General features: G+C 42.4%; 1 protein-coding gene across 1 annotated transcript; it reads left to right on the plus strand.

Annotated features, from left to right (window-relative positions):
- Positions 1 to 6,924: 6,924 nt before the first annotated feature.
- SLC16A1 (solute carrier family 16 member 1) lies at positions 6,925 to 42,826 on the plus strand. The gene is made up of 5 exons (XM_082833805.1): positions 6,925 to 7,069; positions 26,079 to 26,339; positions 30,873 to 31,016; positions 36,563 to 37,429; positions 39,707 to 42,826. Exons 2-5 carry the CDS (start codon positions 26,123 to 26,125, stop codon positions 39,982 to 39,984), a joined length of 1,506 nt encoding a protein of 501 aa, XP_082689931.1. The 5' UTR covers positions 6,925 to 7,069; positions 26,079 to 26,122; the 3' UTR covers positions 39,985 to 42,826.
- The last annotated feature ends 29,263 nt before the right edge of the window (positions 42,827 to 72,089 follow it).

The raw sequence follows: 72,089 nt of genomic DNA on the forward strand, positions 1-72,089 counted from the left end.
GAAAGGCATACCTAATCTTCTACGTGGATGGTTGCCCTGATGTTTGTTGCCTGTTTGCAGTTTATGGCTTTGTGCTTCCTGTTGTTGCCGGCATGTAACTTCTCCAGATTCTGGTTCCTGGTGATGTGGCTATGGCAAGCATACATGAGACAAATCAATGAGGGAGTGGTGAAAAATAAAAAAACCACAGCTGCAGTAGAACGGTATATTCTGAGCTTGGTAAGAGTTACTATGCTTCTGGTTTGGGGGCACTGAAGAGACCAGGTATCCTGGAGGTAGGTATCATAGAATAAAGGATATTCTGCTACAAGATATTTCAGTTTCTTTTTTGCTACTAGATTAGAAATGATAAACAGTAAGAGGCATTATGTAGATCTAGAAGACTTAAAGAGGGCTCTCCCAAAGCAGGGTAAAATTAAAGCCCTCAGTCTGAGACCATGAGTTTGAGACACTAGGGAGAAAATAACTTGTCTTTAGGCAGTCGGTTTGGAGTCTGGGGCTGGAGGCTGTCCATTGCAAATGATGAAGCAGGCCATTTCAGTTACTGTGGCCATGGTGACCAAAATGGAACCATGGGCCTGGAATGGGAGAAAACTGTGGGTGAAATTGTAAGACAATCCACAGGGTCTCAAACTTGAATCCTGATCTGCCAAAGGTCGTAATGGAAGGAGAATCTCCTCATAGGGAGGGGACTGCCAAATCTTGCAACTAAGACCTTTGTTTTGGGACTAAGCTTTTCCTTGAAGATCTTTCATAAATCACCACTGACACCATGGGGAGGACTTGGGGGCCAGGAAGGAGGATTCCCCTTTTTGCCTGCTTCTTAAATCCTCCAGCAGAGACCAATGTGGAACAGACTAGCCTGCTGCAATATTTGTTCGCCCTACTCCCCATCTGCCTACCCGTTCCTCACTTTCTAACCCCCACGCAATTTCCTGTCGTTGTTTTCCCCTTTATATTGATTAAATATAAAGTGTTAGTAATTTAAAGAATTCTATTTTCTTTTGAATTATCCAATAATGTATTATGCAGAAATGTCGAGCAAACTTGTACCGTTAGTGCTACACGGGAAAGTGCTTCATTTGAAACACGTGAACTTGGATGCCTAGATGGATAGATTAAACTTGACTGAAGTTCAAGGATAAGTAGAGTGATGCATCAATAAGCAGACTAACAAAACATGAATATTTACCTTCATTTTTGGGTCTCCAGGAAAACCTCTTTGCCTGGTTCCTACTAGGCAGCTCTGTGGCAGAGGCCATTTCCCCAGACTCAGTGAGGAGGGCCCTCAACATTTCTTACCTCCTCTAAGTCCAAACCCTAAGAAAGTAAATCCAGAAATGCCATCTTGCCTGTTCCATGCTGCAAGTATTCCTGTGTGAGAATTCTCTTCTTCTTTGAATGATCGATGATGAGAACATTTACCTTATTTAGGGAAATCTTTACACCCTCCCCAGAGGGGTATGGCCTTATTCTATGACCACAAAAAATAAGGCTGTCAGGGTAAAAAACAATAGGCATGACATCTGAACTCATGATTTGTGCAAAAGGAAAGCGGGTGGAGAGAGGCTTCACTCTATTAATACACAGCTCAGAAGTGAGGCTGACAGCCCTGGACCTCACCTGGGCACAGGTGTCACAGGTGCTGTATGGTGCAGGGCACTGTGGCAGATTCAGGGTTCTCAGAGGTCACCACAGATTGATTTCTGTGCTTTATCCAAGTCTCATCTTGTACACCAGTGCAGCAGTATCAAGGTCCAGTTAGAACACCCAGGCCTGACTCCCCAAGCAAGTGGATACATAAAGTTAGTCATTATGATCTAAGAGGCTTCCTTCGCTGCATGCACCCCTCTTCCGAGTCACACCAGGTTTGAGGTACAGCTGTTCAAGGAGTTCCACCTGCCTGCTGCTGCTGTTGGGTAAGGGCCATAAGGTCCAAGCTCTCACGCTGAAAGACCTCACAGCGTGCAATGTGGGAGCCAGGACACCCAGAACTTCCTGGAATATAGGTGATCTTAAAATTTAGCTGTTGAAAAAGATATCCCAACATCTCCACCCCAACTTACCTGCCCAGAGGTTCACAACTACCCTGATTCAGATAAGCAGGGGGTAGTTCCTTTTGAACTCTCTAGTTTCAAAGGCAGCTTCCATGGCCAACAGTTTTGTTTTATTTATTTATTTTTGGCTGCATTGGGTCTTCGTTGCCGCGCGTGGGCTTTCTCTAGCTGCGGCGAGCGGGGGCTACTCTTTGTTGTGATGCGTGGGCTTCTCATTGTGGTGGCTTCTCTTGTTGCGGAGCACGGGCTCTAGGCACGTGGGCTCAGTAGTTGTGGCTCGCGGGCTCTAGAGCACAGGCTCAGTAGTTGTGGCACATGGGCTTAGTTGCTCCGTGGCATGTGGGATCTTCCCGAACCAGGGCTCAAACCCGTGTCCCCTGCATTGGCAGGTGGATTCTTAACCACTGCATCACCGGGAAAGCCCTGGCCAACAGTTTTTGTAATGACTGTTTAGCTTTACCAGGGGTAGAAGCAACCTAGAACATGGTCTTCCTAAGATGGCCTTCAAAGTCTATTGATTAGTCTCCTATGGTATTATCAGTTACAAATGACAATTTCTACTCATATTTATACTGAAAACTAAATAATGACTACTTCCTGTTAATTCCAGACAATGCTGATTATGTGACTTTGGGGCAGTTACTTAACATCTCTGTGTGTTACCTCTGTAACTGTATCTGTCTGTAAAATAGGGATTATATTAGTACCTAGTCCAGAGACTTCCCTGGTGGTCCAGTGGCTAAGACTCTGCACTCCCAATGCAGGCGGCCTGGGTTTGATCCCTGGTCAGGGAACCAGATTCCCCATGCCGCAACTAAAGATCCCACATGCCGCAACTAAAATATCCCACGTGCCACAACTAAGACCTGGCACAGTCAAATAAATATTTTTTAAAATAATTTTAAAAAATAGCACCTAGTCCATAGCATTTTTATGAGGAGTCAATGAGTTAATATGTGTGAAAAGCTTAGATCGATGCCTGGCATATACTAAATATTCCCTAAATCTTAGCCATCATCAATTTATCGTTATTGTTATTCCCCCACCCTCAGCCCACCTGCCTAGAATACTAAAGACAGCAAGGGAGGGAGGGAGGGACGGAAGAAGGAAGGAAGAAAGGAAGAGACAAGAGAGAGGAAAAAAAGAAGGAAGGGGCAAGCTCAGGGTTAGCCGGGGTCAAGGAAGTAGACAGGCTGGCAAATATGTAGGACCATGCCTAAAAGGAATGCTTGCTAGCAAAGGTCCTAAACAGTGATGTAGGTTACAAACAGCATAGGCCAAAACTAGCCTGTGCTGGCAGAGACAAGAAGCAGGAGACAAAAGCCATATCAGACCACTGAACGGAATAAGGGTATGGGAACTGGACTGCCATAAGGAGAGCCTTATGCAGTTTCGCTGAAAACAAACTGAATTAGAGGATAAATAGGTCAAAAAGGAATATTCTTGTTACCTGTTCCCCATATGGAGTGTTCTGAAATTTTCATTTTCCACATTCCCAATTAAATTGCTATAAATGTTAAATGGGGGGAATGTTCTTAATCTATTAAGTATTATTGTGTTTTAAAAGAATCCTTTCCAAAAAAAAAAAAAAAAAGAATCCTTTCCTGTTATTTCCTACGTCACAGAAATGATGGAGTAACTGGGGGAATGTAAATGAAGTACACAGTTGAATTCCAGAGAAAATACACGGTAATTTTATTATTCTCCTTTTCCAGATAAAGCAATTGAGTAACTTTCTCAACTTGAATAGTAACTAGTTGTTATGAACTTTCAAATTTTGCATTTGCATGTCTCATCTCATTACTAATTTCTGAAGTTATAACTCTTACCTTGAAATCTTCAGAAGTTTTGTTCACTTACTAACAAGCTTGCAAACAGCCTATCAACCTTTAAAATAGAAAAGTGTACCTAGAAAATGTTGTGATGAAGGCAAAAGCCACTAGAGAGCACCATACCTTCTCTGATTTTGAAACACCCCATGATGAAATGCTTTTATCTTAAAGACTGCTTGGAACTGTAAGAACCTGGAGCCTACAGATCTGGTTCTTCCGATCATGCCACTTATTAGATGGGTGGCCTTAGAAAAGCATTTTAGCTTCCCCAGACCTTAATTTCGCTTTCTGTAAAATGTAGGGGGTTATGCTAGATGATCTTCAACCTCCTCTCAGCTCTAAATTTCTGATCTTATGCTTACTAGTTTACCTCTTCAGTGTCTCATGGATTAATCAGGAAGAAAACCTGGCAGAAAAGCAAAAATTTTACCTGTGTCATTTCATTATTTTTGCCAGCTCACCCACGCCGTTTCTACTTTTTCAGCTAAGAACCCTGGAGTTGCTTTTTTTTAATCTTTTACTTTGTTTCCTTTATTTATTTTTTGGCTGCGCAGCATGTGGGACCTTCGCTCCCCAACCAGGGATCGAACCTGCGTCCCCTGCATTGGAAGTGCGGAGTCTTAACCACTGGACAGCCAGGGAAGTCCCACCTTGGGGATGTTTCTGATCTTTGCCTTATACACTTTATGGACAAATTATACCAATATTAATTCATAAACATTTGTAGAGCACTTTCCAAGTTTCACTGCTTTTGCGAATACTATCTTATTTGACTCACAACAGCTCAGGCTGGTAGATATTACCTTCAACTTATCTGGTAAGAAAACTGAGGCCAGAATAGGTCAGTGAATTAACTGCCTAAAGTAACAGGGATAATAAGTTATGGGAACAAGTCTGATTCCAAAGCCTGTGTTCTTTTCACAACACTACAGATCCTACTAGGAGCAGATCCAGATTTTATGGGGCTTGAGGTATATATAATTTTGGTGGATAGCTTCAAGAAAAGGAATACAAAACTACAATACAACACTAAGTATGATCCTGTGACTACACTGTTAGGACCAAGTGAGGGAACTTTAGAGTTAATCTTTAGGATTCAATTTCATGGTTTTCCATGGTTATACATTTATTTAGTGCTTACTATATGCCAGACACTAAAGTAAATACAGACTTTATTATCATAACAACTCTACGGGGAAGGTAGTGCTCTTGTTTTACAGAGCAGAGAATGAGGGAGGGTCAGAGAGGTAAAATGATTTGCCTAGGGACAAAGAGCTAGTTAAGTGCCAAGTATCAAAGTTGGAATTCAGATCTGATCCTGGGTCCATATCGTTAATCTACCACACTATGCTCCTCTATAAGCCTTCTTTTGAGGTTTCCTGGGAATCATCTTATTCTACTACTTACCACTACATTCCATTGTTCAGGTCCTGATAGTTCACCTCTGAACCAGTCCTAGTTTGTCTCCCTAATTCAACTCTCCTACCACCTACCCTGAATGCTGCTACTACCCTAACAGTCCTGAAGCACTGCCGTTCTAAATCCCGACCACCCGAAACACCTGAAGAGCCTTCCTTCTCTGCATTTATTATTTTCTCTGCATTTATCAAAGGTAAAAATCGATTACTGCTTATAAGCAGTACTTGGCTATAGATTCCATACTGTCTTCTAATGTGCTGAACTGTTACTGAAAGCTTTTTGTTGTGTGAAACAGAGTCAGAGTGGGAGAGAGGAAGAAAGCACACGGAAGCATTCAGAATTTTATCCTTCAATCCCCACTCCATCACAATCTAGGTTCCTCACTTGCAAAACAAAAAGCTGAAGGCCAACCTCACAGGGTTGTAGAGGGAATTAAGTAAGGAGAGGGGGAGGGGAGGAGAGGGGGGCAGGGTTAGGGCAGGCTCCAAGTACTTGTCAATGTTGGTGGATTTCTACCAGACTCACCCTCCCCCAAAATTTGTAAGGCAGGGGCCTTGATTCGTACATTCTTGGCATTTCTCAAAAGAAATTCCTCGGAGACATCAGAAGCACTCCAGGATTATTTAATTTGATCACTTCAACAACACCATAGGGTTGTGAGGATAGTTCAGGTGAACTGCTAAGAATACAATCGGCCCTTCAGAACTGTGAGCTATAATTATATTTTGTCCCAAATCCTCAGCGTCCATAAAAAGTTGGCCTCTCTGCAGTCTCATTTCTTCATATTTCCGATACACAGACCCTCCCTTGGGACCAGTGTCGCCACCGTCAGACGTGCTCTTCTCTCCCGACTTCTGCCTTTATACCCACCATTCACCAAATGCTACAGACCAGGCTCTGTAGGAAGAAGGTTCCATAAATTCTCTCAAAACCACCAAAAGCCCTTCTAAGGTCGCTTCTACTACTGTTGCCATTTTAGGGAGCAGGAAACAGGCCCTGAGGATTTGAGTGACTTCCCCGAGGTCACAGAACTCAAGCTGCGAGCCCACAGCCCACGCTCTTAACCTCTAGCCCTCGGCCTCTTCCCGGGTCGGAGGTGCACCCGCGTCCACTCAAACCCCGCCCAGTCCCCCACTTCCAGTCACTTCCCCGCTCTTCCGCGCGCCCATCTTCCCCCCACACCTGAGTCAGGAGCCGGGGGACACGCCCCATCCGTCCTTAGCGGTTTCCCCCTTTTCTCTGGCAGAGACTGAGGGCGAGATCGACGTTGGTGTCCCAGATGCGAGTAGGTCACCCCGAGGTCCTCCGACGGCTGGCCGAAAGGGCGAGTCCCCCACAGCAGTGCGGCAACGCGGGCGGCGTTGCATAGCGGGGCGCAGCTTTCGGGTCCTGTCGGGCCGCCGGTCACGTGGCGGGGAGGGGGCGCCAGCGCGCGCGAGAGAGTGAGCGGGCGCGCGCCTGAGAGCTGTGGAGGCGCGAGTTGCGGTTCGGGTGTGAGTGTAGGGGGGAGGGGGCGGTGGCCGGGAGGGCCGACTCCGCCCCCTGTGCGCATGCTCCGGCCCCGGCCAGTTATAAAGCAGCCTCGCTGGCCCGGCCCGACAAAGTGCTGGCGAGCTGCGACGTGACTACTCGGTCGCGTGGGTTCCCGGGCGAGCAGACGAGGCAGCCGGTGAAAGACACTACCTGGACCCTGGGCCCTGCGGGACTCCAGCCGCGCTGCGGCGTCACGTTCACGCTCGGCGCCGCGAGCCGCGCATAACGGTTAGTTGGTAACTGGCGGCCGCACGTTCGGCCGGGACCCAGCGGTGCCCTTGCTTCCTCGGCTGGGTCGGAGGGAGCCTCGGGGCAGTGGAGGGCTTGGTCTCCGGGGGAGGGGGGGCGGCCGGGCGGGGGCATCTTGGCCGCAGCAGCCACGTGGCCTCGGAGCGCAGCGTTGGTGAAGGAGACCCTGAGGCGCTGGGGACAGCGCTTTTCCCGGCAGAGCTGCAGCCCCGTTGTCAGGTGCGGGCCACCGGCCTGGTCGAGGAGTGGGGTCGAGCTGCCGGTGACCTTGGGGAAGTCGCTTCTCCTCTAGTGTTAAGTAGGCTGCTCCGGAGATGCTTTTGATCTGGGAAAGGATCGACGTGAGGCCGATTCACGTGGTGCCTCCAGACTGCTGGCGGCTTTCTCCCGGTACTCGGGGCGGGAGTTATTTTGGACTCGTGGCACGCCCGCCCCAACCTCCTCGGCCAGCCAATCCTTGTCCCACCTGGCGACTTGGCGGTAGTGGCCTGAGGGAACTGCAGTCCCCGCAGCCTAGGCGTGACTGCAGTGTCTGAGAGGACTTTGAGGAGGGGACGTTGCAACTGGCAGACGCCCGGAGTGGTGCTGACGGGAACTCTTTGTCATTCAACCTGTAGCTGCAGAACGTCCGCCGCAGCGCCCTCGCTCTGGGGCTTTAAGGCGGCCCTGTCGGGAGGAATCTGAAGCATAGCGTTACACTTGGTCTGATGCACGCTTTTTGTTCCAAATGCATCCTCTTTTTCCACGTGCATTTTAACATTTCATTTATTTGTCATGACTTATTTGGTGCGACAAGCAGTTAGTTGCCAAAACTAGTTTGTAATTAATCTTAATCAAAAAAACAAACATTACTCCCCCCAAAACAAACGTTACTACTTTAGTCGTGTTTCCAGTTTGCTTATAAACTAGGCATCTACTGATAAGAGTAAAATGTTGACAAGCTACTTTATTTGTCAGAACTAGTTTTGAAATTTGTTTTTCAAAAATTATTCTGGTTTCGAAATAAAATGTGTACACTTTAGTGCCTTGATAAAACAAATGTGGGTATAGTTACTAGAGGAATGTAGTGATAGGGTGAACTCTGAATTGTGTGAGAGTTTGAAAGAGTGTAAGTAGGAATTAGCCATTAATCAGTTTTGATGTCAGCTACCAGACCAGTGAGGTGATGCAGAGAGTATGTATTTTAGTGTAGTTTTTTTAGTTAGGCACTAAATATACCTATAAATCCGAGTTTTATACCATAGGGTATAATTTTGCCTTCAAATTGCCATAGATATAATAAAGAATTTAAGAAATCTAGCCCTTAAAACAAGTATTGGGTAAGTATTAAACAAAAGTTGCACTTCAGTAATTCAGGGATTAGATAGATGCTGTTCTTTCATTGGATTGCAGTGATCCTTGTTAAAAATGCAAGTTAATGGTCTGGGGAGCATTACCTGAGATCTTTATAGCTGAATAGGTTCAAAGGTTTAGTTGTAAGCTTAACATAATAGGCTATAGCATACCTAAAGAGATTAAAAAGGAAAGAGGATCATGCCACCATAGGATGAACCAACTGATCAGTGTTTCAATAGTTTACATATTTTTAGCCTTTTAAATACTAATGCATATAACTCTGGAAAAGATGTTAATGACCAGCTAGTCAGTTTCCCTTATTTTATAGATTAGGAAGCTAAGGTTGGAGAGGGTAAGTGACTTCTCATCTTAGTTCTGAAAACTTTTTAATGGTTGGGTGGAGATGATGTGTCTTTTGACTCCCATTTAGTGAGTTCGGCGCTCCTGTGCGTTCTCTAAAATTATAAATATAGATATAAATTATCTCATGCCAAAAAACAGTTATTTTGAATAATAACTTCCCAACTTCTTACGTCCTTCATTCCCACTATATTTTACATCCACTTCATAATATGCATGCCTATGCAGGATTTAGGTCCCTGTAAATGCCTACATGGCCAATCTCATTTTGTTAGAGGACAAGGGAGATGCGACTTGATTTATTATTGGCTGCCGGGCACTAGGATTCAGCCATGAACAAGTTCTAGCCCTGTCACTCCCAGAGTTTATGGTGTAACTGGAAAACAAATGTATAATTACCAGAACAAGTACTCTTTACAAACAAGTATTGAGTATATGATCGAGGAAGTACAGGTTCCTTTGGGAACAAATACTGTATTATGTAGGTGTGAGAAAACTCCCAATTTAGTATAGAAGCAAAGGTAGGCCTCTCCGAGGAAATGCTATTTAACCCGAGAATTGAAGGATGCATAGGAGCTAGCTAGGCCAGGGAGTGATAGTGGAAAGAGCATTACAGACATGAGTACTAAAGCTACAGTCAGTACAGGGTACATTAGAAAAACGTATAGAATTTCAGCAAAGCTAAAGCATGAAGAGGGAGCAGAGAGAATGGGGAAAGATGGAAGTAGACAATATCAGATAATGAAAGGCCTTATTAGTCATCTTAAGGAAATAGGGAAGGGACTAGGTAAAAAAAACTTAAGGAAGTGCTCCTGTCTTGAAGCTAAATTAAGCAGTTTAATGGTTTTAAATGGGGCTGGGAATAGCATGATCAGATTTTGAATTTTAGGAATATCACTCTGGATACAAAGTGGAGAACAGGTTGGAGGGAGGCTGTTGGAGTTTTGTGAGACCACAGTGATGGACAAGATGGACAGTAGTGGGAAGATGGAAGAGAGAGGGGAACAGACAGGATTCAGTGATAGACCAGATGTGGGAGACTGGGGAAGCCAGAGAAGTTAAAAATATCTCCCAGGTTTCTAGCTTGAGCAAATGAGTTTATTATTTTTCTCCATTTAACCAATGTGGACATTAAGAGGTTGTGTGACTAGCCCAGGGCTGTTCAACTTGTAAGGGTTGGAAACAAGACTCAAATCCATTTTTGTCCTTTCTGTGTTTTTGCTGTTATTGATAGTGATTTTTTTCCCTTCTAAATAATTTATTATGGAAAGTTTCAAACCCAATTGAAGTTTCAAACAGCCATTACCGTTTCATCTGTACTCCTACTTACTCCCTGCTGCCCCCTACTGGATTATTGTGAAGCAAAACATAGATATGCATTTCATCTGTAAATATTTCAGTATATCTCTAGAGGATATGACTCTTAAAAAACCATAACCACAATACCATTATCCCACCTTTAAGCGTTAACATCACCAAATAACCAGGCAGTATTCAGTTTTTCCTAAATTGTTTCAAAGTAAGTGGTCTGTTTGGGATCCAAATTACATTTGGTTGGTATGTCTTTTAAGCTACAGGTTACCCTTTTCTCTCTTATTTTCCTCGTAAGTTATTTGTTGATGGAACCGGGTTATTTTTTCTGCAGTTTGCCTCATTCTGGATTTTATTGAATGTCCCTCTGGTATAGGTTTAACATGTTCTCCTATCCCTCGTATTTTCTGTAAATTTGTAGATAGATTGCGGTTGGATTTCTGAGAGGAGGCATGGTGTGGTGGAGAGGGCAAATATAATTCATAGGTGGTGGTGTGTATTTTTCCATCAGGAGGCATATGATGTTTGGTTGTCCCTCATTCTGCTATATTGATGGCCTCGTTCCGTTATTTCATTAGTGGTTTGCAAATGGCAATAATTTAATTGTGCCTTTAATTCTAACATTCCTTCGTAATTGATTAGCTAGAATACCTCTATAAAAGAGAGGTAGTTGGAATAGGAAGGACAAGTTAAAAGTTTGTGTGCTTTAATACAATATCATATATGATCACAACACTTTCTTTGTGGAGAAATGTATTTCAATGTAACAAGGTACATCCTCTTTAAAAAGCCAGTACATATTTTGTTAGGTTGTTTTTTAGCACTTGATGTTAATGTTTCGAATAGCTTTTAGTATTTGGGATATTTAGAATTTCTGTTCTTAAATTGGTAGGGATTCTTTTGGTCTTTGTTCTTTCTTGAAGAGCTTATCTGTTCCCATAGCTTTGGGGGAATTTCTGGTAGAATCACTCCCTAACCAAATCTAAATCTCTAGCTGTAACCAGATTACAGATTTTAAATTCCTTGAGGACAGGGATTGACTACTCCAGGTAGCCAGACTTAAAATCTGAGTCATTTTAATAGTTCTCCAGTGGGCCCCCACTCTACCAAATGCAATTAAGTGCCAGCCCCTTCTCCCCTTTGTTGTCTCGTGTCCACTCCTTCCCACCCTATTCTACTCCCCTTTTTCATTCTTATTACTGCTCCCTAATTTAGGCTGCTGTCATTATTAGATTGGTGCAGTGGCCTTTTAAGTTGTATGTTACTCATCCTTTAATTTGCCCTGACAAATTTTTCTCCATGCTTTTTTCCTCTAATTTTTTTCTTTTACCTCTCCCTCTCTCTCCTCTCCCTCTTCTCCCTCCTCTTCCTCCTCTTCCCCTTTCCCTTCCCCTTCTCCTTCCCCCCACCTCTTTCTCCCTCTCTGTTTTTGGTTGTAGGATCCAGTTTATAATGGATTTATGGCAGGAAGACTAGTGTAGGTGACCTGTTTGAGCCATAGTGTCTTGCAGACAAGTGATTAAAAGAGCAATAATGATCTTATAGAAATGGTGATTTCTCTCCTGGGGCCACAGTATACACAATAGCTACATGAGTTCACATCCAGGACAGTGTGACTGGCTGCATGGGCTAAGCCTTGAAAGGTCTCTGACCTTTCATGCAGAAACAGTAGGATCCAGCTCCTTTGGTTGTCCACACTCCCCTATTGCTGATCACAACTACTCATAATGTTGAATCCGATTTGATTACAATGATTTAGCCTTCATATAAAGGAGAAATTCCTCAAAATATACAGGCATTGTAAGCTGCATATTTGATTATTTGTTGAAAAATATTTCTTCCCTGTGATTTTGCTCTTATATAAATCTCTGGAAGACTATTGAGTGAAGGCCTGATGGTACAGTTCTGGTGTGTTAAACTATCTTGGATAATAATAGAGCTTAACAGAGCTTTTGTAAATTGCCTTATTGAGCTTTTGAGAATGAAAGCTAAGTTTTTACTTTATTAAATTTCTCTTCTGTTCCCCAATCAGAGGTTTTAACCTGGGATCTGCAGATTGATACTCCATGTTGGATGGAATGTCTGTGAACTTGGTTGGGGAAAAAATTACATCTTTTCATTAACCTCTAAGTAAAATTTAGAATTTATTTCAACTATGAATGCAGGCAACAAACCATAGTAGTATTGGCAGTACCTGTGACTTTGTCACCAATGGAAATCACATATTTTCGTGTCATGATACAGCGGCTGCAGCTATCTTGAAATTGTTCAAATTCATCACTACTTGGAAATTACTGTGGTTATTAGACCCACTGCTAGATCTTATCTAATTTCGTACTTTAAAAATCACATTATTATATCCAATTTTAAATGTTTTGACAATAATACCTTTGTATACATTTAAAAACATTCTGATAAAGTCTTCATAGGTTTTATCACACTGCTAAAGGAATCTGTGGCACCAAAAAAGCTAAGAACTGCTGCTCCTAACTCCTGTACTTCTGTTCCTCTGTGAGAGTAAAGTTAGCTAGAACCTGTGATGCAACACAGCACACAACTCATGATGTCACAGTTATGTAAATTTTTTGGCCCTTGACTTTTATGTACTAAATCATAAATTCTGACCTCACAAATGAGAGGGAACAAAATGCTTGTGTATATGCTAAGGGAGAGTAAAATGATTTTCACAAATTAAGGCAGAATAATTTTCCCTTGTATTTAGGAAGTATATGTTTAAAATTACTGTTTCCAAAGGAGTTCTATTTTAAGGGCCATAACTTAAATAGGATAAAGCATGTCGTCAGTGACTTGGATTTTCTTGCCCTCTTTTGGGTGCTTCAGCAAATGTGCTTAAAATTGCTTCAAATCTTGTCTTCAGCAGCTCACTATATTAGATTCAGGCCTTTATTTTGCTCAACTGGAGGAACCCCTAAAGATGTTGATGAATCTCAGGTTTGAAATACCTACTCTGTAGGTTAGAAATACACTTACTATTATTACACTTTTTATCTATTGTGATTGTGTAATGATGTTATTTGTATTTACTGTATTACCTAGAGAACTACTTACTTGATGTAGTAGAGGGAAGAGGAGTGGTTTAACAAATTACCTGTTTCCAGGAAAGTAAAACATTCATTTGAAACTTACGTATTTTTTATATAGATATATAAATTTATTTGTTTATTTATTTATTTATTGGCTGCGTTGGGTCTTCATTGCTGCGCGTGGGCTTTTTCTCTAGTTGGGGCGAGCGGGGGCTACTCTTCCTTGCCGAGTGCGAGCTTCTCATTGCGGTGGCTTCTCTTGTTGCAGAGCAAGGGCTCTAGGAGTGTGAGCTTGGTAGTTGTGGCTTACAGGCTCTAGAGTGCACAGGCTCAGTAGTGGCGCAGGGGCTTATTTGCTCCACGGTATGTGGGATCTTCCCGGACCAGGGCTCGAACCCGTGTCCCCTGCATTAGCAGGCGGATTCTCAAGCACTGCGCCACCAGGGAAGCCCCTGAAACTTATGTATTTCTAATAAAGGAACTGATTATTATCTTAACGAGAACACAGATTTATATAGTCAGCAATTAAAAAGGCTATTTAAGTTTAATTACAGTATATTTTGAGGTAATAATGCTGACTTCTTTTTGATATATCTTTAGTCTCTATTCTTAAAAAGCTTTGCAAGTAAACATTTGAGAATGGTGGATAATGCTTTAATAATGCCAGACAAACAGTACTCAGTTTTAATACTTACTCTTTTGTGGTTTGTCTGTTACTAATAAAACAAACAAGAAAACAAAACAACTTAGTTCTTTGAGATAATGAGGGTCAAAGGTAGCATAATAATGAAGTTCAGGCTCATTCAAAGGATATTTATTAAACAATTATGTGTATAAGAAATTACTAGAAAGGGATAAAAAATATGTATTTAAAAATATGGTTTGAAACTTTTAGGAGGAGAATTAAGCTTTGAAATGAAATGTCAGCATATTACTGTGTTGCCTCTAGTCTTCAAAACTTAAAAGTTTTTCATGTGAAACTAAGTATAGTGTTAATTTTTTCTGAGTTCAACTTAGCCTTTTGCAAGAAAAGGAAAAGCTTTCTTTGTTGTTTGCCTTTTAATGAATTGTAAATCTCCACATTAAGCTTCAGAATAGGTAGTGAAGTAGATTCTAACTGAAATACCACCAATTATATTCAAGTATTGATTATATTCAAAGTAACATAAGTGACACAGTTTTGATATCACATCTATTTGTAATTTTAATTCAGCCTATTATATTTCTTCTTTAGATTTTGGAAGAGGATAGGTCATATATTAATGAATTGAAATGGTAGGTCATATATTAATAAATTGAAATGGCCCACTTAGCTCTTGATTTGTTGAATATATATTTGCACTGTTGTAGAAAACAACATATACAGGTATTCCAAAATATAGCCTGGAATTCTGCCAAGGAAAACCTGCTTTTGGAGGACACAGCCTCCAACTTCCCTTTCTTCATTCACTACTGCTCACATTCTTATGTTTTATATAAATTTGAAATGGTTTTATATTTGGAAACTCTTTCCCAAGCAAGAAATAAATTAACATGTGAAAGGGAACAGGACTTGGTCTCAACATGGACAATAGCTAGTTTTTTAATCTGCTAGAATCAGGCAAAAGTGAAGCATTAAAGAAGGCAAAATCTGCTGGTGTAGTAATAACTCAGAAAGTGATACTAATCAGATAAGTTCTGTGCCGAAAGTTGTATTCCATAATTTTTTTCTTTTATTTAAGCAAAACAAAACAAAATACCTTTCTGCCTGTGTTTCTTAGAGTTCCAGAAAGCTTAACATCACTGGAGGGTTTTTTCTGGTTTCATATTTTTCCACACTTCTCAAAAACTGGGAGAGTCAGATTCTTTGAATCCTAACATTTGGTCATGGGGGAGGGGTTAGTTGGTTGTTACTTTTTTTTGGCCTCCCCGCACAGCTTGTGGGATCATAGTTCCTGACCAGGGATCGAACCCCGGCCCACTGCAGTGAAAGCATGGGGTCCTAGCCAATGGACTGCCAGGGAATTCCCTAGCTTGTTGTTGTTGTTGTTGAAACAATAGCCTCTGTCCTTAATTCATGATCTAAAAGCACACACCTAAGCTAATTAGGGAAATAGTTACTTACAAAGGAAGAAACAAATATGCAACTTATTATCTTAGAGTTTTCAGAATCCTACCCAAGAAGCCTTGAGTTAAAATGTCATGGAGGGGATTAATTCCATGTGGCAAGGTATATTCAGAAAAAGAATAGTGATATTGGGGACTGGAACAGAATCTTAGCATTAGATAAATTTATAATTATGGTATTGTCAGTTAATGAAAAAATAATTTCATTTTTGCAAATTACTAAATGCTTGTGTCACATCAGTATGTGGATTTGGAAGAAAATTGTACTGTTTTTGCTTTTGTTAGTTTCTGAATTGATCTTTAACACTAAGGTATCCTAAAGCATTGGTGCCTCTTGTAAGTATACATTTTAGTTGTGTCTGATGTAATAAAGAATTGGTTCTACTAACTTCTCTTAAAGCTTTGATAAAGCAACTATACTCCAATTTTTAAAAAAAAGCTTTGAAATATCCATAGAAGTTACTTTTTTTAATGAGTAAACAACTTTGTTTGTTTGTTTGTTTGTCTGTTTAGGCCACACAGCACGGCTTGTGGGATCTTAGTTCCCCGACCAGGGATTGAACCCAGGCCACAACAGTGAAAGCACCTAGTCCTAACCACTGGACCACCAGGGAATTCCCCCATAGAAGTTATTTTCTAATCTTTGGATGATCCCCATATGTAAGCCCCAGTGTTAAAGAGCACTTAAACTAACTTGATCTCATGGTTTTTGTTTTAGTTAATTATGCTGCTATTTCCTAAAATCTATTACAGATGTACAGTACTTTAGCTTCTCTGTTGTGTGACTTTGAGGGTAGCCTAAGTGCCTAACCACGCATATTGAGGTGGGATAGTGCCCTGGAAGTTAGGGATTTGCAGTGAAAAGTAAAAATGAATTTACCACTTCTTTGACTAGGTGTCCACCTTTTACCCAAGGATTTTAATTAATGCTCAGCCCTAAATAATCCACAGACTAGTTATATTGGAGTATTAGCTGCTTTTTTTTTTTTTTTTGCGGTATGCTGGCCTCTCACTGTTGTGGCCTCTCCCATTACGGCTCCGGACGCGCAGGCCCAGCGGCCATGGCTGACGGGCCCAGCCGCTCTGCGGCATGTGGGATCTTCCCGGACTGGGGCACGAACCCGTGTCCCCTGCATCAGCAGGCGGACTCTCAACCACTGCGCCACCAGGGAAGCCCTATTAGTTGCTTTTTAATGTAGAAAAAAATGTAATGTTATTGTCTGTATTAAAATAAACCTTACCATTGTTGACATACACTGTTCTCAGAGTTCTGAATATTGGTATGATTCTTAGTTTAAAGTGTTTTTGCCACAAAATACAATGAAAGAGGAAAAATAGGCTCTTTTTATTTTTTACAATATGAATCAAAAGCCTTTGAATTTTGCAGAAATTCCATATCTAAAAATCTGTCCTAAATTTCTAGTTCACCGCAGTAGCTTTTTTTTTTTTTTTTTTTTTGATGTGGACCATTTTTAAAGTCTTTATTGAATTTGTTACAATATTGCTTCCGTTTTATGTTTTGTTTTCTGACCGTGAGGCATGTGGGATTTTAGCTCGCTGACCAGGGATTGAATCCACACACCCCCACATTGGAAGGCAAGATCTTAACCACTGGACTGCCCAGGAAGTCCCACCATGGTAGTTTTTATAGAAGAAAAAAAAGTAGGGCTTCCCTGGTGGCGCAGTGGTTGAGAGTCCGCCTGCCGATGCAGGGGACATGGGTTCCTGCGCCGGTCCGGGAAGGTCCCACATGCCGCGGAGCGGCTGGGCCCATGAGCCATGGCCGCTGAGCCTGAGCGTCCGGAGCCTGTGCTCTGCAACGGGAGAGGCCACAACAGTGAGAGGCCCGCGTACCGCAAAATAATAATAATAACCCATATGTGCAACAATAGGTGATATTTTTTCTTTTTGTTTCTTTTTTTTTTACTCCAAGTTTACATTTCTTTAAGTTCTTCGTATGCCATTTGATCAGAATCATGCATTTCAAAACTGCCGAGTGTTTGCCTAACCAGTTAGAGTAGATATATTTCTCCTTTGGAAACTGCACACCTCAGATTGGGACTCGAACCCGATCGTACCTCTCAGCTGGGACTTGAACCCACAAGCTCTGGCTCAGGAGGGTACTCAAATCCACAGTCTCTCAACTGAAACCACGCACCTGGTCCCAGGACTTGATGAAGCTGAGGATTTTTATGTTTCAGTGCAGAAGGAATTAAGCGAGAGGCAAAGCAATAGGCAAGAAGTAGATTTATTAAATATAAGCGAGAGGCAAAGCGATAGGCAAGAAGTAGATTTATTAAATATAGAATGCTTGGAAGGACACAAGCAGGCAGGCAAGAGGCTCTGCTCCAGAACTAAGTAGGAAAGCAGATTTATTTAAGGAGATACACACTCTGTAGACAGTGTGGGCCATCTCAGAAGGTGAGAAGCCCTGGGAGACACACATTCCATAGACAGAATGTGGTCCATCTCAAAAGGCAAGAGCAGCCCTGGGAGATACGCACTCTACAACACATTCCACAGAGCGTGGGCCATCTCAGAAGGTGAGAGCAGCCCTGGGTTATGGGGTTGTTAGTTTTTATGGACTGGGTAATGTCATAGGCTAACCAGTGGGAGGATTGATTATTCCAATTATTTGGGTGGGAAGGGGCAGGGATTTCCAGGAATTGGGCCACTGCCCATTTTTTAGCCTTTTATGGTCGGCCTTGGAACTGCCCTGGTGCCTGTGGGTGTGTCATGTAGCATGTGCTAATGTATTACAGTGAGCGTATAATGATGCTCCAGGCCCACTGGAAGTTGAATCTTCTGCCATCTTGGGCCGAATCAGTTTTTGTCCTGAATGGCTATGACATTCTTTTAAAAGTTGTGCCCTGGGAATTCCCTGGTGGTCCAGTGGTTAGGACTCGGGGCTTTCACTGCCAGTACCCAGGTTTGATCCTTGGTCAGGAAACTTAGATCTTACAGCAAAAAAAAAAGTTTGTGCCCTGCCACCTTCCCTCCTGTCTCATTTTCATTAGTACCTTCTGCTTGTTTGTGGGTTTTTTTTTTAATTTGTTTTCTTCATTTTATTCAATTTCAAAATGGAAAAGAAGGCAAAAGAAGGAATTTTCCTAGACCTTGAATCATGTGATTTACCTTGGGGCAAATGGTTCTGAAAGCCATGAAGCTGGACTAAGACCAGTTATAAAGAGCAGTAAATTAGCTACTTCAGCACCAATAGCTTCAGTAAATCAGCCTTTCTGGATTTGAATGTGTCCATGTGAGGTTTTTTTAAATTTATTTATTTTTGGCTGCATTGGGTCTTCATTGCTGTGCTCGGGCTTTCTCTAGTTGCAGCGACCGGGGACTACTCTTCGTTGTGGTGCGCAGGCTTCTCATTGCGGGTGGCTTCTCTGTTACAGAGCATGGGCTCTAGGTGCGCGGGCTTCAGTAATTTTGGCTCACGGGCTCAGTAGTTGTGGCACGTGAGCTCTAGAGCGCAGGCTCAGTAGTTGTGGCGCACGGGTTTAGTTGCTCCGGGGCATGTGGGATATTCCCGGAACAAGGCTTGAACCTGTGTCCCCTGCATTGGCAGGTGGATTCCTAACCACTGCGCCACCAGGGAATTTCCTCCATGTGAATTTGAAACCTAAAACTGGTCTACACTTAGTAACAACTTCTTTTCAGATAATTGATTTTAGATGCTTTCTGCTTCTTTTAAGTTCACATACTGGCCATTGTCATTTTAGGAAATGACAGTGGCTTTGTTTTAAATGTTGATGGAGAAAAGTATACAGAACATAATGAATACTATTTCCAACTATTTCTGGAGTAGGGGCAGAGCATGTGGGGTAGGGAGCTCAACTTTGGTTTTCCAGATGTTTACTTGCACAATTCCTGATACTTATGAGAAAAGGAGAGAAATCAGAAAATCTAGAAGGTGGTTCTTGTCACCACCATCATTGTTAAGAAAAGTTAGGGTTATTTATTGTTTCCCATTGTTCTTTATCACTTTCTTTTTTTGACAGGCACTGTACCTCCTTTAATTCTTTTTTTAAAAAATACCTTTATTGGAGTATAATTGCTTTACAGTGTTGTGTTAGTTTCTGCTGTACAACAAAGTGAATTAGCTATATGTATACAATATATCCCCATATCCCCTCCCTCTTGAGCCTCCCTCCCACCCTCCCTGTCCCAGCCCTCTAGGTCACAAAGCACCAAGCTGATCTCCCTGTGCTATGCAGCAGCTTCCCACTAGCTATCTATTTTACATTTGGTAGTGACAAAGGAGGCAAGAATATACAATGGAGAAAAGATAGCCTCTTCAACAAGTGGTGCTGGGAAAACTGGACAGCTACATGTAAAAGAATGAAATTAGAACACTCCCTAACACCATACACAGAAATAAACTCAAAATGGATTAAAGACATAAATGTAAGGCCAGACACTATAATACTCTTAGAGGAAAACATAGGCACAACACTATGACATAAATCACCACAAGATCCTTTTTGACCCACCTCCTAGAGTAATGGAAATAAAATAAACAAATGGGAACTAATGAAACTTAAAAGCTTTTGCACAGCAAAGGAAACCATAAACAAGACCAAAAGACAACCTCAGAATGTGAGAAAATATTTGCAAACAAAGCAACTGACAAAGGATTAATCTCCAAAATATACAAGCAGCTCATGCAGCCCAATATCAAAAAACCAGACAACCCAATCCAAAAATTGGCGGAAGACCTAAACAGACATTTCTCCAAAGTAGACATACAGATTGCCAACAAACACATGAAAAGATGCTCAACATCACTAATCATTAGAGAAATGCAAATCAAAACTACAATGAGGTATCATCTCACACTGGTCAGAATGGCCATCATCAAAAAATCTAGAAACAATAAATTCTGGAGAGGGTGTGGAGAAAAGGGAACCCTCCTGCACTGTTGGTGGGAATGCAAATTGATACAGCCACTATGGAGAACAGTATGGAGCTTCCTTAAAAAACTAGGGCTTCCCTGGTGGCGCAGTGGTTGGGAGTCCGCCTGCTGATGCAGGGAACGTGGGTTCATGCCCCGGCCCGGGAGGATCCCGTGTGCCGCGGAGCGGCTGGGCCCCGTGGGCAATGGCTGCTGGGCCTGCGCATCTGGAGCCTGTGCTCCACGGTGGGAGAGGCCACAACAGTGAGAGGCCCGCGTACCCCCAAAAATAAATAAACTAATTAAAAAAAAAACCTAAAAGTAGAATCACCATATGACCCAGCAACCCCACTGCTGGGCATATACCCTGAGAAAACCGTAATTCAAAAAGATACATGTACCACAATGTTCATTGCAGCACTATTTACAATAGACAGGACATGGAAGCAACCTAAGTGTCCATTGACAGATGAATGGATAAAGATGTGGCACATATATACAATGGAATATTACTCAACCATAAAAAGGAACGAAATTGACTTATTTGTAATGAGGTGGATGGACTTAGAGTCTGTTATACAGAGTGAAGTAAGTCAGAAAGAGAAAAAACCATATGCTAACGCACATATATGGAATCTAAAAAAACGGTACTGATGAACCTAGTGGCAGGACAGGAATAAAGATGCAGAGAGAAAACGGATTTGAGGACACAGGGTGGGAAGGGGAAGCTGGGACTAAGACAGTAGCGTTGACGTATATACCCTATCACTTTTCAAAAAAATCTTCCTGTCGCTTTCAGGCAAATACTAGAGAGTCATAAAATAATAGCTAAGCTAATAGGAAGGCTACTGTGCACATCGTAAGGTTTAAAATATTAAACTTTAATCTCTTTTAGCCTCTGGACTTGAGTATTCCTTCTTCTCAGTGGGGCTCTGAATACTGTGCCAGGGGGCCTGCTCACATAATTTACTTTCTGAATGAACCCTTTTGTTTATAGCTGAGATTTGGTCAGTTTAAAAGAAAATAGTGTGTTTAGATAATGACATTACACACTTTCTGTTAGGTACCATCAGAATTTTTAAGTTAGGAAGGACAGCCATTTGTTGGATGGTGGCAGAACTGTATTTGAATCCACGTCTGGTTTTTTGAAGTGTTCTTTTGAAATTTGGATAATCTTGTTTCTTATACTTTTTATTTCCTAATGAATCTTTTTAAAGCTTCTTCAAGTTTTAAATCTTAAGTTTTATACTATGGAATAAGGTATTATTAACTTGATGAGACAAGTCTTAGAGACTAAAAATTGTAACTGCTGTAACTAACTGGGACAAATCATAGCTGGCAGCGAAGCTCAAAGTTTAATCACGTCCAGCACGTATTAGCCGTTGGAGTCAGAGCTTGGTGTGTTAAGCAGCTCTACCGTCTGTGTGTGGGTGTCTCTCTCCGTGTGTGCAAACATTCTGAGGCAAAGTAATCTTTTTAGTGGTTCTTTGGTTGAAAAATTTCAAGTGCTTTTCTCTTTTTTCATAATTAGATGAAGGAAAAACTCAAAATTAATGCCCGGAGCCGTTCTGTTTAACATAATTTTAGCATCCAGACTGTTTCCTTCAGCAGAACTGAGCTGTTAAATAGCTTTTATTTATATTCATTCCAGTAGAAATTTAAGGAAGCTTCAACATGTAAATATTTTTGTCCCACCTGAATCATAGGTAAGTGAAATGCCCTAGGACGAGGTCTTTACTCTTTCAACTGGGTTATATTTTTAATGGAATTATTCTCCAGATTCTCAGATTCAGATACCCTTAACTAAACATCATCTCTCCTGAGAATAGAGGCCTGAGGTCTTCTGCTTCTCCTTTTCTAATTTGCTTTATCCAAAAGCCCTTAGATCCACTACACAAGGAAAGTATAGCTCTCATTTATCCCAGTTCTTAACTGTGGTTCACTGCCACAGGCTATAAAAATCTCTGGGGCCTCCAAAGGAGGGAACAGTCCAGAATACATAGTCCCAGAGAGAAAGAGTCTCGTGACAGGGGTTAAGCAGAAATATTGGAAAAGGCAGGACCTTATTCCATCTGGACAACCCACATTCAGTTGGAGTCTCAGAGGAGTGGAAAGAGGGAATGGTGAAGAATCAATATTTGAATATATGGTGGCAGAGAGTTTTTCAAAATTGATGGGAATTCTGTTTTGTCGGTGTGATTATCTGTTAGTTTTATAATCTGTGTTTTCTCAATAGTGTTTTTTTAAGATTTTTCTCTGGCTTGTTAGATTTCCTTAAACTGTAGTTCATATTATTCATCAAGTCTGAAATATGCTTAGCCATTAACTCTTGAAAATTGTCTCTTCCCTACTTTCTCCGTTCTCTTCTTCCAAAGTCCCATTAGATGTTTGCCAGATCCTCCCATTCTAAACTCCATGTCTCTAAACCTTTCTCCTAGCTTCAGAATAAAGGTCTCCCTGAATTTTATTTTCTTCAAACCCATCCTCCAGTTCATTGTGTTTCTTCCCAGCTATGTTCAGTCTGCTGGTTAACGTATTAATTTTGTTGAATATACTTTTCATTTTTAGAAGTTCTGTTTCAAATTAACTAGTCTTTTTATAGTATTTTGTGTGTGTGTGTTTTCATTTAATGCCTTGTTTCATGCTTTTAATCATTTTAAGTATCCATATCCAATGTCTATAGTTCTGGCTGCGTTGGATTGGTTTTACTTCACTCATGATTAATTGATTCTTGGTGTGTTTTGAAAATTTAGATTGTCAGCTTATACTTGGCAGAGCTTTGTCTGTGGGAAATCTTTGCTAGCAAAATCAAACATATATATCCCTGGAAGAACAATGGAGGTTTCCCACAGATGTTCCCGTGCCAAGCATAAGCTCACGCAGGCCTGTAGTTGTGAATTCTCAGAAGAGAGCCTTCTCTCCTCTTCTTTGTCCTCTTCCTTTTCCTATTCTTTCTTTTAACCATCCAGATAGGCAAGACAGAGGAATTTGCCTGCCATCTTCTTTTCCTTCTGTATTATCTCCCTGTGCCACCAGAGTTTATCTTCCTTGACACTGTCCTTGATTATATTTTTTGTTTTGATCAGCTGTATTGAGGTATGATTCACATACAATAAAATGTGCCAATTTAAGATATACAATTCGATGAATAATTACTGCCATAACCATAATAATAGAGCATTTCCATGACCAAAATCAAGTTCTCTTGAAACCCCTTTGCAGTCAGCCTCCTCTCCCCAACCTCCAATCTGTTTTCTAGTACTATAATTTTGCCTTTCCTAGAACTTAATGTAGGCTCATGTCTAGCTTTTTTTCACTTAACATAATGCATTTGTGATTTATCCATGTTCTTGCATGTGTTGGTAGTTGGTTCCTTTTTATTGCTGAGTAATGTTCCATTGTATGGCTATACCATGATTTGTTTATCCATTCATTTGTTTATGGACATTTGGGTTTTCAGTTTGGGCCATTATGAATAAACCTACTAGAGAATTCTTATATACGTCTTTGTGAAGATCTGTATTTTCATTTCTCTTGGATAATACCTAGAAATGACCGGGTCACATGTTAAATGTATATTTAACTTCATAAGGAGCTGCCAAAATGTTTTCCAACTTGACTGTATCATTTTGATTTACCACCACCAATACAGGAGTTCCCTTTGCTTCATGTCCTTACCAAGTGTTGGTATTATCAGTCTGAAATTTGATCATTCTAATAGAGATATATTAGTATCTCTATTAGGATTTTAATTTATATTTCACAAACGAATAACAATTTTTAGCATTTTTTCATGTACTTCTTAGGTAAAGTATCTTTTCAAATCTTTTGCACATTTTTTAATTGTGTTGTTTGTCTTTTTGCTATTAAGCCATAAAAGTTCTTTTCATATTCTGGACATGTCTTTTCTTGGATATATGATTTGTATATACTTTCTCCCAATCTGTAGCTTGTAATTCAATTTATAAACTTTTTGTGTGTGTGTGTGGCTGTGTTGGGTCTTTGTTGCTGCACGCAGGCTTTCTCTAGTTGCGGCTAGCGGGGGCTACTCTTCATTGCAGTGCATGGGCTTCTCATTGCGGGGGCTTTCTCTTGTTGCAGAGCACGGGCTCTAGGCACGTGGGCTTCAGTAGTTGTGGCGCACACGCTCTAGAGCACAGGCTCAGTAGTTGTGGCGCACGGGCTTAGTCGCTCTGCAGCATGCGGGATCTTCCAGGACCAGGGCTCGAGCCCGTGTTCCCTACATTGGCAGGTGGATTCTTAACCACTGCGCCACCAGGGAAACCCCAATTTAGAAACTTTTTAATTAACATGGTGCCATGTGCCTTCAGAAATCTTTGCCTAAATTTTGATTTTTTCAAATCATAGGGGTGGGTTATCTATTTAGTTGTTTAATTTCTCAGTAATATTTTGTAGTTTTCAGTGTACACATCTTACACATCAGATTTATCCCTGTTCAGTTTTTTGGTCCTGTTGTAAATGTTTTGTTCAGTGTTTTTTTTAATTTCAAATTCTGATTGTTCTTTGCTGGCTTATAGAGTTGATTTCTATTTATTGGTCTTGTGTCCTGATATCTAGTTCATTTTTAGTTCTAGTACCTTTTTTTGTATATTCTTTAGAATTACCTACATAGACAATTATGTCTTCTGTGAATGAAGACAGCTTTACTTCTTCCTTTCTAGTCTTTATGCCTTTTATTTCTTTTTCTTGCCTGCACAAACTGACTAGAAACTTTAGTACAATGTTGAGTAGAAGTGATGAAACCTATATCCTTGCCTTTAGGGAAACTTCCCTTTCGGACTGTCTTCTTCCCACCCCTACAATGTCCAGTGTCTTAAATCATATTTGAAGTGTTCAGATGGATTGGAAGGAACAGTATTTAGGAGATGACTCCTACACTATGAAATTAGGATTTGTGTTTTAGACTAAAGAATGCTGTAGCCAAGAGTGAGTTTGTCATCTGTGACCTGTATTTATTTATTGTATAATACAGTCTGAGTGGAGATAATTTGAAATGGACATGCTAACATACTGTTGTAGGATGAGTTATAGTATAGGGTGGAAGTTGGCTTTGAATAAATTAAAGGAGACCTTCATGAGAAAATAGGTAAGGCTACTATCAAACAAACATTCCCATCTTCTCCCTGTTCATAATCTAACAGGAAGTTTCATTTTCTAACCTTGCTATTCATTAGTACTAGGTGGCTTCAAGAAAACGGGATAATCTTTGATTTGAAACTACCATCTTTTGACATTATAGTTCAACTTGTGAGTTCAACTGTATTGATTAGTTGCGTTGTTTAGGAGTTTAACCAAGGAAGTTAGATAAAAGGAAACTTTTCTGAAATAATTTTCCAGGTCATTAAATGAAATTCTTATGTGTTCAGAATGATCTTTTATTTTGTAAATTGCTACATATCTAGTGAGTCAGGTACCTCCTTCCTATTACTTTTAAGTCAGCATATTAGTAAGAGAAAGTCAGTATTGTAGAATACATGGGAAAAGGGAAAAACTTATAGAGCCTGTATTAAAACCTGAAACTTTTGTAGGGTATGTGTTATGTGAATTTTGCAAGCAGATAGTCAAATAAGACATTTATTTACTTATTTAGTTATTAGTAATTTGAGGAATTATATTAACTGCTAAGACAAGAAGGCTTATTTGAAATACAAAGGCTACATTTATTGAAAAGGATTTGTTTCAGTTATGGTTTCTTAAATGGTGAGGAGCTGTTTTCCTTTAAGCTACTAAAAAATGTGGACAATATCATGTCTCTGAAGTCTCTTTTTCTGATAACGTCCTTAGAAGATAATGTATATTGGCCAAGTAACGTTGAAAAATAGTTCAGTTACTTGAGGGGTGCTTTGTTGTTGGGAAGGCTAGGTGGGAGTGTTTTATTGCTGACATTTTATTTAAATTTTGTATCGTTTAGATATTTGGATTTGAACTGCATTTTGGGATTTATCTACACTTAAAATGCCACCGGCAGTTGGAGGTCCAGTTGGATACACCCCTCCAGATGGAGGCTGGGGATGGGCAGTGGTAGTTGGAGCTTTCATTTCCATCGGCTTCTCCTATGCGTTTCCCAAATCTATTACTGTGTTCTTCAAAGAAATTGAAGGTATATTCAATGCCACCACCAGTGAAGTGTCATGGATATCTTCCATCATGTTGGCTGTCATGTATGGTGGAGGTAAGTACCCACTAAGGCCTGCTGTTTTAATTTTCATTAAGCAACCAGATGCTCTGTTTTAGGTAACTTAAAAAAAAATGTTTTATTCGGTGAGGTGTTTTGAAATGGTATTTCTCAGAGCTTTATGTTTAGAGTCACATTTTTTATTCTTGTTAACAATGACAACTCTTGCTTTGTTTGTTGCACTATAGTATTCCGAAACAGAAATAAGAAATTGTGAGGATTTGTTCCAATTCCGTATCATTGAACTTAAAAAAGCTCTCAGAGGGGAAAAAAAAAAATTTTTAAACTCAGAAAAATGACATGTGCACAACTTATTTTTCTTATTGCACTCTGCTAGACTCTTGAGGTATAAATGTAAATAAAGATTTTAAAAAATTGATGTTGGGAGAATTGAAGTAAATTGGGCTAACCTGAATAGCACAGTTCAAAGTCTCAGGTAAAATCTTTTCATAGTGTTAGAATTAAAGAACTGGATAAAATCCTCCTTGTTTTGTTCCTTGTGATGTAATTAGTCCTAAAGCATTTCAGCTTCATCTTAAACTTAAGTTTTATCATTTTTTTCCCTTTCTGTTTTCTTTGACATGTTGTGAAGGAAATGTGGAGAGTACGTTGCTTACCTTAATATCATTTAAAATACTGTGGGTTTGTTTGTTTGTTTGTTTGCCTTGGAACATCAAAACACAATTTAACATGTAAAAGTCAAAACCTCCTATAATAATAAAATATGTAGTTGCTTAGTTAGCACAGATTCGAAAGTTAAGTGTATTTATTGTTTGGGATTGACAGGGTTTCATGTTGCTTATTTAGCCAAGCTTTCACTTTTTTAATCATAATTTAGTGCCTCAGATTATTTTCACATGAGCTCTTTAAAAGCCCAGTATAAAGATTCTGCAATTCAACTGTAAAACCTTAGTTTAGGCTTCTAATCTGGTGGCAGATTCAACCAATATTTATTAAGCTGGATGCACAGAGTCCTCACTAGGCTAGGTGTGAGTGATAGAGAACACTGATCTTGATCCCTGCCCTTGGGAAGCTTGTAATCCTCTTGAGACAATAATGTAATCTCATGAAACAGGAATAAGTATTTGAAGTCTGTAAATTAGTTCAGTGCTTAATCTCATTGCACAGAAAAATGGGTAAGTTTTTTGTGCCTTTAAAATTTTGAACGTATGCCTGTTTTGTCTATTGTAAAATTAAGTGCTTTTTAAAAGAATGTAAGTGCTAAATTATAGTACTTACTTTTTTTTCCTGAGCCCAGAGGAATCAAAAGGGATTTTGGACATTTTCTAGCTTCTGAAAACCAATACTTTTGGAGGTTCTGAACTTGATCTGCCAGGATTTCTAATCAGGTTTTGACTGATGGCTTGAAGAAATTGGCGTAAATATTATCCAGAGGTACTCCAGGTGCTCAGTGTACCTTTAAGCTGATTACAAACAAGAGGTTCACATGCTGCAATTCTAAGAGCAAGAGCTTGAGAGCCGCTGGCATTTTGCATCAGAAGTAAGTGATGTCAGTTGTGCTAATTGCACATGACACTTTCTTTTGGGAAAACAGTTCCTTCTTTGTCCTCACCCAGAGATAACTAGCACATTTCTCTGAATTTGTGTTATAATAGGCCTACAAACTGTACCCCTCTCTATTTTTAATGATAGCTAATTGGGGCCATTCTTCCTGAAATAACTCTGAAAGATAAATTGCTATCGAGAGCCTTGTGGCATAATTTTTACTAAATGGGTTATTTTGTTTTGTTTGGCTCTTAGGTGGTATGACCCCATAAGAATTATATTTAAAACTGCCTTAATTCTTTAACTTGTACATTTCGGCCACACCCTCAACAATAATATGTTTTGAGTTGTGAGTGGTTTAGGGTTAAGTTTTCCTTCCTCCCTCCCTCCCTCCCTCCCTCCATGTGCTTTGGTTCACAGATACATACTGATACTTGTTAAAGTATATTTTTAAAGGAGAAGATCTTAGTTACTTACTCTTGGGTTTTGTTTGAGGTTTTCCTTTTTTTTTTTTTTTTTGCGGTACGCGGGCCTCTCACTGTTGTGGCCTCTCCCGTTGCGGAGCACAGGCTCCAGACGCGCAGGCTCGGCGGCCATGGCTCACAGACCTTAGCTGCTCCGTGGCATGTGGGATCTTCCCGGATTGAACCCTTGTCCCCTGCATCGGCAGGTGGACTCTCAACCAAAGAAAAGTAGGAGGGGGGCGGAGGAATTGGGAGATTGGGATTGACATATATACACTATTGAAACTATGTATAAAATAGATAACTAATGAGAACCTACTGTATGGCATAGGGAACTCACTCTACTCGGTGCTCTGTGATGACCTAAATGGGAAGGAAATCCAAAAAAGAGGGGATATATGTATACGTAGAGCTGATTCATTTTGCTGTACAGTACTGTAAAGCAACTATACTCCAATAAAAATTAATTTTAAAAAATGAAAGTATAAATTCACATATTTTCAGTTCCACAGTAATGTCATCGTAACATTCCTAGTTTAGAACTTAAAATACTGTAGACTTTACAGCATTAACTTCTACTTCACAGAGTCAACAGTGTGGCAGTATTTTTTTATCTTTGTAATTCTGACTATACAAAAATCTGTTAAATGCCTAATTTATATGGACATACTTCATGAATATTCTTTCAGTATTCGTTCATCATACACAAGCTGTAAATTCAAATTATTTCTAAAGCAGCTGTGGCCTAATATTTTCATGAAGTGACTTAGAAGTTCAATGAGAACTTGTTTATACACATCCTTGGTTGAGCCTGAAGTCTCTCCCGCAGTCATTTCTTGACCAGCCCCTTAGAGAGAATTGGTCCTCCAAAATACTAGGATATCAAAAGCTTTCATTCCTTCTTGCATGTTTATTAGATGTATGTATACATATATACATACCACAGTTTGAATATACATACCATAATTTGAAATTGGGTTCCTTGGGGCCAGAGCCTGTCCTTTTAATCATAGTGTACCATACTGCAACTCTGAATATAGTAGCACTAGAATATGAGTAATGCAGAATTTTTCATAGTGTTTATAGAAATAAAATATGTCAACATATGATCAGTAGTATATTCTGAATATGTGCATTCTGTGTCTGTTTTTAAAACTAGACTTACTATCTTCTAGGGAGCTAAGTATAGAACAAACAGAATAAAGTCAGAATTTACTGTGCTAATAGAAGAGAAACTTGATTTGTATGTCTTCTGCTTTATAACTTTGGAACTGTAGTTCCAAAAATACATATGTAATGGGGAGAAAATGGGCTGGATTCAAAACTTGGTTCTCACTAGCTGCAAGTTCAAATATTAGTTCTTCTTGTGTCCCCTTCCCTGCTGATGCATTGCAGTGACCCTTTCTTATTTGCAGTCATCTGCCTTAACAAGGCAGACATGTTATGGTGTCATGTAAACAAAGTTGTCATCTCCAAAGTCCAGAGCCATGAAGTAGGGACGTAAGTATTATAAATAAATGAAATTCAGAGAATGTCAAATGTCATTCGTTTGTAATCAGCAAATATTGTTAGTCTAAGAGTTGTGTTACAGCTCTTAAAACATTGTTTGCTTTAGATAAGACTCATAATTAAGACTTAAAATTTTGGAAAAGGGGAATTACAGTTTATACCTATTTGTAGCAACTAAGGAGAGGCCATTTGATTTTTTTGTATTTGAAAACTGATACATGAAACGCATAAAATCTTTTTATTTGTGATCCTTTTAACACTACACTTTTGTTTGGTTTCTTCTCTCATGTTAAAGAAAAACTGATTTTTTGGTATGCATCTCTTTAGCTGAGGAGATTTAATCTGGTTTATGTTGTTAAACCTGAGAATGTTTTGACCATTATCTGACAATCTTCTACAAACATTTTTTCATAGTTTTGCTGTCACAAAACAGCAGTATAGGCACAGAACCCGGTTAACCCTAGAAGACATTCCATTCAATTCAATACCTGAGATATCTAGGTGTAAATGGGAACAGTTTTGTTTTGTTTTAAATTTAGATGTCCTAATTGCAAAACTACTGAACTTGCAGAAAAAATTGTGTATTTTGCCTTTGTTTTTTCTTCTTTTTAAAAAATATGACACAAACTACACTTATGATGATGTGTAAAGAACACTGTTAAAATCTCTCATCAGTCTGCCTATCCCAAAAATTAACATAGAGCAAACTTACTAAATATGTGTTGATCATATCCTAGATAAATCAAGAAGCCGATGAACGTCTGTTACCAAGGCTTTCAGCCTATTATGCCTTATAAGAGAAAGATTAAGGAAAGACTAGAGTCTTTTATATTTTAGTAAAATTCCATCCAAGATTTCAAGATAGAGAAGATACACAATTAATGATTCTTCTAGCATCTTTATTTTCCAGCACACATACCTATGATTATGAAATAATTATAGATAACAATATTCTTACCATTGCCTTTTGTTGTATCTGCTTATTTGGAAGGACTTGTCGTTTAGTGCCATCAATGCCTTGTGTACCACTAAATTTTTGATTATCTCTTAGGTCCTATCAGCAGTATCCTGGTGAATAAATATGGCAGTCGTCCAATCATGATTGCTGGCGGCTGCTTGTCAGGCTGTGGCTTGATCGCAGCTTCCTTCTGTAACACTGTGCAGGAACTTTACTTGTGTGTCGGAGTCATTGGAGGTGAGTTGATTCATTTTCAAGCATTAATATATCGCTGGCTATTTGGTATTCACCTGCATTGGTCTTTCAGATCTTTTGAGTGAAAGTCCCTCCTTATAGAAATTATCATTTTGACAACCTGTTAATTTAAGAGCAATAGAAAATCAAGTTTTAAAAAGAAATTGCTGTCATACAGTAGGTGTACATTGTTGAATAAATGAATTGAAAGAAATGATTGTATCCCTTGTCCTAAGAATAGTCAGTGATTTGTAGATAAAATGTGTCCAGTCGTTGCAAGGGCGGTCATTGGTTACTATCTCTGTCTCGCTCTCTTTTTTTAAAAAAAAAATTATTTATTTATTTGTTTGTTTGTTTGTTTATGGCTGTGTTAGGTCTTTATTGCTGCCCGTAGCCTTTCTGTAGTTGTGGCGAGTGGCGGCTAGTCTTTGTTGCGGTGCGTGGGCTTCTCATTGTGGTGGCTTCTCTTGTTGCAGAGCGCGGGCTACTCTTCATTGCGGAGCGCGGGTTTCTCATTGCGGTAGCTTCTCTTGTTGCAGAGCACGGGCTCTAGGTGCACGGGCTTCAGTAGTTGTGGCTCGCGGGCTCTAGAGCACAGGCTCAGTAGTTGTGGCGCATGGGCTTAGTTGCTCCGTGGCATGTGGGATCTTCCCAGACAAGGAAGGGCTCGAACCCACGTTCCCTCTGTTGGCAGGTGGATTCTTAACCCCTGTGCCACCACGGAAGTCCTTTCCCCCTTATTTTAATAGCCAAATTAAGATAATGAACTGCTGATGAGTATGATAAAGATTATGTATAACTTCACAGTCCAGAGACTTTGACTACTAACATTTTTATGTATATATATCCTTCCCAACTTTTTTCTATACACAAACATAACTTTTTTCAGAACAAAAAGGGATACGGTTACATAAAGTATTTTGTAACCAGTTTTTGTCATTTAAGAGCATATCATGAACAACAACCATATGTATGTCGGGCACTGTCTACATGCTGTGGGCATAGGGCAACAAGTCCAGCAAAGTCATGCTGTTTCATGGGAAGAGGCAGACACTGCTACTCAGAAATAAATAAGAAAAATCAGGGAGTGATAAATTCTATACAAAGACCTTGCTGAAGAGATGACCTTAATAGAGTAACAGCAGGGAACTAGCCTTGTGAAAATCTAGGGGAACATAGACCCTAAATCAGCAGCATGCTTGTTAGCACAGGTGAGAATGGTCTGGTATGAGATCTGGGAGGTAAGGTCAGGGTAAAGGTTATGGACAGAAAGCCAATAGCAGGTTTGCAATAGGGGAGTGACCTAGTCTGGTTTACTGGTTTAAGTCTCTGAATAGCTTAGACATAAATGGTAAGTAGGGAGCAAGCAGGGGCCAGGGAAGAGCATCTCCAAGTTATTTGAATATTTACTTATACTAGCAACATTTATTGAGTAATTCTTGTTGCAGTAATTTAAAATATTACTTTTATCGTACATTAAATGTTTATATATATTTTAGGTATATTCCTGGACTTTCTGTCCACCTTCTTCAGTGTTTACCTATTCCTGAGTCAGAGTCACACTATTCTATTGATTGTAGCTTTTTTTTTTTTTTCCCCGGTACGCGGGCCTCTCATTGTTGTGGCCTCTCCCGTTGCGGAGCACAGGCTCCGGACGCGCAGGCTCAGTGGCCATGGCTCACGGGCCCAGACGCTCCGCGGCATGTGGGATCTTCCCGGACCGGGGCACGAACCCGTGTCCCCTGCATCGGCAGGCGGACTCGCAACCACTGCGCCACCAGGGAAGCCCGATAGTAGCTTTTTAAAGTCCATTTTAAATATCAGTTCTGTTTAGTCCCATCCTGCATCACCCAAAATTTTCTGGTTGACTCCCATGTGTTCTCTAGTATGTTTTAGAATCATTTAACCTCATCTCCAAAATGAAATGCACTGATATTGTCATTGGAATCACGTCAAGTTAGCACTTACATTTGGGGAGTATTGACATCTTGGCAATGTTGTGTTTAATTATACAAAAACTTTGTATGTTGGTTTTAATTCTCTGGCCCTTCAGGAAAGTTATACAATTTAGCCATTATAAATTGCACACTAAAGTTTTTGGTGCTGTTGTAAAAGGAATAATTTTGTATTGCATATTCTATTTTAAAAACTGTTTTTAAAACTCTATTTGATAACAGACTCCTTAATTACATTCTTTGCTTATAATGATCCTTCACGTGACTTGCCAGATTTGACAGTTAATCACCTTCAAATAATATAAATAACAATTATAAAAATTAACTACTAACATTTATTGAGTGCTTACTACATGCCAGGCAGTAAGTTCTTTAGTCACAGCAGTGCTGTGCGCCTGTTTTACATACCATGAAACAGTCACAGGAGGGCAACGTGTCTGACATTACACAGCCAATAAGTGATGATGATGAGATTTGAACCTACATAGTCTGGTTTTATTTATTTATTTATTTTTTCACCACACAGTTGATCCCCTTATTCATTTTGCCCTCTGCCCCTTTTCCTCTGGTGACCACTACTCTGTTCTCTATATCTACGTAATTGTTTGGTTTGGTTTGTTAATTTATTTTGTTTTTGTTTGTTGGTTTTGTATTCCACATATGAATGAAATCATTGTGGTATTTGTCTTTCTTCATCTGACTTATTTTACTTGGCATAATGCCCTCAAGTTCCATCCACGTTGTCAGAAATAGCAGCATTTCATCTTTTATGGCTGAGTAGTATTTCATTATGTGTGTGTGTGTGAGGGGGTTATGTGTGTGTGTGTGTATATATATATGTATATATATGTATATATATACGTATATATACACACATACATCAACGATCTTTATCCATTCGATCGTTGATGGGCACTTACGTTGTTTCCATATCTTGGCTATTGTAAATAATGCTGTGATGAACATGGGTGGGTGCCATTATCTTTTCAATTTAAGTGTTCTTTTGTATTCTTTGGGTAAATACACAGAAGCGGGATACCTGGATCATATGGTTGTTCAAGTCTTAATTTTTTTAGGAATCTCCATACTGTGTTCCACAGTGGCTGTACCAGTTTATTCCCACCAACAGTGTATGAGTGTTCCCTTTTCTCCACATCCTCGCCAACAGTTGTCATTTCTTCTTTTTGGTAATAGCCATTCTGACAGGTATGAGGTGATCTCATTGTGGTTTTGATTTGCATTTCCCTAATAATTAGTGATATTGAATATCTTTTCATGTGCCTGTTGGCCATCTGTGTGTCTTCTTTGGAAAAATGTCTGTTCAACTGCTCTGCCTTTTTTTTTTTGTTTTGGCTACTCCTCACAGCATGCGGCATCTTAGATCCCTAACCAGGGATCGAACCCATGCCTCCTGCAGTGGAAGCTTTGAGTCTTAACCACTGGACTGACAGGGAAGTCCCAACTCTGCCCATTTTATAATTGGGTTTTTTGTTGTTGTTGAATTGTATGAGTTCTTTATATATTTTGGACATTACCCCTTATCAGATACAGCATTTGCAAATGACTTCTCCCATTCAGTAGGTTCTCTTTTCATTTTATTGATCCACTTCCTTTGCTATGCAGAAGCAATTTGATGTAATCCCATTTGTTTATTTTTGCTTTGGTTTTCTTTGCCTGAGGAGGAGACATATCTAGAAATATATTGCTAAGACCATACTGCCTGCATTTTCTTCTAGGAATTTTATGGTTTCAGATCTTATATTCAAGTCTTTAATCCATTTTGAATAAATTTTTGTGTTTGGTGTGAGATAGTGGTCTAGGTTTTTTGGTTTTTGTTTTTTTTTTGGCATTGGCTGTCTGGTTTTCCCAACACCATTTACTGAGGAGACTATCCTTTCTTACTATATGTTCTTTGTTCCTCTGCTGTAAATTAATTGTGCATGTATGCATGGGTTTATTTCTGGGCTCTCAATTCTGTTCCATAGATCTATGTATCTATTTCTCTGCCATTACAATGCTGTTTTGATTATTATGGCTTTGTAGTATAGTTTGGAAGCAGGGTGTGTGCTACCTCCAGCTTTGTTCGTTTTTCTCCGGATTGCTTTGGCTATTCGGGGTCTTTTGTGGTTCCATATAAATTTTAGAAATTTTTGTTCTATTTCTGTGAATAATGTCCTTGGGATTTTGATAGGGATTACGTTGAATTTGTAGATTGCTTTAGGTAATAAGGACATTTTGACAATGTTGATCCTTCCAATCCATGAGCACGAGATATCTTTCCATTGATTTGTGTCTTCAATTTCTTTGAACAGTGTTTTATAGTTTTCAGGGTGCAAGTCTTTATAACCTCCTTGGTTAAATTTATTCCTAGATATTTTATTCTTTTTCTTAGGATTATAAATGGGGTTGTTAATTTCTGATAGCTCATTGTTAGCATATAGAAATGCAACAGATTTTGACTTATACTGCTTTTGTATGCTGCAATTTTATTGTATTTGTTTATTATTTCTAATAATTTCTTGGTGGAGTCTTCAGGGTTTTCTATACATAAAATCATGACAGTCTACAAACAGTGACAGTTTTACTTCCTTTCCAATTTGGATGCCTTTTCTTTCTTTTTCTTGCCGGATTACTCTGGCTAGTCCACATAGCCTGGCTTTAGAGCTCACACTTTAAACCGCTATACAATATTGTGTTGTACTTTCCATTACTTACATCTTTTTTTTTAAGTTTATTTTTCATTTTATTGTTTATTGAGGTATAGTTGGTTTACAGTATTAAGTTTCAGGTGTATAGCACAGTGATTCACAATTTTTAAAGGTTATATTCCATTTATAGTTATTATAAAATATTGGCTATATTCTCTGTGTGGTACAGTAGATCCTTGTAGCTTATTTTATATATAATACTTTGTACCTCCTAATTCCCTACCACAATCTTACCCCTCACCCCCTTCCCTCTCTCCACTGTTAACCACCAATTTGTTCTCTATGAGTCTGTTTCTTTTCTATTATATTTGCTAGTTTGTTTTATTTTTTAGATTCCACATATAATTGGTAACATACAGTATTTGCATTACTCTCTCTCTAACTTATCTTATTTCACTTAGCATAATACCCTCCAAGTCCATCCATGTTGTTCCAAATGGCAAATTTTTATTCCTTTTTTATGGCTGAGTAGTATTCCATTGGGGGGAATTTTATATATATATATAATCTCCCCACATCTTCTTTATTCATTCTTCTGTTGGTGGACACTTAGGTTGCTTCCATATCTTGGCAACTGTAAATAATGCTGTCATGAACATTGGGTCTTTTGTAGTTCCATGTAAATTTTAGAATTTTTTGTTCTATTTCTGTGAAAAATGTCCTTGGGATTTTGATAGGGATTGCACTGAACATGTAGGTTGCTTTAGGTAATAAGGACATTTTGACACTGTTAATTCTTCTAATCCATGAGCACAGAATATCTTTCCATTTATTTATATCTTTTTGAATTATATACCTCTTAATTTCTTTGTCTGGTTAAGTAATGCCAAATATGTTTCTGACATTTATTGGAGTATGTGATTCTTTTTTCACCCCCTCTCCCCAGGTCTTGGGCTTGCCTTCAACTTGAATCCAGCTTTAACCATGATTGGCAAGTATTTCTACAAGAGGCGACCGTTGGCAAATGGACTGGCCATGGCAGGCAGCCCTGTGTTCCTTTCTACCCTGGCCCCCCTTAATCAGGCTTTCTTTGGTATCTATGGCTGGAGAGGAAGCTTCCTAATTCTTGGGGGCTTATTATTAAACTGCTGTGTGGCTGGAGCTCTGATGAGACCAATAGGGCCCAAGCCAACCACTGTAGAGAGATATAAGTCTAAAGAATCTCTTCCGGAAGCTGGAAAATCTGACGCAAAAAAGGGGGCAAGTGATGCAAATACAGATCTCATTGGAGGAAATCCGAAAGAAGAGAAAAGATCAGTCTTCCAAACACTTAATAAATTCCTGGACTTATCCCTGTTCAAGCACAGAGGCTTTTTGCTCTACCTGTCTGGAAATGTGCTCATGTTTTTTGGACTGTTTACACCTTTGGTCTTTCTTAGTAATTATGGCAAGAGTCAGCATTACTCTAGTGAGAAGTCTGCCTTCCTTCTTTCCATTCTGGCTTTTGTTGACATGGTAGCCAGACCTTCTATGGGACTTGTAGCCAACACAAAGTGGATAAGACCTCGAGTTCAGTATTTTTTTGCTGCTTCTATTATTGCAAATGGAGTTTGTCATCTGGCAGCACCTTTGTCCTCTAGCTATATAGGATTCTGTGTCTATGCGGGATTCTTCGGATTCGCATTTGGGTGGCTCAGCTCAGTACTGTTTGAAACGCTGATGGACCTGGTTGGACCCCAGAGGTTCTCCAGTGCTGTGGGATTGGTGACCATTGTGGAATGCTGTCCTGTCCTGCTGGGGCCACCACTTTTAGGTATAGTATGTCTCCCTATTTGTATGGTTCTAATAACATAAAACAGAAGATTAGGAAGGTGATAGAAGGCAGAAATCAGTGAGCTGCTTGACAGTCTTTCTTCGCTTCTGTACCCTCAGTGCTGGCACAAGGCTTGGTACAGCGTAATTGCTCAAATAATAGAACTGAATTAAAGTGAATCATCAAGCTGAAAGAGGAATAAAAAACTATTACACACTTAAGTATGTATAATAATTTTTCCTGATAAAAAAACTAACCTGTTTATTGTAGAAAAATGTATGTATAACCACCTTTAAAATACTGTTGGTGATTTCTTTTTAATTGTGGAATTTATTCAGCAGTAATATTTAAAATAATAACAGTAGGTACCAGGTGAGGGCTCACAGTATACCAGGGACTGTCCTAATCTTTTTCTGTATTTTGTCATATATTACAAGTGTGTGGTGTCAGACTGTTATTGTTCCTGCTTTATAAATAAAGAAATAGAGGCTTCTAAAAGTGAAATAACTTGTCCAAGATCACACAGCTAGTAAGTGACAATAAAACCCGGTGTATTATTCTCTTAAGAATGCTAAATGGTTTACATTTTAAAATTATTATTGCTACAGAATGCAACTATAATTTGGACTTCTGGATGTGAGTCATGCTTTTGAGATTATGCACCATAAAGTAAGGAAGGATACATAACAGAAGATCCACTACTGACCTGTCCACCCTCTCTCCTCCCTGTATATACCCAAGGAGATTCCAAATCCTGTCTGTTTTTGCTGCCTAAATCTCTTTCTAATCTGCCCGTTTTCTCTCCATCACAACTACCACTCTTATCCAAATCTCCTATCTTCTGTCAGTAGGCTTCTAACTTTACCCATATCCAGTCTAGCTGTTCTTCGTCTCTTAGAACACTCCAGTTGCTTCCCACGTTCTCAGGGTGAAGATCAGATTCCCTGCTGTGGCCTACTAGGTCCTGCGTGGCCTGGCCCACCTGTGTCTCGAGCCTCATTTCCCACCACTCAGTTTGCTCTCTGCTTCTCCTCTCACACCCTGTGCTTCCTCCTATCACCTGCCTTTGCACTCGCTGTTCTCTGCCCTGAGCCTTTTCCCATCTCCCTTCTCCTTGATAACTCCTATCCTATAGGTCTTGGCTAAGGTTACACTTTAAGAAGAGGCTTCCTGACCCTAATTGCTGGTCTAAAACCCCTATTTTCTGCCTTCAGACGCTCCTTGTAGCACTTGTCACAGTCTGTGTAGTTATTGGATTAACACTTCTCTTCTCCACTGAGCTGTGGATGTTACCTCCTTTGCTCACCCTTAACTCAGGGCCTAGCAGACCCAGGGCCGTGTGTATATTTAGAGAATCAATAAGTATTGCTGAGTGCATGATGCCCTATGTTGGAAAACCGTATGGAATTATATTTGAATTGGTTATTATGTCCTTTATATGTGTAGGGTTTTCCATAGTTTAATAAATACTATTTTGAGATGCTAATAAATTTTACTGTAACAAGGAATTCATGGCCGAGAAAAGTTTGGAAACGCCAAAGTAAATAAGTTTCTTTACTATCAGGTCTAATAAAGCCTTTAATAGAAAAGACTATGTGTCATTTCCAAATTTACTTGACTTTGCAAACACTAGGGAGTACCCTGTAGCACAGAAGTTATGGTGCAGGCCTCAGAGTCAGACTTGCTGGGTTGAATCAGCCAACCTGTTTCATTTACAAGCTTTGTGACCTTGGACGAGTTACTTAAGTTTTCTGTACTTCAGTTTTTCTGTTATACAGTGGGGATGATGGTAGAACCTTCCTGTTGTGAGGATTAAGCACTTAGAATGGTGGAAAGGTGTTGCTGTTAGTTAATGTTTTAGCAGAGGATGAGTGTTCACAGGAACGCCCTTTGGGAAGTGCTGATGTCAGAGAAAGTGCATTGGCCTGGGAGACTGGAATTAGCTCTATGGCCTTGGGCAAGACTACTAAACCTCTTTTGAGCAACAAATTTTTCCATTGAATATTGAGAGGATTGACTCTAGGTGGTCTCTAGGATTTCCCCAATTCAAATTTGCCAAGATTTAATTATTTTCAAGTTCCTAAAGTTAACAGACTGCGCAGGGCCATCCAAAATCAGTGTGACATTATAAGTAAAAGATCAGATAATTATGAGCAGTTTCTTTTTAGATAATTAGTCATTTATGGGCTCTTTGAATGGATTCTTAAGCTTTATTTGGGAAAGGGCGTAACTGTCTACCCACATAATTTTTTTTTTTTTTCTTTTTGACATCTTTAGGTCGTCTCAATGACATATATGGAGACTACAAATACACATACTGGGCATGTGGTATAATCCTTATTGTCGCAGGCATCTATCTTTTCATCGGCATGGGCATCAATTACCGACTTCTTGCAAAAGAACAGAAAGCTGAGCAGCAGCAGAAAAAGGAAAGTAAAGAGGAGGAGACCAGTATAGATGTTGCTGAGAAGCCAAAAGAAGTTACCGATGCAGCAGAATCTCTGGATCCTAAAGGCATAGAAGGAGGCCCCAAGGAGGAGGAGAGCCCAGTTTGAACCTGTGGGGCTGGTGGGTAAATGGAGCAGCTCATGACCCCAAATGTTCTATTGGCCTGTGATCTACCAGTGGTGCTCAATGCAAATACTGGACATTTCTGTGGGAATCATACCAGGGGTTCGTTGATGGAATTTTTGTTTCACTCCTTACCAGTAGCCTGGGCTAAAAATGTCATAGCCTTTGGGAAGGAAGTGTTTGAAAAAGAATGAGAGAAGGAAGTTGGTTTGTGTTTTTGTTTGTTTAAATCTTTGCTTTTAACAGTGTCATGATAATGTGCTGTGATAGTGTGATAATAATATGTGCCTTAAGTTTTAGTCTTTAGGGAGCCTTAACTTTTAAAACCTTTCTGCTTAATTCATCCATTTTAAGTGTTCTGTTACAAGGAAAAATAACTAGTTTGAGGCAAATCTAAAATTTAATCTTGCTTCATTGTTATTTGTAATAATAGTGTCAGACATTGTCACTAGAAGATTTGAAAGTTGGGGTTTTTATAAAATCCTGACTAAAATATTTTCCTAGCATCAATAGTTGCTTGGCATATGTGCCTGCTAGATATATATTTAGGAAATTTAAGGCATAAAACTTTGCAAACATCTTGGCTGTTCTAGATGCACTGTACTCATCAGTACACCTCCTCCAGTTATCTTTTCTTGGTTTGCTTATTAGAAGCCAAGTGCTTGAGGGTTGACTTCATTAAATTACTATTTTTGCTCCCCTTTCCAAAGATAAATTTTGAGTGGTCATAGATCACCGCCCCTTTTGAGATCACATAGTATTTCCCCCCCACACACTGGAAAAATTAGTATTAAAATACACAAAACTGTGTATTTGTGCCTCCTCAGTAAATTAAACATAGACAGGCATTTCAAACAGCAGCTGAATTCAGCTTAGGTTTTTCCAAAACTTCAGTTAAACTGTGAGACTTGGAATCTTTTGTTGTTGTTTTTCCTGGAGTTTTCCCCCTTTGATTCATAGTGGTTCCATTTATAGCCACATCTAGCTTAGCACTGTGTGTGAGATAGTCTTTGTGTGTTCAGTTTTTTGGGTTTTTTAAAAAATATTTGCTAATTAAAGAGACCCATAGAGATTTGGCCCACACAAACCAATAAGGATAAGATTGGGAGAGAAGTTGCTATGTTTGCTTTAATAAGTAACTCCTTTTCTTTTTCTTATAAGGCCTTAAAGAAAATTAATGTTTTGCTTCGAATTATTAGACACATTCTTACTCTTTACATAAACCTAAAGATTTTGTGACCCTTTTCACTTATCTGAAAAGTAGAGAAATGGGTTTAGTATAAGGATAGGAAGGAGGATGGACCAGAATGAAAACTGTAAATATTTTTTCACCTAATATCTTTTAAATGGTGGCAGGAGGATAATGATAGACAGTCAATAAATTATATTCAATGCATTTTTAAATGTCATTGTAATTGACAGTGTGAAAGTATAGAGGCTTTTAAAAGCCTTAAGAGGCTGGCTTTTTAAAATAAACTTTTTTTTTTTTTTAAGAAATGTTTCTTCCATGTGCTTATTTTCTTGAGGAAAATATTTTGTGTCTTCACTTTTATTATCAAGATTCAATTTGGCCCTTCCTAATGTAAATTATTCAGCTTATGTGTGTTGGGATTTGTGTATATGGCTTATTTTGATTTTTCTCCTTACCTCTTCTTTAAGGCAACCAGGAGGGGAATTTTTTGAAACGACCTCTCTTAAAGCATTTTGAAACCAGAGCAGTTAATCTTAAGGATACAATGAAAGCTCCCCTTCTGTGCCCATGACAGATGGAGGAGGAATTTTAGTGGAGAAGCCTACTGTGATTGTTGGCAGGCTTGGCTCCAGTTTGGACTCTGCCATTTTGCATGGACTTAACCTCTGTGTACCTGTTTCCCCTTCTATAAAAATGAGGATCACCCTTGAGTAAAGTAATACAAGTAAAAAATGTGAGGTGGGGGGAGTAAACCTGGTATATGAGATGATTTTTCCCCATCCCAGTTGTTAAGCTACATCCACACATAAGACCCTACTTAGTCTTTTTCCGTTAGTTGAATCTTGTTAGTGAAGTGAGGGGGTTTTGGTGCAGACTGACCATTTATCAGAAGGAAGTGTTCTGAAGTTGCTGTATTCTGAAGCAAAGTTTAAAAACTGGCTCAAAGCTGGACTAAACAAACCTTTTATTACCCAGTCCAACTCTGACTTTTTCCCACTGAAGATACAAGCTTAAGGGATTTATTCAAGATCAAGTTTGGTAACAGAGCCAACACTAAAACCCGATATAGGCCTACTCTGCCATCTATTCCTTGTTAACAATCAACTAATCCTCTCTGTGTTGCAGTGTTGTGTTCAACACTGGATGCATCTGGGCTCTCTGACTGGGCAGTCTGTTGTCCCTTGCTCCATATGAGGATTGACTAGACTTTATTTCAGTTGACACAGCTTCAGTGGCTGCTTTGGGAGAATAGAGTCCCTGCCTATCTTTGCGTTGTTCCACACTCTGTAAGTCACAGAGAACATACAGCTCTCTAAGTAGTTGTGCCCAAAGAGGCTTGGGACTGTTCAAGAGTATACTCTGAAATAGCCTCCCAATTCAAATCTGGAAAATCATTTAAGAAACTGATAGGTTGGACAGTTGTAGATGATCATGATAACAAGACTATATTATCACATTATAGTCCTCTATTGAGAACTGAAATTATCTTAAACTATTCAAAATAATTTCTACAAAAAATATTCAGGAAAGGATGATGCTAAAACAAATTATGGAAAATTCAGGGAGGTATTTTTATCCCCGATTTAATCACACTGATGAATAATCCTCTTATTCTTGGGTTGTGTGAATTTAGTAGTTTGTGCCATAGATTATATATGTCAATATTAATCCTGTATTTTAAAAAGGAAAAAAATTGTTAAAAGCCATTTAATATATGAGCCAATGTTTTATTATATTGAATTTCAGATTGATAAATTGGGTATTGGTTTATATGAAAAACCTCAGTGTCTGGGTTTTACACCTTCCCTAGCAAATGGTAGTAAACTTAATTATCAGGCGTGTGCCCCCTGCCCCCTCCTTATGGTTGGAAAGATGAGGAAAGGTTAACAGTAAATTTCCACCTTCGCAACAACATGGCTTGTTTTAATCAGCTCAGGCACTTGAAGAAAGAGGTTAGTGATAGACTTCTGTCACTGTGAAAACTTGATAAGGAAGTGATGGCCTAAGCTTGCCTGGCTTGCCCAAATGTGAGAAATTAAGCCAAACCTCCTTAGATGCTTCTAATCTGAAGCATCTAAGGAGGTTTCAAGTACATCGTTCCTGAAACGTGTTCTAGCTTTGTATCCTTTCCCCCATTTAGTCGGGGCCATAGTGACAATCATTCAGTTGAGAGTGATTGGCAGAGTATCTTTCTCCTCAGCTGAACAGCACTGATTTACTTACTTTTTGCTGACTTTTACCTTGACTTGCTAGAGGAGACTGGAACAGCTAGCAAAGGAATTACAGCCTACCGGTTGCTTAACAATAAAGACTGCTAGGGTTAAGCATCAGCTGTTTTCTTTTGTAAGGTATTAATAATTAGTACCATCCCCCACTAGGGTTGTCATGAAGGTTAGTTGATAGGTGACAGCTTGTGTTAAGTAAGGGCTTAATAAGGGTAGGCACCTGACTATTAAAAAAAAAAATCAAAGAAAAGTGGTACCTGGGAAAAAATTGAGCTCTTCTAATTTCCAAGGTGGGTGGAGCCTTACATGCAGAGGATGGGTCTAAGGGAGTGACTCTTAAAGATAAGACTATTAGCTAAATGATCAAAAACTGTCCTGTTGGATCAGATCCTTCCTTTAGTCTTACAAATGTAATGGTCTTTGTTTGGAAATGAATGGAAACTAACACCTCATGAGGTTGTTGCATATATGTCCCGGCTCTTTAAGTAAGGTGGATTTGAATCCCAAAGCCCTTGCTCTTTGTACACTGCCTCCACAAGGAAGACACCTGATTAGTAACTGATAATCTTTTCCCCTCAATATTTGTGATGATTCTTAAAGAGCAGAAATGTAACTAGTAACCAATCATGATTAAAGTCCTTTGTCCCTAGCAATGTTCTTAAAGGTAAACTGAAAGATTGATGAGATTTTTATTTTTCTCTACTATATCAATAACATGACTTAAACTATAAATTATCATCAGTTGGTGGCTCAATAAATTGGTACAACAATATTGGCAAAGCAATTTCATAATATGTGTCAAATACCATGAGTTCACATCTTTTCCCTAAGAATTCCAGACTTGGAATTTATATAAGAAAATTGTTCCTTTGAAATTATCAATTTCTTGTATCAATAACTATTTAAACAGATGGTTATGAAGTCCTTATGATATATTCACAGCACAATGTTAAATGAAAAAAGCAGAACAAACTACCATGGTGTGTGTGTGTGTGTGCATAGTACATATATACGTGTGCACAGGGGATAAAGGACATAAACAAATATACTAATTTTGTGAGCCTGGTAAATTTAGAGGTAACTTTTTTCTATATTTTTTCCACATTCTAAAGTTTCTTGATGTCATGGTTACTTTTATACTAAAAGAAAATATTTAATGGAGCACATAATACTGGTTTACAGAGAGGAAAAAACAGTACCTTTGATCTAGAAGAGTTCTGGCAAGAGACACATGACTCCTAAGAAAATGAAGCTGATAATTATTACAAACAGGTTTTATTTTTCTGCTTCAAGAATCGCATCTGGGGCTTCCCTGGTGGCGCAGTGGTTGAGAGTCCGCCTGCCGATGCAGGGGACGCGGGTTCGTGCCCTGGTCTGGGAAGATCCCACATGCCGCGGAGCGGCTGGGCCCGTGAGCCATGGCCGCTGAGCCTGCGCGTCCGTAGCCTGTGCTCCGCAATGGGAGAGGCCACAACAGTGAGAGGCCCGCGTACCGCAAAAAAAAAAAAAAAAGAATTGCATCTGGTGAAAGGAAGGTGAATGAGATGGAAGTCAAGAGCACAGTGGTCTCTAGCCGTGAGTTTGCTGGTGCTGGACCAAAGCTGTAGAGTGTAGAGTCCACGGGCTGCCTGTGTCAACCACCAGTGTCTCCTTCCTGAGACGGTGCTCTTGGGGACAGCATTCCTGCGGTTCCCCTTGCAGTCATCATTCAGCTGCAAGTGAATGTTTAACTCAGGAAGCCAGAGCATTCCGCACTTACCCACGTTACAGTGTTAACGGTTGTCGAACATTATCTTGCTGAGATCAGCATCAGAAAACAATACGATGAGGTCACAAAAAGTAGAATTTGCTTGCCCGAGCAGCTATTTTAGTTTATTTACTAACAGGTATTTACTGGACCCTTACTAGTTCCCCAAGCATTGCTCTAGGCTTTGAGAATCCAGTCATGAACAAAATGTCTTTCTATGCATCTTACCTTCTAGTAGGGGAAAGCAGACAGTGAACAGTAAGTTATAAGGAAAACAGCAATATTCAGAAAAGAGCAGTGGACATAAGATCAGCCGTCATTAATTCACCTAAATAGTGTTTTTTGGAGCATCATCTATGTGCCTATTTCCTAGATAGAAGGGATAACAGTGATCAGAATGCAGTTCCTGGCACCCCCAGCTCCTAGTCTAGTGGGGGAGACTGCATAGTAAGGGCTGTGATGGGCCAGCACATGGAGAAGTCTCTAATCCAATCTCAGGAGGGCCTAAAAAGGACAAAAAGTAGATACTCTAGCAAGTTAATTTCTCTGAGCCTCTTTGGTAAGTTAAACATAATGAAATTATTGTGCGGATTGTGAATGTACACTGCATACAGTTGAGTGCATAGCAGTATTGAGCTCATAGTAGTTTTAAAAATTAAATAGTGTCAGTTGTCATCAACCAGAACAATAAAGAACATGCGGTAATATTTGTATAGCTCATCAGAGTGTACGAAGGCCTTTCAAGTACGTTCTCATTCACGCACAATCCTAGGGACGTGGGTATAAATGAAAAACACTGACCCTTTAGCTGGCACCACCCCTCCCCCACCCCTGCTGTCAGAAGGGTGCAAAGCAAGACTGCAGACAGCTCAGCTGCTAGAGCTAAATGTTGTACTGGGTGGAAGTTTGGAAACACGGAGAATGAAAGAGGTTGAATCCTGGATAACCTTGAAGGGTGAATAGAGACCAAACCAATCACTTGGATCCTGCACCAAAATAAGTAAAATGGTCCCGTCTCCAATGAATTCGCAATCTGATTTACAATCCTTTTCCTTGGCTTTGGAATTCATAATGTGATTTCTTCAGTTGTGGGATTTCCTTTCCTAATATGCTTTACTGATTCCAGAATTAAAAGTTTGCATTTCCTGAGCTTACTCTGGCCAGGTCCCAAGAGGAAGTGGCCAGCAGCCATTAAGAAGCCAGGAGGGGAACTGGGCTGGGATTAAAAATCACCTGGTGTGCTGACAATCTGTATGTCTGTAATTATTAAGAGAAGGTTTATAATAATTCTTGTCATTGTGTTTTATCTTTATTTTCCTAACTCATTTTTTTTCCCTTGTGTTTTATCTTTATTTTCCTAACTCATTTTTTTTCCCTTGAGGCTAAAAGAAAAGTGCCTGGGTACTTTTGTGTCAGGCCCTATTTACATATGCTTTTCAGAATGGGGAGAACCCTTTTCCTTTTAAATCTCAAGTACTATCTTGTTTCTCAAATGCTAAGAATGAGCATAAACAGGCCTGCAGTAGATGGAGTTCTGAGCTTTGGAGGGCTGTAAACTACCTGCGTCCCAGCCTCTCCCCATTCCCACCTCCACGTACCTCATCGGTTGCCCGAATGTATAGATTGAACTGCTGTACATACTGTTTCTCCTTGCAATGCTTTTTCTTTTTCCCTGCCATAGACTTGGTTTTTAACATCCTCCCTGTCTTTTCTCACCACCTCCAATGCAGCCTCAACACTGCTTCTAAAATGATTTTTCTAAAACGGCCAGATTTTCAGCTGCTTTTATAACTTCAAATAAAGGCAATAAAGATAAAAATAATAAAACTCATCTAATCACTCACTCTGCTTTAAATCCTGTAGTTTGAGGATAAAGTCCCATCTCCTTAGCCTGACCCATAGGGCCCTTCTTGATGAGCTCCCACATACCTCTGCAGTCTTCTTCTGCCAATACTCAGCCCACACCCCGCTCTCCAGCCCAGGTGAGTTTCTTTTTCTTCTTAATAAATTTATTTTATTTATTTATTTTTGGCTGTGTTCGGTCTTTGTTGCTGCGCGTGGGCTTTCTTTGGTTGCGGCAAGCAGGAGCTACTCTTTGTTGTGGTGCACGGGCTTCTCATTGCAGTGGCTTCTCGTTGCAGAGCACGGGCTCTAGGTATGCAGGCTTCAGTAGTTGTAGCATGCAGGCTCAGTAGTTGTGGCGCATGGGCTTAGTTGCTCCGCAGCACGTGGGATCCTCCCGGACCAGGGCTCGAACCCGTGCCCCCCAAATTGGCGGGTGGATTCTCAACCACTGCACCACCAGGGAAGCCCCAGGTGAATTTCTTAGTTCCTTAAGTGCAGGACCTTATTTCAGACTTCCCTGCCTTCCTACGTGCTGACTTCTGCCAGGAAACCCCTCCCTCCTTTCTCCTCTGCACCAACTCCTATCCACCGTTTGAAACTTGCTTCATGTCTCCTTTTACCAGGAGGACTTCTCTGATTCCCCAATTTGTTTTTTTTTCCACTGATCTGTTTTGTTCTTTTAATTGAATGAATGATTCTTTAAATTCTATAGTGCTTTACAATTTTCAAAAGTTTCACACACATGATCTCATATAATCCCATAGCAACCCTTTTTCTTCCTCCTACACCTATATTGCCCCTCTCCCCACTGGTAGCCACTAGGTTGTTCTCTATATCTCTGAGTCTACTTCTTTTTGTTTTATTCACCAGTTTGTTGTAATTTTTACATTCCACATACAAGTGATAACATATAGTATGTCTTTGTCTGACATTTCACTTAGTATAATGCCCTCCAATTCCATCCGTGTTGCTGCAAATAGCAAAATTTCATTCTTTTTAATGGCTGAGTAGTATTCCATTGCATATATATACACCCACTTCTTTACTCATTCATCTGTTGATGGACACTTTGGTTGCTTCCATATTTTATTTATTTATTGGCCACACCACACAGCATGGGGGATCTTAGTTCCCTGACCAGGGATCAAACCCGAGTCCCCTGCAGTGGAAGCACAGAGTCTCAACCACTGGACTGCCAGGGAAGTCCCCATATCTTGATAATTGTAAATAATGCTGCTATGAACATTGAGGTGCACGTATCTTTTCAAATTAGTGTTGTTTTTTGTTTTGTTTTTTGGATATTTACCTAGGAGTGGAATTGCTGGGTCATATGGTAGTTCTATTTTTAGTTTTTTGAGAAATCTCCATACTGTTTTCCACAGTGGCTGCCCCAATTTATTTCTGAGTGCCTTTATGGCGACAGTGCAGTTAGAATATGAATCTTAGTGTCAAATCCCAGGTCTCTGGGTACAAAGTCCAGATAGACCACTTATTAACTCTGGGTCCTTAAGCAAGTTACTTAACCTCTAGGCCTCAGTTCCTATATCTGTAAAATGGGACTAATAAATAGAACTTACCTTGTAGGGTTGCTGTGAGGATTAAATATGACAACTATAAAATCTTTAGCATACTTCCTGACACAGAATAAATGCTCAGTACATATTATCACTACCTCTGTCATAGTTTTTACCACTGAAACATAATTTGCAAAATGGTAAAATCATGACTCTCATACAGAAATTAACATGTTTATATAACTCATTAATTAAGGAAAGAACCAGTATAGACAACTAATGAGAACATACTGTATAGCACAGGGAACTCTACTTAATGCACTGTGGTGACTTAAATGGGAGGGAAATCCAAAAAGGAGGGGATGTATGTATGTGTGTGGCTGATTCATTTTGCTGTACAGTAGAAACTAAGACAACATTGGAAAGCAACTATACTCCAATAAAAGTTTAAATAAAATAAAATGTAAAAAGACACAAATATCTATATTTAAAATTTTCTATTTCTTACTCATTTACTAAAATAAGTAATTGAATTGGAAAAAAAAAAAAAAAGGAAAGAACCAGTAAGATTTTACAACTTTCAAATGAGAATTGGACTTATGGAGACTTACTCTCTACTGGACAAAACTCATTTGCATTGCCACGAACAGGAACAATTTGCATCACACATCAGGCAGGAAACATCTGCGCCATCATCAGCCCTGTACAAGTTAACTTCCATCACAGCAAAGTTATAAAACAGCCCAGCGAAAGATAATCAAATGTGCAGTTAGTTCCCTAGAGAATCAGACAGCTTGGAATCCTAGACAACTCAGAGCACTCCACTGAATGAACACGCAGTGATCCTTTGCCCATTTAAAGTCTGTCAAGCATCACAGTACACTGTACACATTAGCTTGCTTTTCTAAACCCCTACCAGACTGAGCTTCTTGAGAGGAGAGGGGACAACATGCAAAGCTGTTGAGCCCTTTTGATTTGAGAGACTTGGGGAAGCTTCTGCAGGAGGTGACATCTGAGCTGGGTAGAGAAAGGGAAGGCTACATTTCTCCCAGAGAAGAGCATCCAGAGAGAGCTGTGTGGAGGCATGGCAGAGGGGACCAGCAAGCATGTGTTAAACACAGACCATGTGCCAGGCCCTGGCTTAGGCTAGGAAGACAGCAAAGTGAATGAGGGCCAGTCTCTGTTTGCAAGAAGCTCTGTCCAGTGGGGGCAATAAAAGAAAATCAGTGCTTACAATACAGTGTGATGAGGACCCTAAAATCCAGAAGGTGAACTTCAGGAACTCGAGTGAATTAGCAGCAGTGTTTCCCAAGCCCAGGTCTGATAAAGGAACAAACACAGGAGATCCCTGTGAACCTATGGGCAGCCTCGGAGAAATGAATGAAAATGTGTCTGCGTTCTACACCCTTTGTCAGACTCCCTCCCCTCCCTTCCTACCTTTTGGCTGAACTTCTGCCGGCAGACCTGTGGTGGTGGAGAATTAATGTCCCAGGTACCTCAGATGTCTAGGAATGTTAAGTCCTCATTACAGGGCCGGGCAACCCTGCACGTCTCACAGGCAACTAGCGCAACTTAGAGTCATTGACAAGAAAATGGTTTGCACCTGTGCAAAGGCAGGATGTTGAAAGGCACTAATCAACAAGGAAACTCAGAAGACATGTTTTCCCTTGGAACGTCTCTGTGAGGCCAGGAGGATCTGTTGATGCTTGTTATGTGATAGCACTCACTTACTGAGTCTGTTTAAGAAAGAAAGAACGGATACATGAGTGAAGCCACCAGAGGAAGATCTGCCCAGGGAGAGGGGCCGGCCCACTGGCTGCCTTGCTCCCTGCCTTCAGATGTAGTCAGCCAAAGACTGGTGTCCTCTAAATACTTGAAGCATCAACCAACTCCTTTGATTTACTTTTCTCCTCACTGGACAACCTTTTGGCCTCCCCTATACTTTTAGCTGTCTAATAGGAGAGAGCATGCTGGCAGGAACATTCAGTCTGAGTGCCCACCATGTTCTCCCTCTGAATTCTGGTACATACATGAGCCTCAAATGTCTGTCAGACTCTCAGGCTCCATTCAACCCTGGGGGACTGACAAGATCAAACCACTACAAGTTCACCGAGGTGGTGCCGCCCAAGACGGCCTCCGGGCCCGGTGACGCCTCCACCTCACCATCTCCCTAATCTGATTTTGCACTGGTCACTTAAGTGTTTCTCCAGACACTGCTGATGGGCTCCAACCCTGGGAACTGACTGACGCGGTGCCCAGACGGCGTGGCTCTCAGCAGCCTCCCTGCCCCACACATCCCACAGCCCCAGCCTCGGGGTCAGTTCCCAGGAACCTGAGCCACTTGTGCTTCTCAGGAAGGAACAGACACCTTGGGGACCTGCTCAGGACCTGCCATGGGTGTCAGCCCAGCCCACCGCCTAAAAGCTCACCGGGCCTCCTCCCGCAGCCAGCAACACCAACACATATTCACCAGGCAAGATGGTGCAGTGGGCTCGGGGCTCAGAAAGACCTGGGTTTGGAGCCTGGCCCTACCACCCACTGGCTGTGTGGCTCTGGGAAGATCACTTTGCTTCTCTGTGCCTCGGTTTCCCCATCTGTAAAATAAGGATAACAACAGTCGTATCAGCCAGAGTTTAGCACAGGAAACAGGAAGCACTCAAGGTATTTTGAGCAGAGAGTGACTTGATATGGGGGGGTTAGGTGCTAATGGGATGGTTGGATGGCTGGACGGGGGAGGGGAGGAGGTAAGGCTGAGTCTCCAGAGGATCTGCTCCCTCGTCCTCGGCAGGAGAGGAAGGTGAGCATCTGGACGTTATCACTGGCAACCTGAGTTCAAGATACACTGTCGTGGCTGTGACCCAGGGAGCAGGCAGGGCCTCTACTGCTGCTGCCGGGGGTGGGGACCACACACTGGACACCGCTGCAGGAAAAGACGCACATCTGTATGACCCTGTTTGCCAGAAGGGAATAGCCAAAGCGGTAGGAAGGTGGCCTCTAGCTCCCTTCCACCTTCCAAATCCCACATGAGGGATCTCAGCGTTGGATCACAATGTGCGCCCACCACTCCCGAAGGAGTAGGTCTGCGAGATGATGAGGCTTTAGCTTTCCACCTCTAAAGGACAGGAAACAGGTGGGAATGGACCCTGTGTGCTATTCAGCCATGTGAGGATTAACCACATTTATGCCTGAAGGCACCCTCCCGGGGCCTGGCACGCAGCGTGTGCTGAATGAAGGTGGGCTCTGGCGAAGTTACAGTGGTCACAGCTACACGCCTGCCAAGTGTCAGCACTGGGCCAGGCCCTGGAGATAAAGCAGTGAACCAGGCAGGGCCACACCCTGAAGAAGGGAGGAGACTCACTCCTCCTCCGGGGGGAGCAAAAACTGGGATCACAAAGGTCAATGCAAAAGTAAAGGCCTGGGGGGCACCGGGAGCTGGGAGAGCAGAGAGGGGCACCCAGGCCAGCACTGACAGGGTGCAGAGGGAAGGGGGTAAGTGACAGCTTCCCAGTCATAGCAGAGTCTAATATGGGGCTTGAAGGAGAACTAGAAATTAATCAGACTAAGCAGGAGGAAACAAGGGGTGTGTGTGTGTGTGTGTGTGTGTGTGTGTGTGCGTGCGTGAGACAATGCTAATCTCCACCTTGAGGAAGCATATATATACACAGAACCCTGGAAGATAAAGGGTGCTTGGCATTCTCCACGAGTGGACAGTTCAGTCTGACCCGTGCCCAGCGTGGCAGTGGGGGTAGTGGGTAAGAAGGGACACTGGAGAGGAGAGCAGGCGCATGGGGCTTTACATGTCATTTTTTGAAGAATTTGAGCTTTATCCTGTAGGCAATGGGGACTCATAGCAGTGTTTAAGCAGGGAGAGGGATCACCATTCTGGTCTCAGTGATATCACTTGGATGCGGTTTGTGCCATAGGTTGGAAGCGAGGATTCCAGGCAGTGGTCTGGGCTGGAAATATGGTTGCTGAGAGGAGGGCAAGGGAAACAGCAGAGCAGATTCAAGCGAGTTTAGGAAGAGGCAGAGTGAACTGAGCAGGGTGGGAGTGGGAGCAGGAAGAAACCTAGGGTGGCTGCCAGGTTTCAACATCAGGCACACCCAGAAGGGTGCGGCCCCTATCAACTCCTGGCACTTGATCCTGGGTGGTGCCCACCTACAGGCTCCTGCCTCTGGACTGAATTCACATAAAGTCCCTTCGCTCCCAAAAACCTTCTTGTCTGCATGTAATTCAATTCCAGCAACATTTATTAAGCAGCTATTACGTGCCATGAACCAGGGAGGCTTCTCCCTGCCTCACCTAAGGGAGTTTTAACTGGTTGCCTGAGAGGCTCCAGAGCAAGGAGAAGGGAAAAGCTGTACACACATAGTTTAAGTTCAGGCCCTTTCTCTTCCCCCAGTGCTGGAGGAACTTGACCCCTGAGCTCTCACCCCCATGATACGAAAGTTACAAGGGACATCGGCACAGCCTTACACTGAGCTCCTGGGCCCCAGCTTCTATCAGGGTAGGCCATAGAGACAGGCACCACCCCTGGTCTCTTTCTGCTCTGAAAGTTCTGTATGACTTCTGCTGTGAGATCCCTGATGAAAGGAGAGGCTCACCAACCAACAAAGTCTTTGGAATCAAGGCATTTTCCCAGAGGCTCCCATCAACAGAGAGACATTAACCCATTCCTGTCTGGGTAACATAATAACTTCTTAGTGATTCACTACCACAGTACAGTAGTACAGGCAAATTATAGGACTGCTTTGTCAGAGCCTGGAAGAGAGGCCTGGAGCCATCTTACACGGGTCTGGGCATTGGAAAGTAATGATGTGTCACCAAACCACACTTGGGTCTGCTTGCTCATGGCACAGCAAAGCCAACTTACTGACACCGGGTCGTGGTGAAGGCACGTACAGCATCTACTGCAGGGCCCAGCACGGAGTACAGGTGGCTTGTGCTCAAAGGGCCCAGACTCCCAGATGGCTCTCAAGGAAGGGTTTTTGTTTTTTTAATAAATGTACTGATTTATTTATTTTTGGCTGCGTTGGCTCTTTGTTGCTGCAGGCGGGCTTTCTCTAGCTGCGGCGAGCGGGGGCTATTCTTCATTGTGGTGCGCAGGCTTCTCATTGCAGTGGCTTCTCTTTTTCAGAGCACGGGCTCTAAGCACACGGGCTTCAGCAGTTGCAGTGTATGGGCTCAGCAGTTGTGGCTCATGGGCTCTAGAGCACAGGCTCCGTAGTTGCAGTGCACAGCCTTAGTCACTCTATGGCATGTGGGATCTTCCGGGACCAGGCTCGAACCCGTGTCCCCTGCATCGGCAGGCGGACTCTCAACCGCCGCGCCACCGGGGAAGCCCCCAGGGAAGGGTTTTTAAAGGCAACATTTGGGGTGAGGGCTGCAGGGGGCCTGGCTTTCTTCTGATTGGCTGGTGGTGAGGTAACAGGGTGATATTTCAGGAATCTTAACCACCAACCTTCTGGTTCCAGCCAGTCTGGGATGTACCTGCGTGTGCTCAGCTTGCCCTCCACCTGGATAAGGGTCTTACTTCCTGCACAACAATTCAAAGATACCTGTCAAAAAAAAAAGATACCTGTCAGATGGTTATGTATATCCTTAGGACCCTGTTTTATCACTGAACTATTGTTTCTTGGCTGCTTTCCCTTTGTTTCTGCATTTCCTCACTTCCCTAATTAGTAACTGCTTGGATCTGCTCTTTGGAACTCAGGCCTAGGAGACTAAAGCCTTTTCCTACAAACGAAAAACGGGGAAATGGAAAGGCTTTTTGTACCTGGGAGATCTCTGCAGGGTCCTGCTAGGTTTCAATCCCCCTTTTTCTTTGATAATCCTCAATCCGGTGGGGAACAGATATGCAACAAGAAAGGCAATAAAATTTTGCACAGAGAGGTTAATCATAAACTCAGCAGAGGTTTTAGGTGAAGTCGGTTTCAATAGTAACAGCATTTACTATTGACTGAGCATTCTACATTCCTAATTTCTAAATCTTCATAATTTTGCAAGGTAATTATCGTTCCCATGTTTTGCAGATGATGAAACTGAAGTTAAGTAATTTGCTCATTTACGTTCACATGGCTACCAGGTGGCGGAACTGGAAATTTAACCAACCCAGGACTGGTGCTGATGCCTTCTTCTTAAAGACTACACGGTCATTAAGCCTTGCTCCCTGGACCCCCGCTCCCCACCAGGTCCTGCTACTCCCCAGAGGGGTCCCATCCCAGAAGGAAGTTGTTCTCTCACATCTTCCTCGTGGTTGTTTGGCTAGACCTAGGAATGCAGCTCCTGGAAAGATGGGGTGTACAGAGCCAAGGCCAGGCCACTGGGGAGAAGGCTGGACAAGGACAGAGTGATCAGCCAGAGCGCTCTGAGGCTTGCTCTTGTTCTCCCTCCCCCGCAGGGCATGTCCTGGGCACTGCAATGTCCTGCTCTCATCCCCAGGACGCCTGTGGCTTGCTATTCCTCCTCTTCCCCTGAGAAGCTGCAGGACTTTCTCTTCCCCCTGCTCTGGGACACTGTACAGGGCCTCAGCCTACTGGCCAGAGGCTCCCACCCTGGGTTTGATTTCTACCAACCCTAATGCTCTCAAATTCTGGGCTGAGACGCCAGACCAGGATATAGCCCGCAAAGCGCATTCACGTGCGATAGCCGCCCAGAGACTGGTGGGAAGGGGAGAAGCCTCTAGGTCCTTGAAGCTGTCCCAGCTGTAGGAGAGGAAAAGTAACTCTCCCCTACCCTTCTGAGTCTCAACTGAGACCTCTGTAAACAGAAGACAGATTAACAAGAAGAAAACAGAAGTTTATTCTCATATACTTGTACACCAGGGACATACCTAGGGAAAAGGAGTTAACTCTCCCAGGTGGCCTAAACCAGAGGTTTAAATACCACCTTCAGCCAAAAACAGAAGAAACAAAGGTGAGTGTGGGGAGGAAGTCAGTTCTGAAGGGTTACCAGGAGAAGCAGAGTAAACAAGGGTAGGGTTTGTCATGCAGATTTAAGTTACTGCCTTCTTCAGGGATTTTTAAGATTCTCTGGGATCCAAAGTCAACTTCTCCACCCAGTGAGGGAGATACCCTTACAAACGGAGATTTTCTTTATAAATGTAAATTTCTGTTTCAAAAAAGCAATTTCTACTCTGTTTTTCAGAATTCCTCCTTTGTCTGTAGTTTCTCAAAATAATCGGCTCAGAATAATCCTTCTGCTCTAGAGGCGTATTTTGAGGTGGCATATTCTCCCACCCTTCATACCCTCCTCAAACCTGGGCTCCCTGCCACTGCTTTTAGGAGAAAAAAAAAAAAAAGTTCTGGTCTAAAGTGAGATCAGCGGTGTTTTTCAGGTCACAGACCTCTGCTGGGCTATGCCCTTGGGCACCAGTTAGCAACACCAGGTCCCTGAGCAGCAGCCCCTAGCAGGATCCAGGGCCTGGCAGCCGCTGTGGCATCCTAGACTTTGCTGGGTGCCGAACCACCACTAGAAGGCTTGGGGCGGGGGGCGCGTTGTCTGCAGGCCCCAGAGGAAGGCCCCGATATACAGTCCTGCTGGGCCAGACTGAGGGCGGTGCCCTCCACCGCCGGCAGCCAGGCTCTTCCCTCCTCTTTCAGACCTGGGGCTCCTCTGAGGCGGAAGTTCTGAGTCCTCACGGGCTGGATCTTGCTGCAGGCTCTCCTTGTTAGTACCAGCCCCAGGCCGGGGGGAAGCAGCAACTGCCCCTCTCCTCGCCCTGCCCCCACTCTCCACTATATTCCTGGAGAAACACACACACACACACACCCGCTAACCTATACAGTCACTCCCGACACAGCACAGGCACACCACCCACGCCTCAATAAATAACAAATACCCACCCCAACCCCGCAGGCAGCCCTGATGGACCCTCGCGTGGATTCCTCAGGGCCTGAAAGCCGGCTCTGTTTCCAGTTGAACCTCACACTGACCTTCTTCAAGGCTTGACCACACTGTGTTCAGGTAAACCTGAACACAGGGGCCAGTCTGGGCGGACAGGAGGCTCTCCCTCCACCCCACCCTCCCCAAAAGGCCTCTCCCCGGCTTCCCTCCTTTCCTGCCGCCCACCCCGTTCCCCGGCCGCCGCCTGGATGTGGCGGTGTGGGGCGCCCTCGTGTGGTCCAGGGAGGCACTGCATCCCCGCCGCCAGGATCCCAGGCTGCCCGCCTCCTCCTCCTCCTCCTGCACCCGTGCTGCCCTCCTGCCGGAGCCCCGGGCCCCGCTGTCCCACGGACGTCATGGCTGTGCCACCGCCCACGCCCACTACTCCAACTGGCCCGCCTCCAAGCTACATTCCCTCCTTCTTTTACCTCTGAATGCTTTCTCACTTATATTTTAAAATTCAATGTTCTGTGCATTTTAAAAGGCATATTTAACAAAATATTATCTATAAAACGTAATATGGTTAACACCCATGAGCCTGCCACCCGACAAGAGAGCTGAAACATCAGTAATAACTTGCATCTTCCTTTGTGTTGCTCTTCACCCCGCTCCCTCCTGTCTCCCCCAACAAGAAGTAAACTGTCCTAAAGTTCATGTTTTCTCGTCTTTTTTTCCCCCAATTTTTCTTACTGTGGTAAAATACACATAAAACTTACCAGGTTAGCCATTTTAAAGTGTAGAGTTCGGTGGTATTAAATACATTCATAATGTTGTACAACCATCATCACCACCAGTCTCCACAACTCTTTCACCTTGTAAAACTGAAACTCTGTACCCCTTAACAATAACTCTCCATTCCACACTTCCCCTGGCCCCAGGCAACTGCCATTCTACTTTTTGTCTTAAATTACTACGTATCTTACATAAGCAGAATCATGCAGTTTTTATCCTTCTGGGACTGGCTTATTTCACTTAGCATAATGCCCACGAGGTTCATCCATGTTGTAGCATGTGTCAGGATTTACTTCCTTTTTAAGGTTGAATAACGTTCCATTGTGTGTATACACCACATTTGCTTAGCCATTCGTCCATCACTGGACACTTGGGTTGCTTCAGTGTTTTAGGCTACTGTGAATAATGCTGCTATCAACATGGGTGTACAAATATCTCTTTGAGACCCTGTTACCAATTCTTTTGGGTATGTACCAAGAAGTGGAATTGCTGGATCATATGATCGTTCTATTTTAAGTTTTTGAAGCACCACCGTACTGTTTTCCACAGTGGCTGTGGCTATACCATTTTACAATCCTGCCAACAGTACACAAAGATTCCAATTTTTCTCCTTGCCAACACTTGTTTTCTGTTTTTGTTTGTTTGTTTGTTTTGTTTTTTTTGTGGTACGCAGGCCTCTCACTGTTGTGGCCTCTCCCGTTGCGGAGCACAGGCTCCGGACGCGCAGGCTCAGCGGCCATGGCTCACGGACCCAGCAGCTCCGTGGCATGTGGGATCTTCCCGGACCGGGGCACGAACCCGTGCCCTCTGCATCGGCAGGCGGACTCGCAACCACTGCGCCACCAGGGAAGACCCCCCCTTTTTTTTTTTTTTGATAATAGCCATCCTAATTGATGTGACGTGGTATTTCATTGCAGTTTTGATTTGCATTTCCCCAGTGATTAGTGATTTTGAGCATCTTTTCATGTGCTTATTGAATATTTGTATATCTTCTTTAGGAAAATGTCTACTCAAGTCCTTTGCCCACTTTTTATTCAGGTTGTTTTTTTGTTGTTGATGTTGAGTTTCAGTTTTCTATATATTCTGGATAGTAATCCCTTTGCAAATATGATTTGCAAGTATTTTCTCCCATTCTGTAGGTTGCCTTTTTCTCTATTGATAGTCTTTTGGTGCACAAAATTTTTAAATTTTCTTGAAGTCCATTTTGTCTATTTTTTCTTTTGTTACCTGTGCCTTTGGTGTCATATGCAAGAAATTATTGCCAAATCCAACATTGTTAAGATTTTGTCCTACGTCTTCTTCGACATGATTCATTGTTTTAGTTCTTGCATTTAGGTCCTTGATCCATTTTCAGCTGGCATCCTGTTAGGTTCTGCTAATAGGGGGCGCTGAAGAGAAATTGGAGGGTGGAGAAGGGGAGAAGGGACTACCTTCTTTTTATCTCTGTATATCCCTGGTTGCTTCCAGTGATTCTCTAGTGGTGGCACTTAGCCCCAGGCTCCAGCCCTTTCTTCACTCCCCCAAAACCTCTTGCTTCCTCTCAGAGGCAGTGGTGGGTTTTGTCCCGTCCTCAGAGGTCAGAGCCCAGATTCCTTAAAGCCCCTCCTCCTCCAAGCTTCTGGGAGGTCTGTAAAACCCTCCCTTCCTTTTTGTTTCTCCACCCTGGAGTGGGTAGCTCCTTCCTGACTTTTTATTCAGGGATTAGCTCAGCACTCCTTCTGTCTTCTTTCAGCCCTCCAGTGCCTCTGCTAACAACATCCTGTATTAAATCCTTTTTGATTGAAAGTACGGCTTCTGGGTTTCCCTGGTGGTACAGTGGTTAAGAATCTGCCCGCCAATGCAGGGGACACGGGTTTGATCCCTGGTCCGGGAAGATCCCACATGCCACGGAGCAACGAAGCCCATGCGCCACAACTACTGAGCCTGCGCTCTAGAGCCCGCGAGCCACAACTAAGCCCACATGTCACAACTACTGAAGCCCGCATGCCTAGAGCCCGTGCTCTGCAACAAAAGAAGCCCGCACACCGCAATGAAGAGTAGCCCCCACTTGCCACAACTAGAGAAATGCCACGTGCAGCAACAAGGACACAACGCAGCCAAAAATAAATAAATAAAATAAATAAAAATTTAAAAAAAAAAGAGAGAGAGAGAAAGTGTGGCTTCTGCTTTCCAGACTGGATCTCAACTGATACAGTGTGAATATGCCATGATTTATTTACCAATTCTCCTTTTGATAGATGCTGAGACTGTTTCTACTCCTTTGCCATTTGAACAATGATACCAAGCATTGAATACGTTTTGTACATGTGTCCTGGTATACAGTTCTAAAATTTCTCTATGTATGTGTAAGAAATAAGATACTAGGTATTAGGGTACACAAATGTTCCATTTAACAAGAGACTGTCAACTTGTTTCCAGTGTATATTCTTACCTGCATTGTATACAGTATCCTGTTCATTCACATCTCCGAATTCCACATATGCCTCCCTGAGGCATGTGTGTGGAGGGGCCCAGGGCCTGGGAGGTGAAAGAGGCTTAGGGCACAGAGATAGGCAGTGGGAAAACCCACATGTCCATGGATCCCAGCCCAGCCAGATAAATTTTTGTGTCCCTGGGGAAGCATGAGGCCAGCCTCACCTGAGGAAGGCTTACTGGTGCTCTGAATGGAGATAACTACAGTTGCACTGAGGTCTTGTGTTGGTCAAAAGCAAATCATATGTTCTCCCTATATGTAAGATGGGGCAACAGGCACTGTTCAACTGGTAACAACTTCATGAGAACCCTTGACAAGGAATCCTGCTGCATTTAACAGATACTCACTAAACATTAGTTTCCTTTTTCTCTTGTTCCTCTCCTGCACTGAAGCCACTTCTCAGAGAAAGTGGAAAAAAATTAAAAAAACAAACTCCCAAACAAATCACAATTCTGATCTCCATCATTATTAACAGACCATTCACTAATTGCTTACCCACAAAAGAAAGGAAATAGGATTTTAAGTTTTACTTAAGGCCTGTGCATGGTGAGAATTGGAATGAGCTGGTTTCTCCTGGAACTTTTCGATGATAATAGAAGATAGAGTATCTGACTCAGGATTCCCCTCCCTTACTCACCCCTTCTACAGGCCTCTCAGAGGAGGGCAGAGAAGAAGGGGTAGAGGAAACAGACCAATCCCACCAGGACTCTGGCAGGCCCAGCTGTCTTGGGGATTGAGCCCTGAGCAGGAACTCCAGTCCTGGGGACCCGGCTGAGCTGGACCATAACCTGCATGTCTTGGCTTTCCTACGGGTCAGATGGAGACTCAAGCTTCTGCAGCCCTGAGAGACGGACTTGCAAGTGAGCACACGGAGGTCCAGGGGAGCCACTCCGGGAGAGCAGAGGACAGAGCTGAGAACTGAGCTCAGGACTGAGAACTGAGCACAGGGATCCCCAGAGGCTTCCCCGGCTTCCCTGGGGCAGCAAGGGAAACAAGAGATGGACCATGATGAGGCATCTGGGAGCACAGGACATGCCTCACACAGCATGGGCTCTGTCCTCTTCTGGGAGGGGGTCAGCAGGCTGTGCTGGGAGTGAGAGGAGGCTCGGCTCAGATCACCAGCTGTGACCAAGCAAATAGGAGGCTGTATTTGCTGGGAAGAAACTCCTTTGTGGAGAAAGAGAGAAGGGTGCAGATTTAAGCTGCACCAGGAGAGATTCAGGCCAGACTCCTGAAAGAACATCCTGGCTGAGGGGGGTGAGAATGGAAGGGCACGGAGGTGTCCCCCACCTTGGCAGTGCAGTGCCATCTCCAGTTCCCAGGACAAGAAGTGGGGAAGCCAATTCCCTAATTAGGACCCAGTCAGAGCCAATGACATGGAGCCACAGCTGAGGGGGAAAATCAATCAGGGCAGAGACGCGCTTCCTCCAAGACCTTCCTGGCTTTGGGCAGAGGAGAGTGTGGCAGGGATGAAAGAGAAATGTAGTTTCCCAAGCTGCAGCCCAGGCCTATTTAAAGGCTTAACATTTTAAAAGGTCTGGCGTTGGGATGAAGGCAAAGGAGGCCTAAATAATCTAGAAGCAAGTGAAAAGTGGCTGATTCTGATGGATTTGTGCCTTGTCTGTTTCAAAGCAGCACCCTCGGCCTCCTGGGAGAAAGAGGGAGTAAGCACAAAGCCAGCCTTTCCTGCAACTCGATGGGCTTTGCCTCTCAAGGCATTTGTATTAGCTATCTACTGCTGCAGAGCAAAGACCCTAAAGCTTAGCAGCTTAAAACGACAAGCGTTTACATCTCACATAGTGTCTGAGGGTCGGGAATTTGGGAGCCAAGTCCCTGCGTTGTTGTGGCTCAGAGTCTCTCGTGAAGTTTCGAAGTTCTTTTGGGACTACAGTCGCCTGAGGCTTGATTGGGATTAAAGAATCTGCTTCTAAGACTGACATAGTTACATAATGAGGCAAAGATGGCCCCTCACAGCCAACTGGGACCGTTGGCTCAAAAGCATGCTGGTGCAAACTCAAATGTTTAGACACCCAGGGACTTCCCTGGCGGTCCAGTGGTTAGGAATCTGCCTTCCAAGACAGGGGACGCGGGATCGATCCCTGGTCAGGGAACTGAGATCCCACAGGCCAGGTGGAGCGGCGGGGGGGGGGGGGGCAACTAAGTCCACGTGCTGCAATTACTGAGCCCGTGTGCTCTGGAGCCCACACGCTGCAACTACTGAGCCCGTGTGCCACAACTAGAGAGAAGCCTGCATGCCGCGACAAAGAGCCTGCAAGCCGCGGTGGAGGATTCCACATGCCGCAACGAAGATCCTGCGTGCCACAGCTGGGACCCAACACAGCCAAATAAATAAATAAAATAAAAATATTAACTATTTATTTGACACACCCAGTTGTTTTAAATACATCTTTAGCCATTTGGACCCTGCCTGTTTTGCATTCCCCAGGATACCACGTGCCAAATCTGCTAGCCATTAGTACAATAAACTCTGGTGCCACTGAACAGCCCAAGCCACCACTGCCCCTTGGAGCTCTCTCACCTCAAGACTCCCCATCATGTTGCTGGACAACATCATCTAGGTATGAAGGACCCTCTCCATCTGCCTCTCCTTGCCCTCCTCCTCTTCTGGGTGGCGGCCCCAAGCGATCGCCTGTGGAAGGTCTCATGCTGTAAAGGGCTTCCCCTGTGTGCACGCCTGTGAAAGCCCAGATAAAGCTCCCTGTTTGCTATCGCCAACCTCCTGGTCATCTTTTTCCTTGAAAGAAGCCCTGAAATCTCTCAAACTCACTACAGGTGGCTCTTGGCTGGAGGGCTCCATTCCTCACGAGGGCCTCTCCACGGGGCTGTCTGAGTATTCTCAAGACAGGGCGGCTGGCTTTCCGCCAGAGAAGTCTGAGAGAGAGAGAGTGTATCCAAGTGGAAGCCACCATGCTGTTTCATGACCTTAGTCACACACAAAACACACACTTACTTCTGCTTTATTCTGTTAGAAGTGAGTCACTTCTAACAAAATCCAGCCCATATGCGAGCAGGGGAATGAGGCTCCACCTCTTGAAGAGAGGAGTATCAAAGAATACGAAAGTACATTGTAAAAATCACCAGAGCTCTTTCTCAAGTATCCTCCCTCACCTCGCTTCCCCCTCCCCAGGGCCCTGTGAGGTAAGCAGGGCAGGTCATGAGACCGAGGGAAGACAAGTGACCTGCCTGTGCTCACACGCCTAGTATGTGGGGCTGGAACCCAGGACCCAGTGAGCCTCCTCTCCCCACCCCCCACCCCCGACACAAGAACCCCTCACCTCTCACTTTTTACACCATTTTCTCTTCTCTCTTCTACCTTCCGGTCCTCGTGACAACCCTGTGATGCACGTCAGGGATTACTAAACATACAACAGTCGAAAGAACCTGGGGGTTTCCCTGGTGGCGCAGTGGTTGAGAGTCAGCCTGCCGATGCAGGGGACGCGCCTTCGCGCCCCGGTCCGGGAAGATCGCACATGCCGCGGAGCGGCTGGGCCCGTGAGCCATGGCCGCTGAGCCTGTGCGTCTGGAGCCTGTGCTCCGCGATGGGAGAGGCCACGACAGTGAGAGGCCCGCGAACCGCAAAAAAAAAAAAAAAAGAACCTGGGTTCTGGTCATGGCTTTGGCACAAACAAGCTGTGTGATCTTAGGAAAGTCCCATCTCTTCTCTGACCTCCTTATCCTTCTCTGTAAGATGTTAAAGGATTAATGTGCGACAACTTACTCAGATATAAAATGCACCTGTGCCAAAAACTTAACTCATTAATTAATGAGGAAACGCTGGGATATTACGACCAAGTCTAAAAAATCTCAAAGAACCACAGGTTTATAGCCAGATAAGGAATGTGGAAATGAATTAATGAACAGCTGCAAACTGGAAGAACTGGCAAAATCGGTCAATAGCCACAGGAATCAGTTGCATCCACTGTGAAATGGCCACAGGTTGCATTTCTTAGGAAGGAATTAATTGCCCTACTATGAGTATTTAGACTTTTACCTCTACAAGGTGTAGAATAGCCTAGTCAAAGACAAGCCAGGCAACAGATGAACCGGTTTGCAAGGCAGAAATAGACACAGATGTAGAGAACAAACGTATGGACACCAAGGAGGGAAAGCGGGGGCGGTGGTGGTGGGATGAACTGGGAGATTGGGATTGACATGTATATACTAATATGTGTAAAATAGATAACTAATAAGAACCAGCTGTATAAAAAATAAATAAATTAAAAAAAGACAAACCAGGCAGAGATTACCTGGATCTATGAGCCATCCAGGTCAGGACTCCCACTTAATTTCAAAGTCTTACTGTTTTTCCTTACATGGATAAAAGTGTGGGCATTAATCCCTGATGCATTGCCTGGTTGTAAGCCTCATTAGCAGATAAGAAAACGAAGGCTCAGCCTGTGGGTGTTGTCCCTTCCAGTTGTCCCCTCAAGGGTCTGCCTCCTGCTTTTCCCCTTCCCCCAGGAGCACAAGGACAAAGCTCCCTCTGTCTTCTCTGGACACCGAGGACTCCTTTTGAGAAAACTTGAGTTTTCTGTCTCCTTCTCTTGTCTTGACCCGGAAGCAGGGCTCTTACCCATACTGACTGAGGTAGTTAATAAATAGCACATGAGTCAAAACCAATCTAATTATCAAAGGTACTTGTGTTAATAAATGCCTTTCGATCCATACAGGGAGCTAACACACTCAAAATTTAAAAGGAAGACAAACCATTACCTGGAAATGCCTGGGCTCCTGCCTGAGCTGAGCCCTGTGAAGTCATCATGGGTAATTATGGGCTATTAGTTGCTATCATCCTAGCAAGACGACTAGTCCCAAATGTCAAGGCCTAGGGCAGCCTGTGGCCCCTCTGAGGCAGAGAAGTTAAAGGTAACTTCCTGGTTTTAGTTCCCTCCCATGCCGCTTCTTGTGAGTGACCCTACCAAACCCCTCCGTTCTATTGTTCAAATTTCACCCCAACAGTTTTGTTATCCCAAATTTTCTTTTGTGACGGGGAATTCCAAGAAGCCTCAAAGAGCTTTCCTAATTCTCCACTCAACTCACTCTGAGCTGACTTCTCTGTGAGAGGAAGGTGAGGAGGCCTATAGGGCATGAGGTGGGGAGAAGAATGGGTATCTGAGTTGGGGGGGCCAGAGAGGAAAAGTGATATGCCCAAGATCATAGATCTTGGCTGTAGCTCAGCTACAGAGCAGAGAGAGGTTGCGAGAAGGTGGAGAGCGGAGAGATGCTGGGAGCTTAGGGTGAAAATCGGAGGCCTTTGCAGATCTCCTGCTAAAGGGGGCAGAGCGGTAGGGAGGGAGGGAGGTTTATGGCTCCTTCAAGACGCCAGCTCAGTAAGACAAGGGGTGATTTGCCTTCACCTACCCCATATTCCAGTCAAACGCTTTGTGGAAGATTATGGCCACAGATTCTTTGCTCTTCCTCCCTCAGAGGTAGAGTCTATTTCTGCAATCTTTGAGTCTGGCCTGTTCTTGTGTCTTGCTTTGACCAGTAGAATGTAGTGGAATGGATACTGAATTGAAACCGCACAACATGTCTCAGGACTTAATGAAGCTCAGGTTCTTTATGTCTCGGTGCAGAAGGAATTTGGTGAGAGGCAAAGTGATAGGTAAGTAGTAGATTTATTACTATAGGATGCTTGTAAAAGATAGAAGCGGGCAGGCAAAAGGGCTCTGCCCCGAGAACTAAGTTGGCTACATTTTTATAGTCAAGGGAAAAGTGAGGAGGGGAGAAGACCACCTTCTTCCTCTTCCTTTGTAAAGATGTTACAGGAAAACGGGGCGCAATTGGATGGTCATGTCCTATGTCTCGAGCGAGTTGCTGGGATGGGCCACCTGGTGAGAGTCCTTGGCTTCGCACAGGAGAGAATCAAGAGCGAGCCACAGCAAAGCGAAAGCAGGTTTACTGAGAGAGATGCACATTCCATAGGCAGAATGCGGTCCATCTCAGAAGGAGAGAGCGGCCCTGAAATATGGGGTGGGTAGTTTCATAGGCTAACGAGTGAGAGGATTATTCCAGCTATTTGCGGGGGGTGGTGGTGGAAGGGGCAGGGATTTCTAGGGATTGGGCCACCGCCCACTTTTTGGCCTTTTATGGTGGGCCTCGGAACTGTCATGGCACGAGCGGGTGTGTCATGTAGCATGTGCTAATGTATTACAGTGAGCATATAATAAGGCTTAGTGACCACTGGAAGTCGAATCTTCTGCCGTCTTGGGACTAATCAGTTCTAACCAGGTTTGTCGTATCCAGTTTTTCTCAACAGCTGTGTCATTCTTTAAGGGTTGTGCCCCGCCCCCTTCGCTCCTGTCTCAGCATGTGTTCCAGAGCCTAGGTCTCAAGACATTTGCAGCTTCTGTTTTCTTTCAGAACACAGCCTGCGGAGCGCCAAATAAGAAAGCCCTTCTAGCCTCCTGGAGGGTGAGAGGTGTGGCGACGCACTGGAACTCCCAGAATTGGTAGAGTTAAAATTTTAAGATACAGAAAGAAATCTTATCTGAACTTCACTTATCTGAGTAAAGGAGAGCCTCCTGAAAATACCAATACCCCCTCTTCCCAGGGAGTTTCCTGCAAATTCAGCTACCACTGCTTATTTCCATTAGCATCAGAAAGCCCAGTAGAACTTTCCCTACTTTCCCATTGAGGGTCATGGGGGAAGTTTTTGGATTAATAGGACTGTTCTCGTATCTTTACTGTGATGTTAGTTACATGACTTTATATGTTTGCCAAAACTTGCAGTACTATACCCACAAAAGGGTAAATTTTCCTGTGTATGAATCATAACTTAATAAAGAAAATGAAAAAATAGGGTCATGTAACAGGGAAGAGCTAAATCGGACTCCACGTTGGATCTGTTTCTCTGACTTTAACCTTTGCTTTTCGTTGCTTTTGTTATTATAATCATACAAAATGGCCTGCCTCAGGGAACCCTGCCCACCTCTGAATGGATGCAAGAAAAAAAACAAACGCATCCCCTCACCCAGGCTGGTCTTTCCGGGAGATGTTTTGCAAGACTGATGGCCCTTTTACTTGACTTCTCACCGCCTCTCCCTCTCTAATTCTATAAAAGAAATTGGCATCCAGACCCAGATAAGATGGTTCATCAGAGACACGAGTCTGCCATCTTGGTCTGCCGGCTTTCCCAGTGAAGTTGTTCGTATTCTTTGCCTCAGCACCGTCTCCAATTCACTGGCCTGTGGTGCGGCAAGCAGAGCGAGCTTGGACTCGGTAACAGTCAGATTTGAGATATATTTTGAATGTAGAGCAACAGGACCTGCTGATGGTTTGAACTATGATGGGCCATAACAGTGACTCATCTCACGACTTAAGTACAATATGTCCACGGATTTTTTGATCTGCTTTTCTTCAAAGGTGGAGCCTAATGTGTCTCCCTTTAGGTTGTGGGCTAAATCTCACAACTCACTTCCGTTGAACAGAATGTGGCAGAAATGACGGTGTGTGAGAGATTAGGACATCAAAAGAAAAGGGGGCTCCTTCTTGCTCTCTCTCTGGCATCCTTTTCTCCACAGAAGTCAGCTGCCACATCATGAGCACATTCAAGCAGCGCTCTGGAGAGGTCTTATAGCAAGGGGCAGGGGTTTCCTGCCAACAACCCACACTGACTTGCCAGGAGAGGAGGTGACAAGATAAGGGAAGTAGGTGGAAAGTAGGGGAGTGATGAGCGGGGAACTTTGAGGAAGGCTCTCTGCGAAATTGTGACTGTCACATTTGGAACACCCAGGTTATCCTCTAGAAGCCTCTTTAACTCAAGGTACCCAAGGCCTCAAACTCTCTACCAAAATCTATTCTCATCTTCTTTATTCATATAAGGCTTGCTTGACGGCAGATTAAAGTATTTGCCTTCCCAGGGGTATTTGCATTCTTATCAAGAGGTATACATCTGAGAAGTAAAATAGGAATTATTTGATAGGAGGTGGGAAGATTTCTTGAGATCCCACACTTGGTTGTTTGCCAACTGCCTAAGATCACTCTGAGTGGTAAAGCTTTTTCTCTCACCCTAGGAGGCACCTGAGAGTTGTCCTAGAGCCAAGAGGTGGCTGAGTAAAGCAAAGATTAAGGGAAGAAGGTAGCTGTCATATTGGAGAAAGCGGATCAATTTATTAGCTCTGAGACCAGAACGGAGCAGCCTACTGACAGTGAAGGGAACCCTTAGTGAAAGCACTTGAGTGGCCTAAACTAAACTGATGCAAGGATGGGACGAGACGCAAGAGTGAGGGGACGTCAGAATTAGAATGAGAGGGAATTCCCTGGTTGTCCAGTGGTTGGGATTCCGGGCTTTCACTGTCTAGGGCGAAGTTTCGATCCCTGGTCCCCTGGTCGGGAAACTAAGATCCTGCAAGCTGTGTGCTGCAGCCAAAAAAAAATTAGAATGAGAAGCCATTTCGGTGTTCAGCTGGGCTTGGATTCAGGGAGTGGAGATGAGGAAGATATCTCCATCTCGGAAATCACTTTCCCCATGTCCATCTTTGGTCCAGGCAGGGGAGCATACAGGGAGGCTTTAATGGACCTAACTGGCACTGCCCTTCATTTCAAATCTAATTTAAGATTAGATTCTTATGGTACTGTCCCTGGGGTGGGCAGTGAGGGAAAATTCAGAGACCTGGGAAATAGGAGAAAAGGACGTGCGGACACGAGTGATGGGGGAGCCTAGGCTATTTAGTGGTCTGAAGATTTCCCTACCGGGGCCAGGATAACCTCGAGGCCAGGAGGCATAAATTTAAGGAGATACTCACTCTCAAGGTCATCCAGATGTAGAGCTGGTCCCAGAGGGTGAGTACCTCCTTAAGGGGCCTCATTTGCATCACCCTAGTCCCAACCCTGATCCCTTTACCAATTCTTCTTTGGCTCTAACCATGTCCTAAAAATGAACAAAAGTTAGAGAAAACCTGAAAGGTCTAATTGCTCTTGCTGGACTGCTGTTTTCATCATGTGGAGTCTCTGACGCGGCTCTCTTTGGTTTGTGCTCTCAAACCCATTCATCACAGGGCTCTGTGCAAGGACACAGACCACTCTCCACATTCCAGACACAGAGTCCCAGATTCACTCCTTCCTGTCAATTCACCCTTCGTACTTCCCACATTCACCACCAGCCAGTCAGGACCACAGCTCCTCAGACATGACTTACGAACATGCTCACCATCTCTATTAGTGACAGGATATCTGAACTGAGCCTTCCCAAATCTCCAGTCATCCAGGGTTTCCTACGCAGGAGGGCATGCTTGGTAATTTGAGCTCCAATCCCAGCTATGTTCATATAGATTTCCTCCACTCTATCGTCTCCTTATATGACCACAAAAGACTGGAAACATTTTGAATGCTTACAGTAAAAAACTAGGGAACACATCCTAAAATGCCCCCATCTGGCTGGCTTCCCGTGACCAGATGAGCCTCTCAGCAGAGCCAGGGTCAGGCTAGGGATAGGAATAGCCAGATGGAGGGCTCTGGCCTTTCCTCCCATCATATGTTCCTGCACCGCATAGGTCCCCACCTTCCGTGTGGGGTGGGCCATTGGGTGCTTCTCCTGGAACTCTTCAGTTTGTGCTCCACATCTAGCCTGTGCAAAAATATAATAACACCTGAACTTACCATTGACCTGGACTAAAGCCCTAGTGACCATTTAAACTGAAAGGCATTTTTAGCTCTGAATATTTTATGACGGGTGATCAGAGTAGAACAACAGCATGATTTATTGGTGGCTGGTCGCCCGTCGTGTGTATTAGTATATTTTGCAGCACAGTGTCAACTAGATGGACATTAGCATCAAGGGACAAGTCTAATGTGGCCAAGTGTATTGTCCAACTGCAGAAAACTTATCCCAGGGACTCATCATGAGGGCCTGTCAATCACCATTCCGTGGGGTAGGGAGGGCCATGGTCATGTCCCAGGCACGGTCAGTCTGGGCTCAGATGCACCTTTCTCTAGCAGAAATGTTAATTTCTGACACCTGAATTGGAGCTCAACATTGTAGCTATTCATCAAGGGATTGACAAGAAGTAAATAGGCTTTTTAGCATTAGGAGGGATTTAGGTTGCCATGAGAGGAGCTCACAGTAATAAGCTGTCCTAGTCTCTCATGTTAGAATGCTGTTTTCATCCTGTTGAGTCTCTTAACACTGCTCCTTTGGGCAATGTTGTCAAACCCATTCAGTGCTTAGTGTTCTGCACAAGGAACTGAAACCCCTCTGGGTGTTCAAGGTGCTTTAAGTAGAAAGGGATTTATTACAGGACACTCAAATTGGTTGGAAAAGCTGGAGCAGTAAGATAACTCCCTGGATTCCACAGAACTGACTACCTCAAAAAGACTGTAAGCCCAACCTGGACCTTTCTGTAGTTTGTTATCATGTACATGTTAATTTACTATTATGGAAATTAAACTATTAAACATATTGGATTGGCCAAAAACTTTGTTTGGGTCTTTCCATACATCTTACGGAAAAACCCGAATAAACTTTTTGACCAATCCAATATATTCTGAAAGTAATATAATACAAAACCTACTCTGTTCTGCATTATTTTTTTCATGAAATTCTGGCTTTTCAAGCCTATTTTGTATCAACTTGAGCTGCTGCAGCCCTAGATGAGTATGCGTATTTCACCCCAGCTTCATCAGAATTGGGCATTTTCATTAAACATTTTTCTAAGTTTTTAATAATTGAGACATTTTTATATAAAAAATTATTCTTAGATCATCTTAGATGACACCCTGCCCGAGAAAATCCCAACAGAATGGGGGGTCCCAGGAGCACAGACCGAGGTGGGAAATGTAATTTTTTTTCATTAATTAAATGCTGTCACACTTGAAGAAATTTCTTAAAGATTAACATTTTCCTTTCCACTTGTGTGTAGTAGTCTACTCTTTTTATTTTGTTTGTGAGTTATCTCTTCTTATTCATTGCCTATCTACTGAGGGCCTATTATTATTATTATTTATTTATTTTTGGCTGTGTTGGGTCTTCGTTGCTGCACGTGGGCTTTCTCTGGTTGCGGCCAGCAGGGTTACTCTCTGTTGCAGTGCGCGGGCTTCTCATTGCAGTGGCTTCTCTTGTTGCAGGCTTCAGCAGTTGCAGCACGTGGGCTCAGTAGTTGTGGCTCGCGGGCTCTAGAGCGTAGCCTCAGTAGTTGTGGCTCACAGGCTTAGTTGCTCCATGGCATGTGGGATCTTCCCGGACCAGAGCTCGAACCTGTGTCCCCTGCATTGGCAGGTGGAGTCTTAGCCACTGTGCCATCAGGGAAGCCCAAGGACCTATTTTAAGCATAACTTTATTTACTTATTTTTTCTATACATCTGGGCACTTAATTAGTGGCATGTTTCAAGTGTCAGTGCTGTTTGTCTATTAATAGAAAAGAGCTCGGAATTTGAATTCTAGAGGTACTTACATGGCCTTGACTAGCTCCTTTATGATGTCCAGTCTTCACAGCTGCCTAGGAGAAGCAAGGAGCCAGGTCTCTGGGGATGGCTCTGAAATTAGCCATGTCAGTGGAGTAGGTAGAGCTGACACAGTCAAATAACCAGATGTGGCCAACCTCTGAGTCGTGCTGCAGTGTCCATCTTAGGGGGGACCAGGAAGACTGGCCACAGGCACCACTGTTCAGTGATGACGATGGAACTACAAACAAATCCTATAGTTTCTCATTGCAATAGCAGGACAAAAAAATACTTGGATCCAGTCAGTCTGGGCCTTTGTGCAAAAACTAAAAGCATATGAACTTTAAATGTGTTAAAATATTAAAAATCTATTAAAGTCAAAACTGCAGAAGCTTATAAAGTAATATACAGGTGGTTATTTGAAATATTCTGTCCAAGGCTGGCTGATCACCCACCAACCCCATCACTGATTTCATCCCAGCCCCACACCGCATTCCAGGCAGCAGCTGGGCAAACAAGCTCAGAGAATGGTTCCTTCAAGATAAGCCAAATAGAGCTTAGGTTAAATGTACTTCCCATGAAATTACACAGAGACATTTTGATGGAATTCTGTACGCGTCAAAACTCAATGTAATTAAATATAAAATTGATACTATAGCATGCTTAGGAAACAGTATAATTTTGATTTGTGTGCCTTTTATCGTTTCCATGCTCGTCATTCCCAAATGTAGTTGACGTGAAACATTTTACAGACAAGTTGCTTGGGAGACAGAAGTACTGTTTGCTGTGAATTCAAAAAGCACTCATGGGCTTCCCTGGTGGCGCAGCAGTTAAGAATCCGCCTGCCATGGGCTTCCCTGGTGGCTCAGTGGTTGAGAGTCCGCCTGCCGATGCAGGAGACACGGGTTCGTGCCCCGGTCCAGGAGGATCCCACATGCCACAGAGTGGCTGAGTCCGTGAGCCATGGCCGCTGAGCCTGCGCGTCCGGAGCCTGTGCTCCGCAGCGGGAGAGGCCACAACAGTGAGAGCCCCGCGTACCGCTAAATAAATAAATAATAAATGAATAAATAAATGGAT

Source organism: Leucopleurus acutus (genome assembly GCF_964270905.1).
Source record: "Leucopleurus acutus genome assembly, chromosome: 2".
Lineage (NCBI taxonomy): Eukaryota > Metazoa > Chordata > Mammalia > Artiodactyla > Delphinidae > Leucopleurus > Leucopleurus acutus.

What these genes read in the sequence shown, in the direction of transcription:
- SLC16A1 (XM_082833805.1), top strand. Translation starts at nt 26,123, where the DNA reads ATGCCACCGGCAGTTGGAGGTCCAGTTGGATACACCCCTCCAGATGGA. An exon ending in GGCTGTCATGTATGGTGGAG is followed by an intron (nt 26,340 to 30,872) that starts GTAAGTACCCAC and finishes ATTATCTCTTAG; the next exon opens with GTCCTATCAGCAGTATCCTG. An exon ending in GTGTGTCGGAGTCATTGGAG is followed by an intron (nt 31,017 to 36,562) that starts GTGAGTTGATTC and finishes CCCTCTCCCCAG; the next exon opens with GTCTTGGGCTTGCCTTCAAC.